Here is a 72,089-nt window from a genome sequence, read left to right as displayed (position 1 = left end):
AGATGGAACAAGATAGCAACTTGTTGGAAGTAACACATTTTGATGTGTGCAGTCCAATGAGTGCTGAGGCATGCAGTGAATATCGTTATGTTCTTACTTCGCAGATGATTCAAGTAGATGTTGAGTATATTTACTTGATGAATCACGAGTCTGAATTATTGAAAGGTTCAAGTAATTTCAGTGTGAAGTTGAAAGATCATTGTGACAAGAGGATAAAATGTCTATGATATGATCATGGAGATGAATATCTGAGTTACGAGTTTTGGCACACAATTAAGACATTGTGGAAATTGTTTCGCAATTAATACCGCCTGGAACACCATAGTGTGATGGTGTGTCCGAACATCATAGTTGCACCCTATTGGATATGGTGCATACCATGATGTCTCTTATCGAGTTACCACTATCATTCATGGGTTAGGCATTAAAGACAACCACATTCACTTTAAATAGGGCACCACGTAATTCCGATGAGATGACACCATATGAATTATGGTTTAGAGAAACCTAAGTTGTCGTTTCTTAAAGGTTTGGGGCTGCGACGCTTATGTGAAAAAGTTTCAGGATTAAGCTCGAACCCAAAGCGGATAAAGTACATCTTCATAGGACACCCAAAACAGTTGGGTATACCTCCTAATTCAGACCCGAAAGCAATATGAATTGTTTCTAGAATTGGGTCCTTTCTCGAGGAAAGGTTTCTCTCGAAAGAATTGAGTGGGAGGATGGTGGAGACTTGATGAGGTTACTGAACCATCACTTCAACCAGTGTGTAGCAGGGCACAGGAAGTTGTTCCTGTGGCACCTACACCAATTGAAGTAGAAGCTTATGATAGTGATCATGAAACTTCAGATCAAGTCACTCCCAAACCTCGTAGGGTGACAAGGATACGTACTACTTCAGAGTGGTACAGTAATCCTGTCTTGGAAGTCATGTTGCTAGACAACAATGAACCTACGAGCTATGGAGAAGCGATGGTGGGCCCGGATTCCGATAAATGGCTCGAGGCCATGTAATCCGAGAGAGGATCCATATATGAAAACAAAGTGTAGACTTTGGAAGAACTACTCGATGGTCGTAAGGCTGTTGAGTGCAGATGGATTTTGAAAGGAAGACAGACAATGATGGTAAGTGTCACCATTGAGAAAGCTCGACTTGTCGTTAAGATGTTTTTCGACAAGTTCAAGGAGTTGACTACGATGAGACTTTCTCACTCGTAGCGATGCTAAGAGTCTGTTGGAATTATATTAGCAATTACTGCAATATTTATGAAATCTTGCAGATAGGATGTCAAAACATTGTTTCCTCGATGATTCTTGAGGAAAGGTTGTATGTGATACAATCGGAAGGTTTTGTCAATCCCAAAAGATGCTAATAAGTATGCAAAGCTCCAGCAATCCTTCTGAGGACTGGAGTGAGCATCTCGGAGTTGGAATGTATGCTTTGATGATGATCAAAGATTTTGGGTGTATACAAAGTTTATGAGAAACTTGTATTTCCAAAGAAGTGAGTGGGAGCACTATAGAATTTCTGATGAGTATATGTTGTTGACATATTAATGATCAGAAATGACGTAGAATTTCTGGAAAGCATATAGGGTTATTTGGAAAGTGTTTTCAATGGAAAACCTGGATTAAGCTACTTGAACATTGAGCATCAAGATCTATAAGGATAGATCAAAACGCTTAATAGTACTTTCAAATGAGCACATGCCTTGACGTGATCTTGAAGGTGTTCAAGATGGATCAGTCAAAGAAGGAGTTCTTGCCTGAGTTGTAAGGTATGAAGTTAAGACTTAAAGCTCGACCATGGCAGAATAGAGAGAAAGGAACGAAGGTCGTCCCCTATGCTTAAGACATAGGCTCTACAGTATGCTATGCTGTGTACCGCACCTGAAGTGTGCTTTACCATGAGTCAGTCAAGGGGTACAAGAGTGATCCAAGAATGGATCACAGGACAGCGGTCAAAGTTATCCTTAGTAACTAGTGGACTAAGGAATTTTCTCAATTATGGAGGTGGTAAAAGAGTTCGTCGTAAAGGGTTACGTCGATGCAAGCTTAACACCTATCCGGATAGCTCTGAGTAGAGATACTGGATACGTATAATGGAGCAACAATTTAGAATAGCTCCAAGCAGAACAGTTATTTGGAATAGCTCCAAATAGAACATGGTAGCTGCATCTAGGAGATGACATAGAGATTTGTAAAGCACACACGGATCTGAAAGGTTCAGACCCGTTGACTATAACCTCTCTCACAAGCATAACATGATCAAACCCAAAACTCATCGAGTGTTAATCACATGGTAAATGTGAACTAGATTATTGACTCTAGTAAACTCTTTGGGTGTTAGTCACATGGGGATGTGACCTTGAGTGTTAATCACATATCGATGTGAACTAGATTATTGACTCTAGTGCAAGTGGGAGACTGTTGGAAATATGCCCTAGAGGCAATAATAAATTGATTATTATTATATTTCCTTGTTCATGATAATCGTTTATTATCCATGCTAGAATTGTATTGGTAGGAAACTCAGATACATGTGTGGATACATAGACAACACCATGTCCCTAGTAAGCCTCTAGTTGACTAGCTCGTTAATCAATAGATGGTTACGGTTTCCTGACCATGGACATTGGATGTCATTGATAACGGGATCACGTCATTAGGAGAATGATGTGATGGACAAGATCCAATCCTAAGCCTAGCACAAGATCATGTAGTTCGTATGCTAAAGCTTTTCTAATGTCAAGTATCATTTCCTTAGACCATGAGATTGTGCAACTCCCGGATACCGTAGGAGTGCTTTGGGTGTGCCAAACGTCACAACGTAACTGGGTGGCTATAAAGGTACACTACGGGTATCTCTGAAAGTGTCTGTTGGGTTGGCACGAATCGAGATTGGGATTTTGTCACTCCGTGTAAACGGAGAGGTATCTCTGGGCCCACTCGGTAGGACATCATCATAATGTGCACAATGTGACCAAGGGGTTGATCACGGGATGATGTGTTACGGAACGAGTAAAGAGACTTGCCGGTAACGAGATTGAACAAGGTATCGGTATACCGACGATCGAATCTCGGGCAAGTACCATACCGCTAGACAAAGGGAATTGTATACGGGATTGATTGAGTCCTTGACATCGTGGTTCATCCGATGAGATCATCGTGGAACATGTGGGAGCCAACATGGGTATCCAGATCCCGCTGTTGGTTATTGACCGGAGAACATCTCGGTCATGACTACATGTCTCCCGAACCCGTAGGGTCTACACACTTAAGGTTCGATGACGCTAGGGTTATAAAGGAAGTTTGTATGTGGTTACCGGATGTTGTTCGGAGTCCCGGATGAGATCCCGGACGTCACGAGGAGTTCCTGAATGGTCCGGAGGTAAAGATTTATATATAGGAAGTCCTGTTTCGGCCATCGGGACAAGTTTTGGGGTCATCGGTATTGTACCGGGACCACCGGAAGGGTCCCGGGGGCCCACCGGGTGGGGCCACCTGCCCCGGGGGGCCACATGGGCTGTAGGGGGTGCGCCTTGGCCTACATGGGCCAAGGGCACCAGCCCCTAGAGGCCCATGCGCCAAGATATAGGAAAAAGGGGAGAGTCCTAAAGGGGGAAGGCACCTCCGAGGTGCCTTGGGGAGGATGGACTCCTCCCCCCCTCTTAGCCGCACCCCTTCCTTGGAGGAAGGGGCAAGGCTGCGCCTCCCCCCTCTCCCCTGCCCCTATATATAGTGGAGGGGAGGGAGGGCATCCATACCTGACCCCTTGGCGCCTCCCTCCCTCCCGTGACACCTCCTCCTCTCCCGTAGGTGCTTGGCGAAGCCCTGCAGGGTTGCCACGCTCCTCCATCACCACCACGCCGTTGTGCTGCTGCTGGATGGAGTCTTCCTCAACCTCTCCCCCTCTCCTTGCTGGATCAAGGCGTGGGAGACATCGTCGAGCTGTACGTGTGTTGAACGCGGAGGTGCCGTCCGTTCGGCACTAGGATCATCGGTGATCTGAATCACGACGAGTACGACTCCATCAACCCCGTTCACTTGAACGCTTCCGCTTAGCGATCTAGAAGGGTATGTAGATGCACTCTCCTTCCCCTCGTTGCTAGTCTCTCCATAGATAGATCTTGGTGACACGTAGGAAAATTTTGAATTTCTGCTACGTTCCCCAACACAGCGAGCCAGATCGTTGTCTTCCTTCTTCTTTTGCCCTTGTGTGTGTCGGGCATTGCCGCATGTGGCTTTTTTAAATTATGTTCCTTTTTTGCGAGGATTTTAATTATGTTCCTAAATATGTAAGACAATTATTATCCACTGTCATCGTCCTTATATTCATCATTCTTGCTATAAGTCATAGTCGATGCTATATAGGTCTGTCGGATCTTACATCAAGATCCATGCAAAACTTTCTTTTCAGATTTTCATTTTTCTCTCTTAAATCTCAGTCCAATGAGACATATAGCCACGTTGTAGAACAGGGGCTCGGGTGCCATTAATGAAGACGTTGGGAGGGAGGTGCGCGACGGGTAGAGGTCAAAGGGCTCTCCTCCCGATGAGCACGTGTAGGGGTATGATCGCACGCCTCCCGTACTCAAATAGCTACCCCACACGGCACCTCCTAGACAATAAAAAAAGGGGACGCGTGGTGGCACGTAATTGGTAAGTAGAAGGCCCATAGTTTTAATAATACTTGTGTTTCCGATTTGTAACGTGACAGCACTTGTTCCAAAATGACTTTCTTGATTGTTAATGTGTGCGCCTTCGCAAATCGGACAGAAAAATCACCACATCATGTTGGTGCCATGTCAGACACCATGCCAAGTTTCATCATTTTCAGGCGTGTTTTGGATTTACAGGAATTAAAAAACCAAGTTTCTCAATCTTTTCAGCCGAGCCATGACGCCCAGATGTTTGAATTTCATTCCCATTTCTTGCATGGGACCTAGAAATTCACCAAAGGACACACATGTGATTTTTCAACCATCTTTGGTGCACTGGAGCATGTGCTTGTTGTTCAAATTTGAATTATGCACATTAAATGCCCATAAACTCAATTAATGTATAAAAAGGCCAAACGAACCCAGAATAATTCCAAAATTTAGCATGATACTTCTATTTAGTCTAATCTGCCTATGTAAAAAAATTAAGGCGGGAAAAGGCAGTGTACGTATGTCGTTTCGCACATGGAGGTGACACGTTCCCTCTCGGAACCACGAGCCTTCTTGAGCGAAGCTCCAGTTTGCAAGAAGCTTACACCAAAGCTTGCCACATTTCGGCCAAAAAATTTACCGCAGCATGTTGGTGCCATGTCATGACACCATGCCAAGTTTCATGATTTTCAGGCGTGTTTTGGATTTACAGGAATTAAAAAAACAAGTTTGTCAATCTTTCCGGCCGAGCCACGACGACCAGATGTTTGAATTTCATTCCCATTTCTTGCATGGGACCTGGAAATTCACCCAAGGACACACATGTGATTTTTCAACCAACTTTGGTGCACTGGAGCATGTGCTTGTAGTTCAAATTTGAATTATGCACATTGAATGCCCAGAAACTCAATTAATGTATAAAAAAGGCCAAACGAACCCGTATTAATTCCAAAATTTAGCACAATACTTCTATTTGGTCTAATCTGCCTGTGTAAAAAATTAAGGTGGGAGAAGGCAGTGCACGTATGTCATTTCGCACACGGAGGTGACACGTTCCCTCTCAGAACCACGAACCTTCTTGAGGGAAGCTCCGGTTTGCAAGAAGCTTACACCAAAGCTTGTCCCAATTTGGCCAAAAAAATTACCGCAACATGTTGGTGCCATGTCATGACACCATGTCAAGTTTCATGATTTTCAGGCGAGTTTTGGATTTAAAGGAATCAAAAAACCAAGTTTCTCAATCTTTCCGGCTGAGCCACGACGCCCAGATGTTTGAATTTCATTCCCATTTCTTGTATGGGACCTATAAATTCACCCAAAGACACACATGTGATTTTTCAACCAACTTTGGTGCACTGGAGCACGTGCTTGTAGCTCAAATTTGAATTATGCGTATTAAATGCCCAGAAACTCAATTAATGTATAAAAAGGCCAAACGAATCCGAAATAATTCCAAAATTTAGCACGATACTTATATTTGGCCTAATCTGCCCGTGTAAAAAAATTAGGGCGGGAGAAGGTAGTGTACGTATGTCATTTCGCACACGGAGGTGACATGTTCCCTCTGGGAACCACGAGCCTTCTTGAGGGAAACCCCGGTTTGCAAGAAGCTTACACCAAAGCTTCTCCTAATTCGGCCGAAAAAATTACCGCAGCATGTTGGTGCCATGTCATGACACCATGCCAAGTTTCATGATTTTCAGGCGTGTTTTGGATTTATAGGAATTAAAAAACCAAGTTTCTCAATCTTTCCGGCCGAGCCACGATGCCCAGATGTTTGAATTTCATTCCCATTTCTTGCATGGGATAAATAAATTCACCCAAAGACACACATGTGATTTTTCAACAAACTTTGGTGCATTGGAGCATGTGCTTGTAGTTCAAATTTTAATTATGCACATTAAATGACCAGAAACTCAATTAATGCATAAAAATGCCAAACGAACCCGGAATAATTCCAAATTTAAACACGACACTCATGTACTAGTTGCATGTTCACTATACGTAAATGTTCTAGCAATTCAAACACCATCCTTTCCCTCCATAACACCATTTTGTCTTTCAAAACAATGGAAAAATTAGGTATACCACAAACAGTTTACTAGAAAGAATTGTGTGGCATGCGATATAAAATATCTTGGTGCACCGTCTTGTCTGGCTTACGCAGGAAGCTTCATCGTCTACAGTCCACCGCCCCCGCTTGAACCACACTTGCGCGCCAGTTTCTCGCGGCACCGAGTGAATTTTTTTCCACCGTGTTAATATATATCTTCCTGCCCCCTCCCTCCCACCAAAAGCCACATTTCCAATGTTCCTCCTTGCTTTCCAAGCTCAAACCTTCACTACTGCTTACTGGCAGCTCAACCTCCTCGACGGTGACCCTTCTTCTTGCAGCGCCGCCTCCTCGTCGGCTACCTTCTTCTTGAAGCGCCGCCTCCTCGACGGCGACCCTTCTTCTTGTAGCACCGCCACCTTGCCGCTGACCCTTCTTCTTGCTGCGCGGCCTTCTCGCTGCCGAACCTTCTTCTTGTTGTGCGGCCTCATTGATATGGTCAGGTAATCCACACCCCACCCACACCATCCTCCTCCTTTCCCGTCCCACATGTCCCGACCGACGGCGCGACACCTTCCACCGAAATCACTGTCCCCTCCTCCAATTAAGCGCCGCCCACAACCATTTTGCACTCAGTATAACATGGAGCTCAGTAGCATGCGGCCGCACGCGCGCACGAGGTCGCTACGGCTACCATGTGTGCCGACCGCCAGATCTTAGAGGAGCACCTCGTCTTTGAGGCCACCGTCGACACCGCCACGCGGTTGTCTACTTTAAAATACAGTTCATGTTGTTTTCTCGAGGCCACCGCCAGTGCCTTCTAGTGATTTGTCCTTTGTAATGTTAATATGCAATCTGATGTTCAATTAATACTTTGGTCCTTTGAAATGTAATGTTCAGTTAGCACTTTTGTCCAACAGTTGCTACATTTCGTAGTACTATTCCCAAGCATTCTTTGTTTTGTTAACTATCATGTTCTAGATCCGATCTTGCAAGTTATAGTCACCTACTATGGTTATGATCCGGCAACCCCGGAGTGACAACAACCGGGCCCACTCCCGGTGATAACCGTAGTTTGAGAAGTTCGGGTATTCACTATGTGTTAGTGCTTTATTCCGGTTCTCTATTAAAACACTACAAAAAAAGACACATCCGTGACATTTTGGGCCGAACGAATTTTTTTCTGTCATACTTATGACACTTCTATGACGATATTGTGACAAAACCCGGTATCATCATAGATGTGGTGGGCTCCTACTTCTATGACAAAAATTCATGACAGAAAATGGGCGTTTCGTCCTGGGCGGGCCGGAGACGCAGCTGCATGACATTCTTTGGGCCGTCCATGATGGAAAAAACCGTGGTAGAAGCAAGGGCGAGGAAAATATCGGGGTGTTCCCGGTTACGGTGGGTGGTCGGGGTCGAGCGATGCGCGTTTCTCTCATACACGCACGCACGTGGGTGCGAGGCGTTGGGCTCTAACTGAACCCGAGCGAGGCGTTGGGCTCTAACTGAACCTGAGTGATTGCACTGAAGGCTACGCGTTACTGAACCCTAGCGATCGATCGATGGCTGTTAACTGAACCCAATCGAGCGATTCCTTCGCTACTGCTGCTAACTGAAGCCGATCGATGCTGCCTCTGGATGAACAGTGAGCGGTGCAGGGGGTTTGGATGAACAGTTCCCGTTGGGGGTGGATGAATGATGACCCACAAGTATAGCGGATCTATTGTAGTCCTTTCGATAAGTAACAGTGTCGAACCCAATGAGGAGCAGAAGAAAATGATAAGCGGTTTCCAGCAAGGCATTCTCTCCAAGTACTGAAATAAGTGGTAAGAGATAGTTTTGTGATAGGATAATTCGTAACGAGCAACAAGTAACAAAAGTAAATAAAGTGCAGCAAGATGGCCCAATCCTTTTTGTAGAAAAGGACAAGCCTGGACAAACTCTTATATAGAGAAAAGCGCTCCTGAGGGCACATGGGAATATCGTCAAGCTAGTTTAAATCACGCTCATATGATTCGCATTCGGTACTTTGATAATTTGGTATGTGGGTGGACCGGTGCTTGGGTACTACCCTTACATGGACAAGCATCCCACTTATGATTAACCTCTATTGCAAGCATCCGCAACTACAACAAAAGTATTAAGGTAAACCTAACCATAGCATGAAACATATGGATACAAAGCAGCCCCTTACGAAGCAACGCATAAACTAGGGTTTAAGCCTCTGTCACTCTAGCAACCCATCATCTACTTATTACTTCCCAATGCCTTCCTCTAGGCCCAAATAATGGTGAAGTGTCATGTAGTCGACGTTCACATAACACCACTAGAGGAGAGACAACATACATCTCATCAAAATATCGAACGAACCAAATTCACATGACTACTAATAACAAGACTTCTCACATGTCCTCAGGAACAAACGTAACTACTCACAAAGCATAAACATGTTCAAAATCAGAGGGGTATTAATATGCATATAGGATCTGAACATACGATCTTCCACCAATTAAACCAACTAGCATCAACTACAAGGAGTAATTAATACTACTAGCAACCTATTAGTACCAATCCCGGACTTGGAGACAAGAATTGGATACAAGAGATGAACTAGGGTTTTGAGAGGAGATGGTGTTGATGAAGATGCTGATGGAGATTGCCCTCTCCCGATGAGAGGAGCATTGGTGATGGTGATGGCAATGATTTCCCCCTCCGGGAGGGAAGTTTCCCCGGCAGAACAGCTCTGCCGGAGCCCTAGATTGGATCCGCCAAGGTTCCACCTCGTGGCGGCGGAGTTTCGTCCGAGAAGATGGCCTCTTATTTTTTTCCATCGAAAAACTTCATATAGCAGAAGATGGCCACCGGAGGGCCACCAGGGGGCCCACGAGGTAGGGGGCGTGCCCAGGGGGTAGGGCGCCCCCCCACCCTCGTGGGCAGGGTGTGGCCCTCCGGTGAATCTCTTCCGCTGAGAATTTTTTATATATTCTGAAAATGTCTTCCGTGAAGTTTCAGGACTTTTGGAGCTGTGTCGAATAGGTCTCTAATATTTGCTCCTTTTCCAGCCCAGAATCGCACCTGCCGGCATTCTCCCTCTCCATGTAAACCTTGTAAAATAAGAGAGAATAGGCATAAGTATTGTGACATAATGTGTAATAACAGCCCATAATGCAATAAATATCGATATAAAAGCATGATGCAAAATGGACGTATCAACTCCCCCAAGCTTAGACCTCGCTTGTCCTTAAAACAACAACTTATATAATTCTTGTCATATGGTTTCTTATGCTAGAGTAATAATTCAATCACAATTTCAAGTATGAATCGTAAACTTCATTGAAAACTAACAAACTATAATCTTTGTCATTGGAGCAATTGCAATTTATCATAACATAGGAAAGAGTCAATCTATAAGAGCTTTTCAGCAAGTCCACGTACTCAGCTATCATATAGTCTTTCACAATTGCTGACACTCATGCAATACTTATGGGTATGGAGTTTTAATCGGACACAGAGAAACATGGGGCTTATAGTTTTGCCTCCCAACGTTTTACCTCTAGGGTAATGTCAACAATAATAGTTCATGAAAACTCACATCCAATTAGCCATATATACCAGGATCTTTCCAACATATTGTGCTTGCCAAAGGATAAAGTGTAAAAAGGAAGGGTGAAGATCACTATGACCCTTATGCAACGTAGGAGATAAAAGTAAAAGATAAGCCCTTCGCAGAGGGAAGTAGAGGTTGTCATGCGCTTTTATAGTTGGATACACAAAATCTTAATGCGAAAGAACGTCACTTTATATTGCCACTTGTGATATGGACCTTTATTATGCAGTGTGTCGCTTTTATTTCTTCCATATCACACGATTGTATAAAGCTTATTTTCTTCCACACTAATAAGTCATACATATTTAGAGAGCAATTTTTACTGCTTGCACCGATGACAACTTACTTGGAGGACTTACTCAATCCATAGGTAGGTATAGTGGACTCTCATGGAAAAACTGGTTTAAGGGTATTTGGAAGCACAAGTAGTATCTCTACTTGGTGCGATGAATTTGGCTAGCATGAGGGAGAAAGGCAAGCTCAACATGTTGGATGCTACGTCTTGAGCTTGCGTTGGTTTTCCCCGAAGAGGAATGGATGATGTAGCAGAGTAGCGTAAGTATTTCCCTCAGTTTTTGAGAACCAAGGTATCAATCCAGTAGGAGGCCACGCTCAGGTCCCTCGTACCTGCACAAAGCGATAGCTACTCGCAACCAACGCGATTAGGGGTTGTCAATCCCTTCACGGTATCTTACGAGAGTAAGATTTGATAGATATAATATTTTTGGTATTTTTGGTATAGAGATGCAAAGTAAAAAGTAAAAGCAAAGTAAAAAAGCAAAGCAAGATTAAATTGATGGAGATTGATATGATGAGAATAGACCCGGGGGCCATAGGTTTCACTAGTGGCTTCTCTCAAGAGCATAAGTATTCTACGGTGGGTGAACAAATTACTGTTGAGCAATTGACAGAATTGAGCATAGTTATGAGAATATCTAGGCATGATCATGTATATAGGCATCACGTCCGTGACAAGTAGACCGAAACGATTCTGCATCTACTACTATTACTCCACTCATCGACCGCTATCCAGCATGCATCTAGAGCATTAAGTTAAAAACAGAGTAACGCCTTAAGCAAGATGACATGATGTAGAGAGATAAATTCATGCAATATGAAATAAACCCCATCTTGTTATCCTCGATGGCAATGATGCAATACGTGCCTTGCTGCCCCTTCTGTCACTGGGAAAGGACACCGCAAGATCGAACCCAAAGCTAAGAACTTCTCCCATGGCAAGAACTACCAATCTAGTTGGCCAAACCAAACGGATCATTCGAAGAGACTTGCAAAGATAACCAATCATACATAAAAGAATTCAGAGAATATTCGAATATTATTCATAGATAGACTTGATCATAAACCCACAATTCATCGGTCTCAACAAACACACCGCAAAAAGAAGATTACATCGAATAGATTTCCACAAGAGAGGGGGAGAACTTTGTATTGAGATCCAAAAAGAGAGAAGTCATCTAGCTACTAACTATGGACCCGAAGGTCTGAGGTAAACTACTCACACTTCATCGGAGAGGCTATGATGATGTAGAAGCCCTCCGTGATGACGGCCCTCTCCGGCAGAGCTCCGGAACAGGCCCCAAGATGGGATCTCGTGGATACAGAAAGTTGCGGCGCTGGAATTAGGTTTTTGGCTCCTATTCTGACCGTTTGGGGGTACATAGGTATATATAGGAGGAAGAAGTACGTCGGAGGAGCACCGAGGGGCCCACGAGGCAGGGGGCGCGCCCTAGGGGGGGCGCGCCCCCCCACCCTCGTGACCGCCTCTTCGATGCCTTGGCGTAGGGTCCAAGTCTCCTGGATCACATTCGGTGAGAAAATCACGTTCCCGAAGGTTTCATTCCGTTTGGACTCCGTTTGATATTCTGTTTCTTCGAAACACTGAAATAGGCAAAAAAACAGCAATTCTGGGCTGGGCCTCCGGTTAATAGGTTAGTCCCAAAAATAATATAAAAGAGGAAAATAAAGCCCAATATAGTCCAGAACAGTAGATAATATAGCATGGAGCAATCAAAAATTATAGATACGTTGGAGACGTATCAGGCATCCCCAAGCTTAATCCTCCTCGTCCTCGAGTAGGTAAATGATAAAAAGAGAATTTTTGATGCGGAGTGCTACTTGGCATAATTTCAATGCAAATCTTCTTAATTGTGATATGAATATTCAGATTCGAAAGATTCAAGACAAAAGTTTATATTGACATAAAAATAATAATACTTCAAGCATACTAACAAAGCAATTATGTCTTCTCAAAATAACATGGCCAAAGAAAGTTATCCCTACAAAATCATATAGTCTGGCTATGCTCTATCTTCACCACACAAAGTATTTAAATCATGCACAACCCCGATGACAAGCCAAGCAATTGTTTCATACTCTAACTTTTTCAAAACTTATTCAATCTTCACGCAATACATGAGCGTGAGCCATGGACATAGCACTATAGGTGGAATAGAATGGTGGTTGTGGAGAAGACAAAAGGAGGGGAAGGTATTCTCACATCAACTAGGCGTATCAATGGGCTATGGAGATGCCCATCAATAGATATCAATGTGAGTGAGTAGGGATTGCCATGCAACGGATGCACTAGAGCTATAAGTATATGAAAGCTCAAAAAGAAACTAAATGGGTGTGCATCCAACTTGCTTGCTCATGAAGACCTAGGGCAATTTGAGGAAGCCCATCATTGGAATATACGACCCAAGTTCTATAATGAAAGATTCCCACTAGTATATGAAAGTGATAACATGAGAGACTCTCTACTATGAAGATCATGGTGCTACTTTGAAGCACAAGTGTGGTAAAAGGAGAGTAACATTGTCCCTTCTCTCTTTTTCTCTAATTTTTTTATTTGGGCCTTTTCTCCTTTTTTATGGCCTCTTTTTTATCTGGGTTTCTTTGGCCTCTTTTTTATTTATTTTTCGTCCGGATTCTCATCCCGACTTATGGTGGAATCATAGTCTCCATCATCCTTTCCTCACTGGGACAATGCTCTAATAATGATGATCATCACACTTTTATTTTTCTTACAACTCGATACTTAGAACAAAATATGACTCTATATGAATGCCTCCGGCGGTGTACCGGGATGTGCAATGTGACAATGATGAATGTGTCATGACGAACTAGAAGGTGGAAAGTTGCATGGCAATATATCTCGAAATGGCTATGGGAATGCCATAATAGGTAGGTATGGTGGCTGTTTTGAGGAAGGTATATGGTAGGTGTATGATACCGGCGAAAGGTGCACGGTATTAGAGAGGCTAGCAAAGGTGGAAGGGTGAGAGTGCGTATAATCCATGGACTCAACATTAGTCATAAAGAACTCATATACTTATTGCAAAAATCTAGAAGTTATCAAAGCAAAGTATTACGCGCATGCTCGTAGGGGGATAGATTGGTAGGAAAAGACCATCGCTCGTCCCCGACCACCACTCATAAGGAAGACAATCAATAAATAAATCATGCTCCGACTTCATCACATAACGGTTCACCATACGTGCATGCTACGGGAATCAAAAACTTTAAAACAAGTATTCTTTAAATTCACAACTACTCAACTAGCATGACTTTAATATTATCACCTCCATATCTCAAAACAATTATCATGCTTCAATCTTTTCTTAGTATTCAACACACTCAAAAGAAAGTTTCACAAATCTTGAATACCAAGCATATTATTATTAAGCAAATTACCATGCTATTAAGAGACTCTCAAAATAATTTAAGTGAAGCATGAGAGATCAATAGTTTCTTTAAAACAAATCCACCACCGTGCTCTAAAAGATCTAAGAGAAGCCCATAAAGCAAAATTATAACGCTCAAAAGATATAAGTGAAGCACACAGAGTATTCTATCAAATTTTAATTCATGTATGGCTCTCTCAAAAGGTGTGTACAGCAAGGATGATTGTGGCATACTAAAACACAAAGACACAAATAATACAAGACGCTCCAAGCAAAACACATATCATGTTGGTGAATAAAAATATAGCTCCAAGTAAATTACCGATGGAAGTGGACGAAAGAGCACACCTAAGCTTTGACTTTTTGGTGTCCTTGGATTATCTTGGGGGTGCCATGGGCATACCCAAGATTAGGCTCTTGCCACTCCTTGTTCCATAATCCATCACAAGAATTCACCAAAACTTGAAAACTTCACAACACAAAACTTAAAGTAGAAAACTCATGAGCTCCGTTAGCGAAAGAAAACAAAAGACCACTTCAAGGTACTTTAATGAACTCATTCTTTATTTATATTGGTGTTAAACCTACTGTATTCCAACTTCTCTATGGATTATAAACTATTTTACTAACCATAGATTCTGTCAAAAACAGAATCTGTCAAAAACAGAACAGTCTGTAGTAATCTGTAGCTAGCGCAAGATCTGGAACCCCAAAAATTCTAAAATAATTTGATGGACGTGAGGAATTTATCTATTAATCATCTGCAAAAAGAATTAACTAAATATCACTCTTCAAATAAAAATTACAGGAGTTCTCATGAGCGCTAAAGTTTCTGTTATTTACAGCAAGTTCAACAAGACTTTCCCCAAGTCTTCCCAACGGTTCTACTTGGCACAAACACTAATTAAAAACAAAAAACACAAACAAAAGAACGGCTAAATAAATTATTTTTACTAAACAGGAGCTAAAAGCAAGGAATAAAAATAAAATTGGGTTGCCTCCCAACAAGCGCTATCGTCTAACGCCCCTAGCTAGGCATAAAAGCGAGGATAGATCTAGGTATTGCCGTAGTAATAAGATAGATCGGTGAAACTCATTTCATATTCTCTATGTTCGGCAGCAAGTTTTCTTTGTGGCAAGCAAAATTAATCAAAAGGGCTAAATTTAATAGGACAGAAGTCCCCAAGATCAATTTTAGGAGGTATAGGTTCCTCTTTCGGCCCTTCGTATTGTACAACCAATTAATCATTATAAGCATTCTTTTTACATAACCTTGTGAGCCTAAACTCAAGAGAGCATCCTAGCTCATTATTTTGAATAGCCAAATCATCATTAAGTTCAGAGATTCTATCAATTAAAATATTGATTGGCACCTTTTTTCTAAGGTTTTCATTAGAAGCAACATAGTCAGGAGATTGAAAGCGCATAATTTCTTCTTGATTGAAGAGGATAGATTCTATGGGAGGACGACCAGCGTCCACCCTATAGTGCGCAAAGATTTCTTTGGCTTCTTTTATTATAAATCTAAATTCATGAGCCAAGAAGACAGTAGCGGCACGCTTAACAGAAGAATGCTCGATATTAGAAAATTCTAGGAAAATTATTTGTATAGATGGGTGCATATGCATAAATTGCCTTTCAAGTCAACGATATGCATGGCAATAGCGTCCGCAAGACTACTAGTTCTATGAAGAATAGAACCGCCCATAGAGGGAAAAGCACCGGCACAAGTAAAGAAATCTTGAATAACTCCTTTTCCAATAATATTACCACTACCGATTCGAAATCTTTTTGTATGGTAGGTAGGGGGTTCTTTAGCAGGAGCATCAGAATTTTCCATGATATTGTTATCGCCCATATTGGTGATAACTTCCCCAATTTCAGACATAACGACAAGCAAGCAAACTAGCACACGAGCAAACAAAAAGGCAAGCGGAAAAGAGAGGGAGGATAGAGAGAGAGAGAGGGCGAATAAAATGGCAAGGGTGAAGTGGGGGAGAGGAAAATGAGAGGCAAATGGCAAATAATGTAATGAGAGAGATAGGGATTGTGATGGGTACTTGGTATCTTGACTTTTTGCGTAGACTCCCCGGCAACGGCGCCAGAAATCCTTCTTGCTACGTCTTGAGCTTGCGTTGGTTTTCCCCGAAGAGGAAGGGATGATGCAGCAGAGTAGCGTAAGTATTTCCCTCAGTTTTTGAGAACCAAGGTATCAATCCAGTAGGAGGCCATGCTCAAGTCCCTCGTACATGCACAAAGTGATAGCTACTCGCAACCAACGCGATTAGGGGTTGTCAATCCCTTCACGGTCACTTACGAGGGTGAGATCTGATAGATATAATATTTTTGGTATTTTGGTATAGAGATGCAAAGTAAAAAGTAAAAGCAAAGTAAAAAGAAAAGTAAGATTAAAGTGATGGAGATTGATATGACGAGAATAGACCTGGGGGCCATAGGTTTCACTAGTGGCTTCTCTCAAGAGCATAAGTATTCTACAGTGGGTGAAAAAATTACTGTTGAGCAATTGACAGAATTGAGCATAGTTATGAGAATATCTAGGCATGATCATGTATATAGGCATCACGTCCGTGACAAGTAGACCGAAACGATTCTGCATCTACTACTATTACTCCACTCATCGACCGCTATCCAGCATGCATCTAGAGTATTAAGTTAAAAACAGAGTAACGCCTTAAGCAAGATGACATGATGTAGAGAGATAAATTCATGCAATATGAAATAAACCCCATCTTGTTATCCTCGATGGCAACGATGCAATACGTGCCTTGATGCCCCTTCTATCACTGGGAGAGGACACCGCAAGATCGAACCCAAAGCTAAGCACTTCTCCCATGGCAAGAACTACCAATCTAGTTGGCCAAACCAAACGGATAATTCGAAGAGATTTGCAAAGATAACCAATCATAAATGAAAGAATTCAGAGAAGATTTGAATATTATTCATAGATAGACTTGATCATAAACCCACAATTCATCGGTCTCAACAAACACACCGCAAAAAGAAGATTACATCGAATAGATCTCCACAAGAGAGGGGGAGAACTTTGTATTGAGATCCAAAAAGAGAGAAGAAGCCATCTAGCTACTAACTATGGACCCGAAGGTCTGAGGTAAACTACTCACACTTCAACGGAGAGGCTATGATGATGTAGAAGCCCTCCGTGATGACGGTCCTCTCCGGCGGAGCTCCGGAACAGGCCCCGAGATGGGATCTCATGGATACAAAAAGTTGCAGTGGTGGAATTAGGTTTTTGGCTCCTTTTTTGATCGTTTGAGGGTACGTAGGTATATATAGGAGGAAGAAGTACGTCGGAGGAGCACCGAGGGGCCCACGAGGCAGGGGCGCGCCCTAGGGGGGGCGCCCCCCACCCTTGTGACCGCCTCTCTGATGCCTTGGCATAGGGTCCAAGTCTCCTGGATCATGTTCGGTGAGAAAATCACGTTCCCGTAGGTTTCATTCCGTTTGGACTCCGTTTGATATTCTGTTTCTTCGAAACACTGAAATAGGCAAAAAACAGCAATTCTGGGCTGGGCCTCCGATTAATAGGTTAGTCCCAAAAATAATATAAAATTGGAAAATAAAGCCCAATATAGTCCAAAACGGTAGATAATATAGCATGGAGCAATAAAAAATTATAGATATATTGGAGACGTATCATTGGAGGATCCATGACAATATAATTTATCTCAGATGTAAGAAAACATAACCCATTACGTTCTCTTCCTTGTCCAACGTCAACTCTTTAGTATCTCATATTTTAATGAGTGCTCACAATCATAAAAGATGTCCAAGATAGTATATCTATATGTGAAGACCTCTCTTTCTTTATTACTTCCTATTAATTGCAACGATGACCAAAACTATGTTTGCCAACTCTCAACAACTTTTATTCATCATACCTTTTCTATGTGAGCTCATGACTCTCCATAAGACTCACATGATCTCTTTATTTCTTTTTATTTCTTTCTATTTTCTTTTATTCCCTTAGGATCATGGCAAAATAATCAAGCCCTTGACTCAACACTAATCTTTATTATATAGCTCACGGACTCGATTACATAGAAGGATCATAAAGCAAAACTCACAACTAGATCATACTAAGAACTTTTATTCTACTAGATCAAGATATTACCAAAAGGATCAAACTAAGAAAAACGGTAAAGATAAAAGTGATGGTGATACGATACCAGGGCACTCCCCCAAGCTTGGCAGTTGCCAAGGGGAGTGCCCATACCCATGTGGTTATGTCTCCTTTGTTGGTGAAGAAGGTGGAGTTGTTGATGATGTATAGTCACACATCGAGCGTAGGAGGTCTTCTAACTTGCGGATAATGCCCTTGAGTGCGATGATGTGCTCCTTCAACAAAATATTTTTCATGTGTGAGATACTTATTTTGTATATGAGCTAACTCAATCATCTTGAAAGCTTCGATCTTTGTTGGGGTAAGAAAATTGTGATCAAGTTGAAGGGTGTCTTCTGTTGCCGGAACTTGGTCCTCCATGGCCTTCTTGATCCTTTCATCCTTGTTGATCTCCATGGGTTCTTCTCTCTTCAGCTCTATCTTCATTAGCCAAGCATCGTTGCCCTCGTGGTTGGAGGAGGAGGGAGATGACATAGTGCCTGGCTGTCCGTGTCAAAACCGGCGGATCTTGGGTAGGGGGTCCCGAACTGTGCGTCTAAGGCGGATGGTAACAGGAGGCAGGGGACACGATGTTTACCCAGGTTCGGGCCCTCTTGATGGAGGTAATAACCTACGTCCTGCTTGATTGTTCTTAATAATATGAGTAGTACAAGAGTTGATCTACCACGAGATCAAAGAGGCTAAACCCTAAAAGCTAGCCAATGGTATGATTGTGTGTTGTCCTACGGACTAAAACCCTCCGGTTTATATAGACATCCGAGGAGTCTAGGGTTACACAAGGTCGGTTACAAAGGAGGAGATATACATTGGTTTCAATAACGTAGGAGGCTATTCCTTTTCGGAGTCTGAAACGTTCCGGAAGTGTCCCTTACGTATTCCTCCGGGGTTACGGTTTCAATAACATTGGTTTCAACATTTATGGGATTACCTGAGATATAATGTTTGATTCTTTGACTGTTCACCACCTTCGGATTCGTGCCTTCGAAGTTGTTGATTTTTATGGCACCGGAATGATAGACCTCCTCGATAACGTAAGGAGCTTCCCATTTAGAGAGAAGTTGTCCTGCAAAAAATCTTAAACGAGAGTTGTATAACAGTACATAATCACCTACATCAAACTCACGCTTTTGTATCCTTTTATCATGCCATCTTTTAACTTTTTCTTTAAACAATTTGGCATTTTCATAGGCTTGGGTTCTCCATTCATCGAGTGAGCTAATATCAAATAACCTCTTCTCACCAGCAAGTTCGAAATCATAATTGAGTTCTTTAATATCCCAATATGCCTTGTGTTCTAGTTCGAGAGGTAAGTGATAAGCTTTTCCATAAACCATTTTATACGGAGACATACCAATAGGATTTTTATATGCAGTTCTGTAGGCCCATAATGCATCATCAAGTTTCTTGGACCAATTCTTTCTAGATCTATTAACAGTCTTTTGCAAAATTAATTTGAGCTCTCTGTTACTCAATTCTACTTGACCACTAGACTGTGGGTGATAAGGAGATGCAATTCTATGATTAACATCATATTTAGCAAGCATTTTACGGAAAGCACCATGAATAAAATGTGAACCACCATCAGTCATTAAATATCTAGGGACTCCAAATCTTGGAAAAATAACTTCTTTAAGCATTTTAATAGAAGTGTTATGATCAGCACTACTAGTTGGAATAGCTTATACCCACTTAGTAATGTAATCAACAACAACTAAAATATGTGTATATCCATTAGAGGAAGGAAAGGGTCCCATATAGTCAAAGCCCCAAACATCAAATGGTTCAATAACAAGTGAATAATTCATAGGCATTTCTTGACGTCTACTAATATTACCAATTCTTTGACATTCATCACAAGATAAGACAAACTTACGGGCATCCTTGAAGAGAGTAGGTCAATAAAAACCAGATTGCAATACCTTATGTGCAGTTCTATCTCAAGCATGGTGTCCTCCATAAGCTTCAGAGTGACACTTGCGTAGGATCTGTTCCTATTCATGCTCAGGTACACAACGTCTAATAACACCATCTACTCCTTCTTTATAAAGATGTGGGTCATCCCAAAAGTAATGCCTCAAATCATAGAAGAACTTTTTCTTTTGCTGGTATGTGAAACTAGGTGGTATAAACTTAGCAACAATGTAATTAGCATAATCAGCATACCATGGAGCAGTATGAGAAGCATTTTATGACATTTAATTGCTCATCCGGGAAGCTATCATCAATAGGAAGTGGGTCATCAAGCACATTTTCTAACCTAGACAAGTTGTCTGCAACGGGGTTCTCAGCTCCCTTTCTATCAACGATATGTAAGTCAAATTCTTGTAGCAAGAGAACCCATCTAATAAGCCTAGGTTTAGCATCTTTCTTTTCCATGAGATATTTAATAGCAGCATGATCAGTGTGAATAGTTACTTCAGAATCAACAATATAAGGTCTGAACTTATCACAAGCAAATACAACTGCTAAGAATTCTTTTTCAGTAGTAGCATAATTTCTTTGAGCATTGTCTAGGGTTTTACTAGCATATTGAATAACATTTAATTTCTTATCAACTCTTTGCCCTAGAACAGCACCTACAACATAATCACTAGCATCACACATAATTTCAAAGGGTAAATTCCAATCAGGTGGTTGAACAATAGGTGCAGAGATCAATGCTTTCTTAAGTATTTCAAATGCTTCAACACAATCATTATCAAAGACAAATGGTATATCTTTTTGTAATAAATTAGTCAAAGGCCGAGAAATTTTTGAGAAGTCCTTAATGAACCTCCTATAAAATCCGGCATGACCAAGGAAACTTCTTATACCTTTGATGTCCTTGGGACATGGCATCTTTTCAATAGCATCAACCTTGGCTTTATCAACCTCAATACCTCTTTCAGAAACTTTGTGCCCCAAGACAATACCTTCATTAACCATAAAGTGGCACTTTTCCCAATTCAAGACAAGATTAGTTTCTTCGCATCTCTGCAAAACTCGATCAAGGTTGCTCAAGCAATCATCAAAAGAAGATCCATAGACGGAGAAATCGTCCATGAAAACCTCGCAAATCTTTTCACAAAAGTCAGAGAATATAGCCATCATGCATCTTTGAAAGGTAGCAGGTGCATTACATAAACGAAAAGGCATACGTCTATAAGCAAAAGTACCAAAAGGGCAAGTAACAGTAGTCTTTGATTGATCTTTGGCTGATATAGGTATTTGAGAGAAACCAGAATAACCATCTAGAAAGCAAAAATGTGTATGTTTGGATAATCTTTCCAGCATTTGATCGATAAAAGGTAAGGGGTAATGATCCTTTTTAGTTGCCTTATTTAATTTGCGGAAATCAATTACTATCCTATAACCTGTAATAATTCTTTGAGGAATCAATTCATCTTTATCATTAGGAATGACAGTAATACCTCCCTTCTTAGGTACACAATGGACAGGACTTACCCACTGACTATCAGCAACGGGATAGATTATACCTGCCTCAAGGAGCTTTAGTATTTCATTTCTTACCACTTCTTTCATTTTAGGATTCAGCCGTCGTTGATGATCACAAACTGGTTTAGCATCTTCTTCCAAATTTATTTTATGTTGACATAGAGTGGGACTAATGCCCTTAAGATCATCAAGAGTATACCCAATAGCAGCATGCTGCTTCTTCAGAGTTTTCAATAATCTTTCTTCCTCATGCTCTGAAAGGTTAGCACTAATAATAACAAGATATATCTTTTTCTCATCAAGATAAGCATATTTAAGAGTATCAGGCAACGGTTTAAGCTCAAACACGGGATCACCCTTGAGTGGAGGAGGATCCCCTAGGATTTCAACAGGCAAATTGTTTTTCAGAATAGGTTCCTGTTTAAAAAATATTTCGTCTATTTCCCTTCTTTCATTCATAAACATATCATTTTCATGGTCTAGCAAATATTGTTCTAAAGGATCACTAGGAGGTACGGCAATAGAAGCAAGACCAATAATTTCATCCTTACTAGGTAATTCTTCTTCGCGGTGTTGTCTACTAAATTTAGAGAAATTAAATTCATGAGTCATATCATCTAAACCGATAGTAACAACATCCCATTTGCAATCTATGGTAGCATTAACAGTGTTTAGGAAGGGTCTACCAAATATAATGGGACAAAAGCTATCTTGTGGGGAGCCAAGAACAAGAAAATCAGCAGGATATTTAGTTTTCCCACACAAGACTTCAACATCTCTAACAATTCCCATTGGTGAAATAGTATCTCTATTGGCAAGTTTAATTGTGACATCAATATCTTCTATCTCAGCAGGTGCAATATCATGCATAATTTCTTTGTATAAGGAATAAGGTATTGCGCTAGCACTAGCACCCATATCACATAAGCCATGATAACAATGATCACCTATTTTAACAGAAATAACAGGCATGCCTACCACAGGTTTGTTTTTATCTTTAGCACAAGGTTTGGCAATTCTAGCAGTCTCATCAAGGAAATGAATAACATGCCCATCAATACTATCAGACAAGAGATATTTAACAATAGCAATATCAGGTTCAACTTTAATTTCCTCATGAGGTGTATAAGTTTTAATATTGCTTTTACGAACCATAGTTGAAGCTTTAGCATGATCCTTTATCCTAACAGGAAAAGGTGGTTTCTCAACATAAGAAGTAGGAGCAATAGGACCATTATAAGTGACAATCTTTTCTTCAACTATAATAGGTGCAGCTACTTTTACTTCTATGGGAGGATGATATTTAAACCACTTCTCCTTGGGGAGATCAACATAAGTAGCAAAAGATTCACAGAAAGAAGCTACTATCTCAGAGTCAAGTCCATATTTAGTGCTAAATTTACGGAAAACATCGGTATCCATAAAAGATTTAACACAATCAAACTTAGGTGTCATACCTGACTCCTTACCATTGTAGAGGTCCCAATCTTTAGAGTTGCGTTTAATTCTTTCCAATAAATCCCATTTGAATTCAATAGTCTTCATCATAAAAGAGCCAGCACAAGAAGTATCAAGCATGGTGAGATTGTTATCAAAAAGCCGAGCATAAAAATTTTGAATAATCATTTTTCTTGAGAGCTCATGATTGGGGCATGAATATAACATTTATTTAAGCCTTCCCCAAGCTTGAGCGATGCTTTCTCCTTCGCGAGGTGAAAAATTATATATATAATTGCGATCACGATGAACAAGATGCATAGGATAGAACTTCTGATGAAATTCCAATTTCAATCGTTTGTAATTCCAGGACCCCATATCATCATATAGCCTATACCATGTCGATGCATCTCCCTTCAAAGATAAAGGGAAGACCTTCTTCTTAACTACATATCCGGGTACACCTGCAAGCTTAAATAATCCACAAACTTCATCCACATATATTAGATGCTCATCAGGATGTTTTGTTCCATCTCCTAAAAAGGGATTAGCTAGCAGTTTCTCTATCATACCCGAAGGAATTTCAAAGCAGACATTTTCATTTTCAGTAGGTTCAGTAGGTTGAGGAGCAACTCTTTGCTCTACTAGTCGGGGTGAAGATACCCCGAACAAGCCCCTCAGAGGATTACTTTCCATAGTAACAAGTGATAGTAAATTTCAGCACACTATATAATTTTTTCCTTACCAAATTCCACCTACCAAAGGCGCTTCACTCCCCAGCAACGGCGCCAGAAAAGAGTCTTGATCACCCACAAGTATAGGGGATCTATCATAGTCCTTTCGATAAGTAAGCGTGTCGAACCCAACGAGGAGCAGAAGGAAATGATAAGCGGTTTCCAGCAAGGTATTCTCTGCAAGTACTGAAATAGGTGGTAACAGATAGTTTTGTGATAGGATAATTCGTAATGAGCAACAAGTAACAAAAGTAAATAAAGTGCAGCAAGGTGGCCCAATCCTTTTTGTAACAAAGGACAAGCCTGGACAAACTCTTATAAAGAGAAAAGTGAAGGAAATATGCCCTAGAGGCAATAATAAAGTTATTATTTATTTCCTTATATCATGATAAATGTTTATTATTCATGCTAGAATTGTATTAACCGGAAACATAATACATGTGTGAATACATAGACAAACAGAGTGTCACTAGTATGCCTCTACTTGACTAGCTCGTTAATCAAAGATGGTTATGTTTCCTAACCATGGACAAAGAGTTGTTATTTGATTAACAGGATCACATCATTAGTTGAATGATCTGATTGACATGACCCATTACATTAGCTTAGCACCCGATCGTTTAGTATGTTGCTATTGCTTTCTTCATGACTTATACATGTTCCTATGACTATGAGATTATGCAACTCCCGTTTGCCGGAGGAACACTTTGTGTGCTACCAAACATCACAACGTAACCGGGTGATTATAAAGGAGCTCTACAGGTGTCTCCAAAGGTACATGTTGGGTTGGCGTATTTCGAGATTAGGATTTGTCACTCCGAATGTCGGAGAGGTATCTCTGGGCCCTCTCGGTAATGCACATCACTTAAGCCTTGCAAGCATTGCAACTAATGAGTTAGTTGCGGGATGATGTATTACGGAACGAGTAAAGAGACTTGCCGGTAACGAGATTGAACTAGGTATTGGATACCGACGATCGAATCTCGGGCAAGTAACATACCGATGACAAAGGGAACAACGTATGTTGTTATGCTGTCTGACCGATAAAGATCTTCGTAGAATATGTAGGAGCCAATATGGGCATCTAGGTCCCGCTATTGGTTATTGACCGGAGACGTGTCTCGGTCATGTCTACATTGTTCTCGAACCGTAGGGTCTGCACGCTTAAGGTTTCGATGACAGTTATATTATGAGTTTATGAGTTTTGATGTACCGAAGGAGTTCGGAGTCCCAGATGAGATCGCGGACATGACGAGGAGTCTCGAAATGGTCGAGACGTAAAGATCGATATATTGGACGACTATATTCGGACATCGGAAAGGTTCCGAGTGATTCGGGTATTTTTCGGAGTACCGGGGAGTTACGGGAATACGGGGGGAAAAGTATTGGGCCTTATTGGGCCATACGGGAAAGAGAGAGGGGCTGCCTAGGGCAGGCCGCGCGCCCCCCCAAGGCCTAGTCCGAATTGGACTAGGGGGAGGGGCTGCGCCCCCTCCTTCCTTCCCTTCTCCCTTCCCCTTCCTTGTCTCCTACTCCTACTACATGGAAGGACTCCTAGTTGGACTAGGAAAGGGGGAATCCTACTCCCGGTGGGAGTAGGACTCCCCTAGGGCGCGCCATAGAGAGGGCCGGCCCTCCCCTCCTCCACTCCTTTATATACGGGGGCAGGGGGCACCCCATAGACACACAAGTTGATCTTCGTGATCGTTCCTTAGCCGTGTGCGGTGCCTCCCTCCATCATATTCCACCTCGGTCATATTGTAGCAGTGCTTAGACGAAGCCCTGCGACAGTTGAACATCAAGATCGTCACCACGCCATCGTGCTGACAGAACTCCTCCCCGAAGCTTTGCTGGATCGGAGCCCGGGGAGCGTCATCGAGCTGAACGTGTGCCAAGTACTCGGAGGTAACAGAGTAACGGTGCTTGGATCGGTTGGACCGGGAAGACGTACGACTACTTCCTCTACGTTGCATCAACGCTTCCGCTTCGGTCTACGAGGGTACGTAGACAACACTCCCCCATCTCGTTGCTATGCATCACCATGATCTTGCGTGTGCGTAGGAAATTTTTTGAAATTACTACGTTCCCCAACAGTGGCATCCGAGCCTAGGTTTTTATGGTTTGATGTTATATGCACGAGTAGAACACAAGTGAGTTGTGGGCTATATAAGTCATACTGCTTACCAGCATGTCATACTTTGGTTCGGCGGTAATGTTGGATGAAGTGGCCTGGACCGACATTACGCGTACGCTTACGCGAGACTGGTTCTACCGCCGTGCTTTGCACATAGGTGGCTGGCGGGTGTCAGTTTCTCCAACTTTAGTTGAACCGAGTGTGGCTACGCCCGGTCCTTGTGAAGGTTAAAACAGCACCAACTTGACAAACTATCGTTGTGGTTTTGATGCGTAGGTAAGATTGGTTCTTGCTAATCCCGTAGCAGCCACGTAAAATTTGCAACAACAAAGTAGAGGACGTCTAACTTGTTTTTGCAGGGCATGTTGTGATGTGATATGGTCAAAACGTGATGAGTTATAAGTTGTTGTATAAGATGATCATGTTTTGTTGAAGTTATCGGCAACTGGCAAAAGCCTTATGGTTATCTCTCTATTGCATAAGATGCAAGCGCCAAATAATTGCTTTAATTTATCGCTATGCGATAGCAATGGTTGCAAGAGCAATTGTTGGTGAGACTACCATGTGACGACACATTGATATAGATCAAGATGATGGAGATCATCGTGTCATGCCGGTAACGATAGAGATCATGACAGTACTTTGGAGATGGAGATCAAAGGCGCAAGATAATGATGGCCATATCATGTCACATATTTTTGATTGCATATGATGTTTATCTTTTTATACATGTTTTTTTGCTTAGTTTGACGGTAGCATTTTAAGATGATCTCTCACTAATTATCAAGAAGTGTTCTCCCTGAGTATGCACCGTTGCCAAAGTTCATCGTGCCCAGACACCACGTGATGATCGGGTGTGATAAGCTCTATGTCCATCTACAACGGGTACAAGCCAGTTTTTGCACACGCAGAATACTCAGGTTAAACTTGACGAGCCTAGCATATGAAGATATGGCCTCGGAACACGGAGACCGAAAGGTCGAGCGTGAATCATATAGTAGATATGATCAACATAGTGATGTTCACCAATGAAACTGCTCCATCTCACGTGATGATCGGACATGGTTTAGTTGATTTGGATCACATGATCACTTAGAGGATTAGAGGGATGTCTATATAAGTGGGAGTTCTTAAGTAATATGATTAATTGAACTTAAATTTATCATGAACTTAGTCCTGGTAGTATTTTGCAAATTATGTTGTAGATCAATAGCTCGCGTTGTTGCTTCCCTGTGTTTATTTTGATATGTTCCTAGAGAAAATTGTGTTGAAAAATGTTAGTAGCAATGATGCGGATTGGATCCATGATCTGAGGTTTATCCTCATTGCTGCACAGAAGAATTATGTCCTTGATGCACCGCTAGGTGACAGACCTATTGCAGGAGCAGATGCAGACGTTATGAACGTTTGGCTAGCTCAATATGATGACTACTTGATAGTTTAGTGCACCATGCTTAATGGCTTAGAATCGGGACTTCAAAGACGTTTTGAACGTCATGGACCATATGAGATGTTCCAGGAGTTGAAGTTAATATTTCAAGCAAATACCCGAGTTGAGAGATATGAAGTCTCCAACAAGTTCTATAGCTAAAAGATGGAGGAGAATCGCTCAACTAGTGAGCATGTGCTCAGATTGTCTGGGTACTACAATCGCTTGAATAAAGTGGGAGTTAATCTTCCAGATAAGATAGTGATTGACAGAATTATCTAGTTACCATCACCAAGTTAGTAGAACTTTGTGATGAACTATAATATGCAAGGGATAACGGAAACAACTCCCAAGCTCTTCGTGATGCTGAAATCAACGAAGGTAGAAATCAAGAAAAACATCAAGTGTTGATGGTTGACAAGACCACTAGTTTTAAGAAAAGGGCAAAGGGAATAAGGGGAACTTCAAGAAGAACAGCAAGCAAGTTGCTGCTCAAGTGAAGAAGCCCAAGTCGGGTCCTAAGCCTGAGACTAAGTGCTTCTACTGCAAAGGGACTGGTCACTAGAAGCAGAACTGCCCCAAGTATTTGGCGGATAAGAAGGATGGCAAAGTGAACAAAATTATATTTGATATACAGATTATTGATGTGTATTTTACTAGTGTTCGTAGCAACCCCCGGTATTTGGTACTGGTTCAGTTGCTAAGAGTAGTAACTCAAAACAGGAGTTGCAGAATAAACAGAAACTAGTAAAGGGTGAGGTGACATGTGTGTTGGAAGTAGTTCCAAGATTGATATGATCATCATCGCACACTCCCTATACTTTCGGGATTAGTGTTGAAACTAAATAAGTGTTATTTTGTGTTTGCGTTGAGCATGAATATGATTTGATCATGTTTATTGTAATACGGTTATTCATTTAAGTAAGAGAATAAATTGTTGTTCTGTTTACATGAATAAAACCTTATATGGTTACACACCCAATGAAAATAGTTCGTTGGATCTCGATCGTAGTGATACACATATTCATAATATTGAAACCAAAAGATGCAAAGTTAATAATGATATTGCAACTTATTTGTGGCACTGCCGTTTAGGTCGTCTTGGTGTAAAGCGCATGAAAAAACTCCATACTGATGGGCTTTTGGAATCACTTGATTATGAATCACTTGATGCTTGCGAACCATGCCTCATGGGCAAGATGACTAAAACTCCATTCTTCGGAACAATGGAGCGAGCAACTGACTTATTGGATATAATACATACTGATGTATGCGATCCGATGAGTGTTAAGGCTCGCAGCAGGTATCATTATTTTCTGACCTTCACAGATGATTTGAGCAGATATGGGGATATCTACTTGATGAAACATAAGTCTGAAACATTTGAACAGTTCAAAGAATTTCAGAGTGAAGTAGAAAATCATCGTGACAAGAAAATAAAAGTTTCTACGATATGATCGCAGAGGTAAAATATTTGAGTTACGAGTTTGGCCTTCAATTAAAACAATGTGAAATAGTTTCACTACTCACGCCACCTGGAACACCATAGTGTAATGGTGTGTCCGAACGTCATAACCGTACTTTATTAGATATAGTGCGATCTATGATGTCTCTTACCGATCTACCACTATCGTTTTGGGGTTATGCATTTAGAGACAGCTGCATTCACGTTAAATAGGGCACCATCTAAATCCGTTGAGACGACACCGTGTGAACTATGGTTTGGCAAGAAACCTAAGCTGTCGTTTCTTAAAGTTTGGAGTTGCGATGCTGATGTGAAAAAGTTTCATCTCGATAAGCTCAAACTCAAATTGGAGAAATATGTCTTCATAGGATACCCAAAGGAGACAGTTGGGTACACCTTCTATCACAGATCCGAAGGCAAGACATTCGTTGCTAAGAATGGATCCTTTCTAGAGAAGGAGTTTCTCTCGAAAGAAGTGAGTGGGAGGAAAGTAGAAAACTTGATAAGGTAATTGTACCTTCTCCCTTATTGGAAAATAGTTCATCACAGAAATCTATTCCTGTGACTACTACACCAATTAGTGAGGAAGCTAATGATGATGATCATGTAACTTCAGATCAAGTTACTACCGAATCTCGTAGGTAAACCAGAGTGAGATCCGCACCAGAGTGGTACGGTAATCCTATTCTGGAAGTCATGTTACTAGACCATGATGAACCTACAAACTATGAGGAAGCGATGATGAGCCCAGATTCCGATAAATGGCTTGAGGCCATGAAATTTGAGATAGGATCCATGTATGAGAACAAAGTGTGGACTTTGGTGGACTTGCTCGAGGATCGGCAAGCCATTGATAATAAAGGGATCTTCAAGAGGAAGACGGACACGGATAGTAGTGTTACTATCTACAAAGCTAGAATTGTCGCAAAAGGTTTTCGACAAGTTCAAGGTGTTGACTATGATGAGAGTTTCTCACTCGTATCTATGCTTAAGTCTGTCCGAATCATGTTAGCAATTGCCGCATTTTATGAAATCTGGCAAATGGATAAACAAAACTGCATTCCTTAATGGATTTATTAAAGAAGAGTTGTATGTGATGCAACAAGATGGTTTTGTCAATCCTAAAGGTGCTAACAAAATATGCAAGCTCCAGTGATCCATTTATGGACTGGTGCAAGCATCTCGGAGTTGGAATATACGCTTTAATAAGTTGATCAAAGCATATAGTTTTATACAGACTCGCGGTGAAGCCTGTATTTACAAGAAAGTGAGTGGGAGCACTACAGCATTTCTGATAAGTATATGTAAAGGACATATTGTTGATCGGAAATAATGTAGAATTATTCTGCAAAGCATAAAGGAGTGTTTGAAAGGAGTTTTTCAAAGAAAGACCTCGGTGAAGCTGCTTACATATTGAGTATCAAGATCTATAGAGATAGATCAAGACGCTTGATAAGTTTTTTCAATGAGTACATACCTTGACAAGATTTTGAAGTAGTTCAAAATGGAACAGTCAAAGAAAAAGTTTCTTGCCTGTGTTACAAGGTGTGAAGTTGAGTAAGACTCAAAGCCCGACCACGGCAGAAGATAGAAAGAGAATGAAAGTCATTCCCTATGCCTCAGTCATAGGTTCTATAAAGTATGCCATGCTGTGTACCAGATCTATTGTATACCATACACTGTGTTAAGAGAGGAAGTACAATAGTGATCTAGGAGTAGATCAATGGACAGCGGTCAAAATTATCCTTACTGGAATAAGGATATGTTTCTCGATTACGGAGGTGACAAAAGGTTCATCGTAAAGGGTTACGTCGATGCAAGTTTTGACACTGATCCAGATGACTCTAAGTCTCAATCTGGATACATATTGAAAGTGGGAGCAATTAGCTAGAGTAGCTCCATGCAGAGCATTGTTGACATAGAAATTTGCAAAATACATGCGGATCTGAATGTGGCAGACCCGTTGACTAAACTTCTCTCACAAGCAAAACATGATCACTTTTTGGGTCTTAATCACATAGCGATGTGAACTAGATTATTGAATCTAGTAAACCCTTTCGGTGTTAGTCACATGGAGATGTGAACCAATCACATAAAGATGTGAACTATTGATGTTAAATCACATGGCGATGTAATCTAGATTATTGACTCTAGTGCAAGTGGGAGACTGAAGGAAATATGCCCTAGAGGGAATAATAAAGTTATTATTTATTTCCTTATATCATGACAAATGTTTATTATTCATGCTAGAATTGTATTAACCGGAAACATAATACATGTGTGAATACATAGACAAACAGAGTGTCACTAGTATGCCTCTACTTGACTAGCTCGTTAATCAAAGATGGTTATGTTTCCTAACCATGGACAAAGAGTTGTTATTTGATTAACAGGATCACATCATTAGTTGAATGATCTGATTGACATGACCCATTCCATTAGCTTAGCACCCGATCATTTAGTATGTTGCTATTGCTTTCTTCATGACTTATACATGTTCCTATGACTATGAGATTATGCAACTCCCGTTTGCCGGAGGAACACTTTGTGTGCTACCAAACGTCACAACGTAACTGGGTGATTATAAAGGAGCTCTATAGGTGTCTCCAAAGGTACATGTTGGGTTGGCGTATTTCGAGATTAGGATTTGTCACTCCGAATGTCGGAGAGGTATCTCTGGGCCCTCTCGGTAATGCACATCACTTAAGCCTTGCAAGCATTGCAACTAATGAGTTAGTTGCGGGATGATGTATTAAGGAACGAGTAAAGAGACTTGCCGGTAACGAGATTGAACTAGGTATTGGATACCGACGATCGAATCTCGGGCAAGTAACATACCGATGACAAAGGGAACAACGTATGTTGTTATGCGGTCTGACCGATAAAGATCTTCGTAGAATATGTAGGAGCCAATATGGGCATCCAGGTCCCGCTATTGGTTATTGACCGGAGACGTGTCTCGGTCATGTCTACATTGTTCTCGAACTGTAGGGTCCGCAAGCTTAAGGTTTCGATGATAGTTATATTATGAGTTTATGAGTTTTGATGTACCGAATGAGTTTGGAGTCCTGGATCAGATCGGGGACATGACGAGGAGTCTCGAAATGGTCGAGACGAAAAGATCGATATATTGGACGATTATATTCGGACATCGGAAAGGTTCCGAGTGGTTCGGGTATTTTTCGGAGTACCGGGGAGTTACGGGAATACGGGGGGAGAAGTATTGGGCCTTATTGGGCCATACGGGAAAGAGAGAGGGGCTGCCTAGGGCAGGCCGCGCGCCCCCCCAAGGCCTAGTCCGAATTGGACTAGGGGGAGGGGCTGCGCCCCCTCCTTCCTTCCCTTCTCCCTTCCCCTTCCTTGTCTCCTACTCCTACTACATGGAAGGACTCCTAGTTGGACTAGGAAAGGGGGAATCCTACTCCCGGTGGGAGTAGGACTCCCCTAGGGCGCGCCATAGAGAGGGCCGGCCCTCCCCTCCTCCACTCCTTTATATACGGGGGCAGGGGGCACCCCATAGGCACACAAGTTGATCTTCGTGATCGTTCCTTAGCCGTGTGCGGTGCCCCCCTCCACCATATTCCACCTCGGTCATATTGTAGCAGTGCTTAGGCGAAGCCCTGCAACGGTTGAACATCAAGATCGTCACCACGCCGTCGTGCTGACGGAACTCCTCCCCGAAGCTTTGCTGGATCGGAGCCCGGGGAGCGTCATCGAGCTGAACGTGTGCCAAGAACTCGGAGGTACCGGAGTAACGGTGCTTGGATCAGTTGGACCGGGAAGACGTACGACTACTTCCTCTACGTTGCATCAACGCGTCCGCTTCGGTCTACAAGGGTACGTAGACAACACTCTCCCATCTCGTTGCTATGCATCACCATGATCTTGCGTGTGCGTAGGAAATTTTTTGAAATTACTACGTTCCCCAACAAAAAGCGCTCCCGAGGACACATGGGGATATCGTCAAGCTAGTTTTCATCACGCTCATATGATTCACGTTCGGTACTTTGATAATTTGGTATGTGGGTGGACCGGTGCTTGGGTACTGCCCTTACATGGACAAGCATCCCACTTATGATTAACCTCTATTCCAAGCATCCGCAACTACAACAAAAGTATTAAGGTAAACCTAACCATAGCATGAAACATATGGATCCAAATCAGCCCCTTACGAAGCAATGCATAAACTAGGTTTAAGCTTCTGTCACTCTAGCAACCCATCATCTACTTATTACTTCCCAATGCCTTCCTCTAGGCCCAAATAATGGTGAAGTGTCATGTAGTCGATGTTCACATAACACCACTAGAGGAGAGACAATATACATCTCATCAAAATATCGAACAAATACCAAATTCACATGACTACTAATAGCAAGACTTCTCCCATGTCCTCAGGAACAAACGTAACTACTCACAAAGCATAAACATGTTAATAATAAGAGGGGTATTAGTATGAATATAGGATCTGAACATATGATCTTCCACCAATTAACCCAACTAGCATCAACTACAAGGAGTAATTAACACTACTAGCAACCTACTAGTACCAATCCCGGACTTGGAGACAAGAATTGGATACAAGAGATGAACTAGGGTTTTGAGAGGAGATGGTGCTGATGAAGATGTTGATGGAGATTTCCCTCTCCCGATGAGAGGAGCGTTGGTGATGGTGATGGCAATGATTTCCCCCTCAGGGAGGGAAGTTTCCCCGGCAGAACAGCTCTACCGGAGCCCTAGATTGGATCCGCCGAGGTTCTGGCTCGTGGCAGCGGAGTTTCGTCCGAGAAGATGGCCTCTTATTTTTTTTCCCATCGAAAGACTTCATATAGCAGAAGATGGCCACCGGAGGGCCACCAGGGGGCCCACAAGGTAGGGGGCGCGCCTAGGGGGTAGGGCGCGCCCCCCCACCCTTGTGGGCAGGGTGTGGCCCCCTTGGTGAATCTCTTCCGCTAAGTATTTTTTATATATTCTGAAAACGTCTTCCGTGAAGTTTTAGGAGTTTTGGATCTGTGCAGAATAGGTCTCTAATATTTGCTCCTTTTCCAGCTCAGAATCCCAGCTGTCGGCATTCTCCCTCTCCATGTAAACCTTGTAAGATAAGAGAGAATAGGCATAAGTATTGTGACATAATGTGTAATAACAGCCCATAATGCAATAAATATCGATTTAAAAGCATGATGCAAAATGGATGTATCGATGAACAGGACCCCGTGGTGTTGCCTCTGGATGAACAAGACCCGGATCGATCGAGCCGGTTGGGGCTGGATGAACAGGACCCCGTGGAGGGCAGGATGAACAGGACCACCCTGTGGAGGGCAGGATGAACAGTAGACGGTGGAGGGCTGGATGAACAGTAGCCCGTGGAGGGGTGGTTGAACAGGAGCCCGTGGAGAGGGATGGTTGAATAGTAGCTGGTGGAGTAGCGCGCGGTGGAGGCTGGATGAACAGGAGCCCGTTGATGAACAGTCGCAGGTGGAGGCTGGAGGAGGTCGACGGTGGATGAACAGTAGCCCGTGGAGGCTGGAGGGGGTCAACGGTGGAGATGAACAGTATCCCGTGGAGTCCCGTTTTGCGGTACGCCACACCCCTCCCGATGAACAGGACCCCCGTTTCGACCGTAGCGCTCCAACACAAGTTTGTTTCCTTCGTTTTGCGGTACGCCACACCCCTCCCGGTCAACAGGACCCCTGTTTCGACCGTAGGATGTCCGTTTCCTCCGTTTTGTGATACGTCATACCCCTCCTGATGAACAGGATCCTGTTTCGGACGTGGCCGGTCGAACACAAGGCTGTTTCCTCCGTTCTGCGGTACGCCAGGCCTCGTTTCCATCGGCTGTTTCGTCCAAGCCCTCCCGATGAACACGACGACACATTCCATTCCGACCCAGCCGGTTGGCTCCCCATGAACACGACAATGACGTTGTTTCTCCGTTCCGACCCAGCCATGTACACGAGCCCTAGCCATACGTATGCGCGAGTAGACGTTCGAGAGCCTGCTCGTATGTATATACGTGGCCGTATTTGCTTTCTTGCACACTGGTCGATGTACGTACGTGTACATGGTACGTGCACGCCTCTACTATGACATGTGCGCGCCTCTACATCGACCAGTATTTACGTACACGTTCGCGACCAGAATGACAACGCTACGTACGCTTCAACCAGGTGGGTCCCGACTATCAGGCACTTCCTTGCATGCGAAGATGTAGCTGGTGGGTCCCAGTAGTCATGGGGGCAAATCGTTTTTTTGCCCGGACGCACTTCCTTGCGTGCGAAGATGTAGCTGGTGGGTCCCAGCAGTCAGGGGGAAACTTTTTTTTGCGAAATACGGTGGCCCGTCCGGTGGGTCCCCGCTGTCAGGTGGAGGAATAATTATTTTGCGCGTAATAAGGAGGCACTTCCTTGGTGCGGCGGTGGACCCAGCTGTCAGCCTCTCCACGTATAGTCCAGGTTCGATGGAAGCCGTTCCTTGACCACGTTGACCATGCCGCTCCGAGAGCACCAGGACGATGGACGATGGCGAGGCCTGGGAAGGGGATGACGCGGAGCCGGGGAAGACGCGGCAGTGGAAGCCCGCGCGGAGAGGAGTACGAGGGTTCACTGGTTCGGCTGCGGTGTGAGGCTATTGTCGCCGCAGGGCCTGGCCAGTGGTGGGAATAGTAGGGGGCGGTGAGGCCTCTGCGGCAGCACAGCCGGCCATAGGAGGCAGGAGCATGCGGCACGACCGGCGCTGCTTTGGGCGGCTGGAGCAACAAGACCAGAGGTTGAAGAAGCACTACGGCCGTTGGATGGACATCGTACGGTAACTAGAGCTAGAATCGTTCATATTGACTAAGTTGGCAAAGCACTCCATCCCCGTCAACTTTGTAGGCCCACAAGTCAGCCTCCCACCAAGGTGGGTCCCAACCAGCAGGGGGAGTATTCATTTTTTGTGCGTAATAAGGAGGCACTTCCGGTGGGTCCGAGCTGACAGCGACGGGAATGTTTTTTTCACGCAATACGGTGGCCCGTCCGGTGGGTCCCAGCAGTCGGGGGGCAAAGATTTTTTTATGAAATACGGTGGCTCGTTCGGTGGGTCCCTGCTGTCAGGTGGAGGAATCATTATTTTCCACGTAATAAGGAGGCACTTCCTTGCTGCCATCGTGGACCCAGCTTTCAGCCTCTCCATGTACAGTCCACGTCCGATGGAAGCCGTTCCTTGACCACGTTGACCACGCCGCACCGAGAGCACCAAGGCGGTGGACGATGGCGAGGCCTAGGAAGGGGATGACGCGAAGCCAGGGAAGACGCGGCAGTGGAAGCCCGCGTGGAGAGGAGTACGAGGGTTCATTGGTTCGGCTGCGGTGTGAGGCTGCCGTTGCCGCGGCATAATAGGGGGTGTGGGTGACTAGAGGGATGGCCTGGCCAGCGGTGGGAGTAGTAGGGGCGGTGAGGCCTCTAGGGCATCACAGCCGGCCACGTGAGGCAGGAGCACGCGGCACGATCGGCGCTGCTTTGGGCGGCTTGAGCAAGAAGACTAGAGGTTGAAGAAGCACTACGGCTGTTGGATGGACATCATATGGTCACTACTGAAAGTGCGTTATATCAACTAGAGGGGGGGTGAATAGGCGATTTTTATGAAAGTCTTCAAAACATGGAAGTTATGAAGACAAATAGTAGAGATATGCCTATTACTATGCAGCGGAAGGTAGACTACACTAGGCAAGCCATGGTCAAGTATTCGATAGAGTGAAAGCACAATGACAAATAGCTGCAGTGTAATAAGGATTAGGTAGGAAGATATTATGAAGCCAAACAGATCATACAGTCACGTTGTGAAGACAAAAGATAGAGCAAGCATGCAATGACTTCACAATGTGTAACAGTAAGTAAAAGGAAGTGAAGATGAAACCAGTGACTCGTTGAAGACAATGATTTGTTGGACCAGTTCCAGTTGCTGTGACAACTGTACGTCTGGTTGGAGCGGCTAGGTATTTAAACCTAAGGACACATAGTCCCGGACACCCAGTCCTGAACACGCAGCTCAGGACACCCAGTCCTCACCGTATTCTCCTTGAGCTAAGGTCACACAGACCTCGCCCAATCACTCTGGTAAGTCTTCAAGGTAGACTCCCAAACCTTCACAGACTTCGTTCACCGGCAATCCACAATGTCTCTTGGATGCTCAGAACGCGACGCCTAACCGGCTGGAGGATGCACAGTCCTCAAGTGTAATAGGTCTTCAGATAACTCAGACAACAAGACTTAAGTGATGCTCAATTCTCTCTGGCTCTGGGTGGTTAGGGCTTTCTCCTCGCTAGGAATTTTCTCTCAAAGGCTTCGAGGTGGGTTGCTCCCAAACGACAAAAGTCGTGCACTAAATCTGAGCAGCCAACCGTTTATGGTTGTAGGGGGTGGACTATTTATAGCCACTGGGCAACCCGACCTGATTTGTCCGAAATGACCCTGGGTCACTAAGGAACTAACACGTGTTCCAACGGTCAGATTTCAAACTCACATGGCAACTTTACTTGGGCTACAAGCAAAGCTGACTTGTCCGACTCTAGACAAGATTTGCTCTCATAGTCTTCACTCGAATACATAGGTTTTAATTAGGCATCACTTCAGTCGTTCTGACTGGTTCTCTTGGACCCCACTTAACAGTACGGTGGTTCCTATGACTCAACACAAATGAAAGAGAACTACGAAAGATCTAAGTTTTCGAGTTCCATAGGCTTCACATGGTGTCTTCTCCTGTCATAGTCTTCAATGTGAATATCTTCATATACCACCACTGACTTCAATGTCTTCGTACATTTTTAGGGGCCATCTCTGGTAGGAAAACCGAATCAATGAGGGACTTCTATCTGTGTTATCCTGCAATTCTCACAAACACATTAGTCCCTCAACTAGGTTTGTCGTCAATACTCCAAAACCAACTAGGGGTGGCACTAGATGCACTTACAATCTCCCCCTTTTTGGTGATTGATGACAAACTAGTTGAAGTTTTCAATGGGGAATATAATCTGTGAAATTTTAAAGGATAAGGAATTGTCTTCATAAGTTGCAAGGGCTCCCCCTAAAGATGTGCATATAAGTAATTTGCTTTTAGAATGCAAATGCACATGGCAGGTTGTACTTGTGGAGATCCACTTCACCTTATGATGACATTCCACTATGCATGTAAAAGTATATGAAGATAATGTCATGCATAATGGAAAATGGATGTCTGCAGAATGATCTAAGTGCGGAATTTATCGTTGCACATGCGGAATTTATCTTCACAAAACAAGGTGGCAAGCAAGTAGCAGACGACCATCGAGTTTTAGTGTTACAACTCAAAGAACCAAATGAAGCAAAATGAGAGTTGTAAGCACGAAGCAAAATATAGCAAAAAATAAACCACCCGCCCATATGGACCCCCTTGAAGACTATCAACCCCATATGCTTCTCCCCCTTTTGTCAGTAAGGACCAAAAAGGTTTGAAGACATAGAGTTTTCTACTCGTTCCCATGATCAGCAGGGTCGTTGGTGGTGTTTGGCGGTGCTGAAGAAGGTGGTGGTGAAGTAGCATCATCTTCATCCTCGATAATTTTGGCATTCACTGTGGCAGCAGATGAAGAGAACTCAGAGTTTTCAAGTGATGGTGTTCCTCGCAGCACAGCCCTTCTAGGAGGTGTGGAGTCAAACTTGAATCGCTCAGTGAAGCCATCCTCTTGAAGATCAGCTTCAGAACACATCATCGAGAGCCCTTTTCATGTGCGGCAACAGGTTTCATGGGCAACGAAAGCATTCTTGGTGGCAAGATTTCGAATGCGATTGACATCCACCAAGAGGCTTTTCATCTGACGCTTCAGCCAGTCATGATGCCTATCCTATTTTTGATGAAGGGCCACAATAAGTTCTCGGTCGTTGAGAACGCAAGAGCGCTTCTTGGGTCTTGGAGCAGTTGTGCTATCAGTGGCTTCAGTGGAAGCAGGGCGTGGTGCACATGTAGTGCCAGCCAATGGATACACCCGAGAGACTGCTTCAATTCCTTCAATGTTTTGAGTGAAGCTCTGGTGTTCTGCATTCTGAAGACTCAGAGGTTGCTTGGCCGGTGCAGGATAGATGGCTTCAGCAGAGGTATCCACATCAGGCAAGAAGATACGATGGTTGCGGGCAGAGGGCTGATACAGGATAGCAGAGTGAAGTTTGACCAGCCTCATTACCCAAGGGGCATAGAACTTCAAACCAAACAGATCTGAGCCTGATGCAGCAAGTTGGCGTATGAAGAAGTCCTATGCATTGAAGCATTTGCCATGAAGGATACAGAATATCAAAGTCTTCATCGCACCCTCGATCTTGGCATTTGGAGAGTGGCCTTTAATAGGCCAGAGAGTCCGCCTGATGATGTGATAGATGGTTCTTGGCAGATACTCAAGGTCTTCAACGAAGAACTCTGTGGGATAAGCAGCATCTTGGGGCAATGGCTTCATCATGCTGAGCATCTGACTCATATTGGGTTCAGGCCTCTGAAAGATGCTTTCAATAGCTTCAGTATGCAGCTGACAGCCTTGCTCGAAGAGATCGCCAGGAGTGGGCAAGCCAGTGAGCTCAATGATATCAAATGCATTGGCTTCATGATGAACATTGCCAGTCATCCACTCCAGGACCCAAGTCTTCGGATCTCTGTTGTACCCTTTGATGTGAAGTGTGGCATAGAATTGTAGCAGCAGCCCTTCATTCCAATGCTCTTCATCTGTAACGAACTGCAGCAGACCCACTTGCTTGAAGCAATCCAACGCTTCTTCTAGACAGGGCAGACCAGCTATAGCTTCAACGTCAAGGCGCTTGTGTGGGAAGATGCGACCTTGGTTGTACATATGCATGAGTAGTAGCTTCGCTGAGGATAGCTCCAGAACCGATCTGATGAAATCCTTTCCTTTGAGTAGGGGTTCTTGGAGCTATTAAAGAATGTATTGTCTGCCCTGAAGCCATTGATGTTGAAGGAGCCAGGTGCTGATGCAGGACCTGGAAACCTTGGCAGTCTTGGGATTGGATTCTGGACCTGAGGCCTATGTTCAACATGATAGTCGAACTGGGGACCGACAGCAGACTCAGGAACAGAAGTGTCAGGATCAGTGGCTTCGCTGTCTTCTAATGCTTTAGGTGGGGAGGGCTCCACATTAGCTTCATTGTTGGTTGTGGCTGCCTCATGATTTTCATCCTCCACTTGACGAGCTGGAGGGTCGGTCACAGACACGTTCTCTGTAAGAACTGCTTCTTGGTGAGATGAGGGGACTTGTGGTACTTCTTCTTCTTCGGCTGATGCAACCGGAATGTCTTCAGCAGAGACGTGAGGCCTTGGACCTTTGCGAAGCCTGCGCAACGCGGGCGACGCTTGTGGAGTTTGAGTGGGCTGGGCCTCATTGTCTTCTTCCTCTTGTGGGCGGTCCGCCCATGAAGCATCCTGTGCAATTGGCGTCAGTGGTCGACCAATGCTGATGAGTTCGCTGTTTTCAAACTGAGGAAGGACTGCATCATCTTCTACATTGTCATGATGACCAATGTCTTCAGCAGCGATGGGATCGGCTGCTGGAATGTCTTTAGCTTCAGGAGCCTCTGTGGAAGCAGGCTCATGAATTGTCAGTTGTCGTTCAGCTTCAGGATAGACCATAGAAATGGGTTCAACTATCAAGGGCTCTGTGGAAGCAGCCCGAGTTTTCTTGGTCTTCCTCTTCTTCTTAGAGGGGGCAGCAGGAGAGGCTTCAGGATATTTCCTTTTCCTTGCTTCAGCCTCAGCAGTCCTGGTCTTCTTGAGCTCTGAAGCAGTTGACCGGCTCTTTGGCTTCGAGCCAGTCATTGCAGTTGGGAAGACAATCGGAACTGCTTCTTGCCTTGGTGCATCGGGTTCAGCTGTAACAGACTTCTTCTTTTTCTTTGCGGCCATCCTGGGGTCGATGCCAGGACGCCCAAGTGCCTTGCGCTTCTCAGCCTCATTGTAGGCTTGCACACATCTGTCAGCCAGAGTCTTCATGCGCTCACGCGAACCCTGAGCTTCTGCATGCTTCTTCAGAAAGTTTTCCTTGAGCTCGTGCATCATGATCTTGAAGTTCTTCACTTCTTGCACGCTGAGCTTGGCCATTTGCTTCTTGAACTGAGCCTCTTCATGGTCAATCTTCTGCTTCAGTTCAACAATGCGCTGGGCAATAGCAAGTTCTGAAGCAATGGCGCCTTGGAAGGCGACACTGAGGCCAATGGGTAGCTGCAGATCTTCAAAGCTGATATTTGGCGTGTCAAACCACTCATCAATGAAGTTGTGGATGATGGCGACATCAAAGAGAGGCAGATTGTTGAAAATTTCTGCTTCTTCTTTGCTCTTGATGAGTTGCTCAAGAGCGTCATCTGCAAGATCTTCATCACTTGACAGATCAATGGCGTCGTTGCGCAGAATGGCAGCAGCTGTTAGCTCTTCGCCAGTGTGAGACAGAGGCATCTTGGCCTTCTGGGGCTTGGAGACGCGTGATAAGTCTTCAGACTGCACACTGTCTTCAGGAGGTGCAGTTGCCAATGGCTTTGCCCTTGAGATTTTTGGTGAAGGGGCCGGCTTTGAAGCTTTTGGCTTCTTCAACTGCTTTGGCTTCGGCACTGCGGGCGCGTCATCAGACTCAGTGTCAGCTGCAGGCTCATTCACTGCAGTCCCTTGAACCAGGATGTAGGTGATGAGGCCTTCAAGGTTGGCATAAGGACCGATGACATTGGGTTCTGCTTCTCGTGTGCCATCTGCCCTTGGTGCTGAGGGACCAGGGTTGAAGTCTAACCCAAATTTCTACTTGTTTTGCTTCGCTGAGTTTTTGGCAAACTAGAAGTTGCGCTTGAACAGATTGTCGTCACGACACCAGAGTAGTGACGACGGATGTGCATCATCAGGCTGTGGCCCACAGACCATGCATGGATAGAAGCTTTGGGCAATAGCTTCATCTCTGGACCTGGGTAGAAGGTTCTTGTATAGGATGTCTCCCCACGGTCTTTTGATGGCACTTTTCTCAGCATACTCTTGGGTTGTGAAGCGGTATTTGAACCACTGTTCTGCCCAATAGCGTCGAATCCATTGGATTCGGGTCTTGCGCTGACTATAATCCTCTTCAGGATCTGTCTTGTACATTTCTGCGAGTTCATCTGGCAGATCTCTGGATGTTCCGCCACGACGCTGTCTGCCCCCCTTCCTTGCTGCTTTCTCCGAAGCCATAAACTTTAACTTGAAAGGCTTCAAGACGTTCAAAGGCTTCAAAGGCTTTCTCTTGCTGGACCAACAGGAACTGGCTTCAGGAGAATTTATGTGATGCTGTAAGAATTCTGCAAATGAATGCAGACTATGAGAACCAAAGGATTCTCCCACGGACATGTACCTGTGACAGCATTAAGGTGCGAGGGAAGGGGAAGAGGTCATATGCATTCTTAGAAGATTTTGAAGATAAATTAGTTTAGAAGACATTGACCTCATCGTGCGAAGACATTCACTCATAGATAAGAAGTTGGTTCCAGATTTGCACGAAACCACAGATCAGTACACGTGAGGAATCTAACTACTTTGTGAAGCACAAGTGAATATACTAGGCATGATATGAGATGCAGTATGAGAGAGATCTAACTTATCTAACTTGTGTGAATAGAAACTTCTTATGGTAGAAAGTGACAAAGCCATGGGATCAACCGGGGCTGTAAAAAGAAGTTTTATTTACCACACTGGGAACTGCTAGAGGGAGTGGGAGATGAGGCCAAGCAGTTCAATCTTCCGTGCCCTAACTTGGCGATGGAGGACACCTACGGCGACGACGGAGAGGACAATGTCCGCGATCGGCGTGAAGACGGCGTCGGAGAGGTTGCGGCAGCGAAGCGCTTCGTCGTCGGTGTCGTCGAGGGCTAGCGGTGGCGCTAGGGTTCGTGCGAGGGTGGAAGAAAGGGATAATGACCGCTGTGAGTGTGTATTTATAGTTACAGGGGCGGCACTGCGCTATTACACAGGTGCCCCTGGTGATTCGCATCTGAGTAACACGTGGCCATCATGCGGAATTTTGGGGGTAGTTCCACGTCCCACGCACGCCTGGATTGTCGGGTGGTCATTCCTACTTCTCCGGATTTCATGTGGATTAATGAGCATTGAAAACGGATTTAAAGGTTGTCTCTGTGTCTTCTGCTAACAAGGACGCAGAGAAGACATTCGACAGTTTCAATAGAATGCATATGACTTGGAGAGATAGAATTTGAGATAGAAAGCATAGAGAGGTTAGGGTCTGATCACATTCACTTAGTTCAAAAGATTCAAACTACAAGACATAGCTATAAGTGAATTCTGTAGAGGACAGAACACTAGTATATATATAGCTATATAATCAACATGGTGAAGATAATCATGAAGACATGTTGAGATTGAAGTCAAACCAAATGTGAAGACATTGCAAGGTAACGCCATGAGTGAAACACTTCAAAATAGAACGTTTGGTGGTGGCGTTACCCACCGTATAGGAAGTATTAGACCCAGACACGGCGCACAATTATCGTGGCGCTCCGAAGTCAAATTCCTTATTAATGTATTCACACTTAGAATGTATGTATTCATTGATTGAAGATATACGTTACTTCACGTGTTGCACATCTAAGTCATCAATATGCATAAGTGTTAGGATGTGTGCCTGATCACAGGACATTTGAGGATTCTAGGATATTTAGCTCACACCATAACTTGCAAAATCTCTTCTCATCCAAGGGCTTGGTGAAGATATCTGCCAATTGCTCTTCAGTGTTGACGTGTATGATATCAATATCTTCCTTCACAACATGATCTCTGAGAAAGTGATGACGAATTTCTATGTGCTTTGTCTTCGAGTGCTGAACTGGGTTGTTGGCAATCTTGATGGCGCTTTCGTTGTCGTAGTAAAGTGGCACTTGCTTCAGATGAATGCCATAGTCCTTGAGAGTTTGCTTCATCCACAGAAGCTGAGCGCAGCAAGATCCAGCAGCAATGTATTCAGATTCAGCAGTGGAGAAGGATACACAGTTCTGCTTCTTTGATGACCAACATACAAGTGATCGTCCCAGAAAGTGGCATGTGCCTGATGTAGACTTCCGATCAACCTTGTCACCAGCATAATCAGCATCCGAGAATCCAACCAGATCAAACTCTGAGCCCTTTGGATACCATAGTCCGAGAGTTGGGGTGTGAGCCAAATATCAAAGAATTCGCTTCACAGCTAAGTGATGCGACTCCTTTGGTGCCGCTTGAAATCGAGCACACATGCAAACACTAAGCATAATATCTGGCCTAGATGCACATAAATAAAGCAAAGAACCAATCATGGAGTGGTATACCTTTTGATCGAACAATTTACCATTGTCGTCGGGACCCAGATGATGTTTGGCTGGCATTGGTGTTGTGAAGCCTTTGCAGTCTTGCATACCAAACTTCTTCAGGCACTCTTTGAGATACTTCTCTTGAGATATGAAGATGCCGTTGCATTGTTGTCGTATTTGAAGACCGAGGAAGAACTTCAACTCCCCCATCATAGACATCTGATATTGCTCTTGCATCATATAGCCAAACTATTCGCTGTACTTCTGATTTGTGCAGCCGAAGATGATGTCATCCACATAAATTTGGCACACAAACAGTTCACCATCATATGTCTTCGTGAAGAGAGTGGGATCTAGGGAACCAGGTATGAAGCCTTTGCTCTTCAGGAAGTATTTGAGTGTGTCATACCAGGCCCGAGGGGCTTGTTTGAGGCCATACAGTGCCTTGTTGAGCTTGTATACCATGTCAGGATGTTTTGGAGCTTCAAACCCAGGTGGTTGTGCAACATACACTTCTTCTTCAATCTTGCCATTGAGAAAGGCACTCTTCACATTCATTTGATATAAAAGTATGTTATGATGATTTGCATAGGCCAGCAGTATACGTATGGCTTCAAGTCTAGCCACAGGAGCAAATGTTTCATCAAAATCAATGCCTTCCACTTGAGTATATCCTTGAGCAACAAGGCGAGCTTTGTTTCTGACAATTTGACCATGCTCATCTTGCTTGTTGCGGTATATCCATTTGGTTCCTATTATATTGTGCTTCGGTGGATCAGGACGCTTAACCAGTTCCCATACATTGTTCAGCTCAAACTGTTGAAGCTCTTCTTGCATAGCTTGAATCCATTCAGGTTCCATGAAGGCTTCTTCAATTTTCTTGGGTTCTGAAATTGAGACAAATGCGAAGTGCCCACAAAAATTTGCCAGCTGAGTTGCCCTTGAACGAGTGAGTGGACCAGGTGCATTGATGCTGTCAATTATTCTGTCAATCTGCACTTCATTGGCAACACGAGGATGTACAGGGCGAAGACTTTGTTCTTGCTGATCTGTGTTGTTGTTGGGAGGAATGTCTTCAGGTTGAGCATTGTCTTCATGTGGATCAGGTGCTGAGATGATAAGTTCTTCTTCAGGATGAGCTTCAGAAGGAACAATCTCTCCAGTTCCCATTAGCTTGATTGATTCACTAGATGGAACTTCATCTAGCACATTTGGCAGTTGCTCTCTTTGTGAACCATTGGTCTCATCGAACCGCACATCCACTATTTCAACCACTTTGTAATGAAAGAGATTGAAGACTCTGTAGGAGTGCGAATCCTTTCCATATCCAAGCATAAAACCCTCATGTGCTTTTGGTGCAAACTTTGAGGTGTGGTGTGGGTCCTTGATCCAGCACCTCGCGCCAAATACTCTGAAGTAACTGACATTTGGCTTCTTGCTAGTTAGGAGTTTATAAGATGTCTTGTTCAGAAGCTTGTGAAGATAAACACGATTGATTGTATGGCATGCAGTGTCAATGGCTTCAGGCCAGAATTTTCTTGGAGTCTTGTATTCATCTAGCATCGTTCTGGCCATCTCAATGAGTGTTCTGTTCTTGCGTTCGACGACGCCATTCTACTGTGGCGTGTACGGGGCTGAGAATTCATGTGTGATGCCCAAGGTATCAAGATATGTATCTAGTCCAGTGTTCTTGAATTTAGTGCCATTATCACTTCTGATGTCCTTTATCTTGGCGCCGTAATTGTTCATAGCTCGATTGGCAAAGCGTCTGAAGACATCCTGCACTTCAGTCTTGTAAAGGATTATGTGCACCCAAGTATATCTAGAGTAATCATCAACAATGACAAAGCCATAGAGGCAAGCAGTAGTGGTAAAAGTTGAGTAGTGAGTGGGACCAAAAAGATCCATGTGAAGCAGTTCGAAGGGTCGAGTAGTGGTCATGATTGTCTTCAAGGGATGTTTTGCCCTCGTCATCTTCCCTGCTTCACAGGCACCGCATAAGTGATCTTTCTTGAACTTGACGCCCTCGATGCCTATGACATGCTTCTTCTTTGCAAGGGTGTGGAGGTTCCTCATGCCAGCATGTCCAAGCCTCCGATGCCAAAGCCAGCATTCTGAAGCCTTTGCCAGAAGACATACTGCAAGCTGTGGCCCTGCTGAGAAATCTACCAGATACAAATCATCTTTCCGATACCCTTCAAACACTAGAGACTTGTCGGATTCCATTAGTACCAGGCAACGATATTTTCCAAATATTACGATCATGTTCAAATCGCAAAGCATTGAGACAGACATTAAGTTGAAGCCAAGGGATTCAACAAGCATGACTTTATCCATGTGTTGATCCTTTGAGATTGCAACTCTACCTAGACCCAATACCTTACTTTTACCTGTGTCAGCGAATGTGATGTGGCTCTTCTCGGATGGACGTAAGGTTGAGTCCATAAGAAGGCTTCTTTTGCCAGTCATGTGATTAGTACACCCACTGTCAATAATCCATTCTGAAGACGCTGGTGTCGTACCCTACAGTGCAGTTAGGGGGATAGGCTTCACGAAGAGAATTGTGAAGCAAAAACATTTGACGAACCAGTGGGTTATGAAAACTTAGATCCAGATTAGGACTAATAGGGAGAGTAGCATGCGATTCAGGAACGAAGTACATAATGATGCCATTCGGGCATTTTATCTTGCGCCCTACAAGATGTTTAAGGTCCCCAGCAATAGCGTCAGAAGATTTTGGTTTTCTGTTGGAGACCTTTCCCTGCAAAAAAGAGTTAAGCTTTCTTAGCCACCCACATCTTCAAGGGTGGCTTAGAAGCAATAAGTCTAAGTGCAGCATCTGAGAATTTTGGCTTTGGAGCCCTAGCAAACAGTCTAGCAGGCGGACAATAGTACTCATAAGAATAGGCAGAATAATTCTTGGTCATGTGGACATGGCGGTTTGATGAACCGCTCTCATATTCATATGCCTGAGTATGGTTTCCCTGCAAAACATTTGCGTTAGTGCGACTCAGGTGAGTCCTCTGTCTGTATGAAGCCTTTGGACCGTATGAAGCCTTTGGTCTGAGGTTTGTCTTCTTCATGTGAGGTGTCATGAAGACATTTACAGGAAGATTTTCCAGACACTTTTTCGGAACCCAGATCTTCTTCATAGGTGGTCCATTCCTGCAGTTAGTACCAATGTACCTGGCAAACACTTCACCATTCTGATTCTTAAACAGTACATAGTTTGCATCAAAGGATTCATCAATGAAAATGGGGTTAGCACAAGTGAAGCCAGATAAATTGGATGGATCTGCTGAAGGTTCCTTTGCAGCAACCCACATGGTTTTGGGGTACTGCTCAGGTTTCCAATAAGAGCCATCTGCATTCATTTTCCTTACAAACCCAACACCCTCTTTCCTAGGGTTTCAGTTCAGAATCTGCTTCTTGAGGACATCACATAATGTCTGATGCCCTTTAAGACTTTTGTACATCCCTGTTTCAAGCAATGTCTTCAACCTAGCATTCTCATTAGCAATAGCGGTGGTATCCTCAGCAGAGGGGTTAGTTACCACATCGACAGTTGAAGATATTGCAACAGCAGTAGCAGTGGAACATTCAGCAACAGAAGTAGCATTATCACGCTCAATGCATTTAAGACATGGTGGTTCAAATCCTTCCTGAGCGGAACTGATCTGTTTGGCGCGAAGTGACTCGTTTTCCTTTTGAAGATCTTCATGAGCCGCTCTCAATTTCTCAAGTTCTTGCTTCCTTTGAAGATAATCATAGGAAAGCTTTTCATGAGTTGTTGAGAGAGTATCATGACGATCTTCAAGTTCCTGATACTTAACGTGAAGATTTTTTATGTCTTCAATTAAGGATTCAGATCGAGTCATTTCAGCACCCAACAGATCATCGCTTCTGTCTAACAGTTTTTGAATATGTTCCATGGCTTTCTGTTGTTCAGTTGCAATTTTAGCAAGTGTTTTGTAGCTGGGTTTTGAATCACAATCAGAGTCATCGTCACTAGATGTTTGATAGTGAGTAGTGCGTGTGTTTACCTTGGCACCGCGTGCCATGAAGCAGTAGGTGGGAGTGGAGTAGTCCTTGTCATTTGCATCGGTGTCGGTGATGAAGTCATTGTCTTCTGTGTTGAAGATGGACTTGGCGACGTATGCTGTAGCCAGACTTGCAATGCCAGAATCAGACTCCTCCTCAGACTCCACCTCTGCCTCCTCAGAAGCGGACTCCTCCTCTGAATCCATTTCCTTGCCAACAAACGCACGTGCCTTGCCCGATGAGCTCTTCTTGTGTGATGAAGACTTTGAGGAAGACTTGGAAGAAGACTTTGAGTATTTCTTCTTCTTCTTGTCGTCAGAGTCATATTCCTTGCTCTTCTTCTTCTTTCTGTTCTCATTGTCCCACTGTGGACACTCAGAGATGAAGTGTCCAGTTTTCTTGCACTTGTGGCATGTTTTCTTCTTGTAGTCATGAGCAGAGGCTTCATTATTCCTTGAGCTTGATCGTGAAGTCTTTCTGAAGCCTTTCTTCTTGGTGAATTTTTGGAACTTTTTCACAATCATTGCAAGTTCCCTTCCAATGTCTTCAGGATCATCAGAACTACTGTCAGATTCTTCTTCAGATGAGGAAACAGCTTTTGCCTTCAAGGCACGAGTTCGTCCATAGTTTGGACCGTAGATATCTCTTTTCTCAGAAAGCTGAAACTCATGTGTGTTGAGCCTCTCGAGTATGTCAGACGGATCGAGTGTCTTGAAATCAGGACGTTCTTGAATCATCAGGGCTAGGATGTCAAACGAACTATCAAGTGATCTCAGCAGCGTCTTGACGACTTCATGTTTGGTGATCTCAGTAGCGCCGAGGGCTTGAAGCTCATTTGTGATGTCAGTGAGTCGGTCAAATGTGTGCTGGACATTCTCATTGTCATTTCGCTTGAAGCGGTTGAAGAGGTTGCGAAGGACACTGATTCTCTGATCTCTCTAGGTTGAGATGCCTTCATTGACCTTGGAGAGCCAGTCCCAGACCAGCTTGGATGTCCTCAAAGCACTCACACGGCCATACTGTCCTTTGGTCAGATGACCACAGATGATATTCTTGGCAGTAGAGTCCAGTTAAACGAATTTCTTGACATCAGCAGCAGTGACACCTTCTCCAGCCTTGGGAACGCCGTTCTCGACGACATACCATAGGTCGACGTCAATGGCTTCAAGATGCATGCGCATCTTATTCTTCCAGTAGGGATATTCAGTTCCATCGAAGACGGGGCACGCAGCGGAGACTTTGATTATCCCTGCAGTCGACATAGCTAAAACTCCAGGTGGTTAAACCGAATCACACAGAACAAGGGAGCACCTTGCTCTGATACCAATTGAAAGTGCGTTATATCGACTAGAGGGGGGGTGAATAGGCGATTTTTATGAAAGTCTTCAAAATGTGGAAGTTATGAGGACAAACAGTAGAGATATGCCTATTACTATGCAGCGGAAGGTAGACTACACTAGGCAAGCCATGGTCAAGTATTCAATAGAGTGAAAGCACAATGACAAATAGCTGCAGTGTAATAAGGATTAGGTAGGAAGATATTATGAAGCCAAACAGATCATACAGTCACATTGTGAAGACAAAAGATAGAGCAAGCATGCAATGACTTCACAATGTGTAACAGTAAGTAAAAGGAAGTGAAGATGAAACCAGTGACTCGTTGAAGATAATGATTTGTTGGACCAGTTCCACTTGCTGTGACAACTGTATGTCTGGTTGGAGCGGCTAGGTATTTAAACCTAAGGACACACAGTCCCGGACACCCAGTCCTGAACACGCAGCTCAGGATACCCAGTCCTCACCGTATTCTCCTTGAGCTAAGGTCACACAGACCTCGCCCAATCACTCTGGTAAGTCTTCAAGGTAGACTCCCAAACCTTCACAGACTTCGTTCACCGGCAATCCACAATGTCTCTTGGATGCTCAGAACGCGACGCCTAACCGGCTGGAGGATGCACAGTCCTCAAGTGTAATAGGTCTTGAGATCACTCAGACAAGAAGACTTAAGTGATGCCCAATTCTCTCTGGCTCTGGGTGGTTAGGGCTTTCTCCTCGCTAGGAATTTTCTCCCAAAGGCTTCGAGGTGGGTTGCTCTCAAACGACAAAAGCCGTGCACTAAATCTGAGCAGCCAACCGTTTATGGTTGGAGGGGTGGACTATTTATAGCCACTGGGCAACCCGACCTGATTTGTCCGAAATGACCCTGGGTCACTAAGGAACTGACACGTGTTCCAACGGTTAGATTTCAAACTCACATGGCAACTTTACTTGGGCTACAAGCAAAGCTGACTTGTCTGACTCTGGACAAGATTTGCTCTCATAGTCTTCACTCGAAGCCATAGGTTTTTAATTAGGCATCACTTTAGTCGTTCTGACTGGTTCTCTTGGACCCCACTTAACAGTACGGTGGTTCCTATGACTCAACACAAATGAAAGAGAACTACGAAAGATCTAAGTCTTCGAGTTCCATAGGCTTCACATGGTGTCTTCTCCTGTCATAGTCTTCAATGTGAATATCTTCATATACCACCATTGACTTCAATGTCTTCGTACATTTTTAGGGGTCATCTCTGGTAGGAAAACCGAATCAATGAGGGACTTCTATCTGTGTTATCCTGCAATTCTCACAAACACATTAGTCCCTCAACTAGGTTTGTCGTCAATACTCCAAAACCAACTAGGGGTGGCACTAGATGCACTTACAACTACAGCTAGAATCGTTCATATTGACTAAGTCGACAAAGCCCTTGGTACGCGTCAACTTAGTAGGCCCACAAGTCAGCTTCCGTAACGGTGCGCCCCAGATGTCAGGGGGAGGAATCATTTTTTGGGCGAGTGAAGATAGAATATCCGAGATTAAAGAAGAAGCACGGCATCCGTTGGATGGACATCCAACAGCCACTACTGCTAGAACCGTGTGTTGACTATAATAAGTTTACAAAGCCTTGCATACGCGTCAACTTCTTTTTTAGGGGACGCATCAACTTAGTAGGCCCACAAGTGTGTGGGAGAGAACTTATAGCCCATTTGCGATTTGTAAGAATGTACAACCCATTTTTGAATTGTAATGGAATTTACTACAACCCATTTACAGTTTGTTAAAAGTACAGCCCATTTTCTAGCTATGACAACGATTAATAATTTCAACCAACCGTTCAAGACAGAACTCAATAAAATTTCCCACATTTTGATGGGATCCGAAATATTTTTATCCCGAAATTTCTAGTCAGATTAAATATAAATTTGTATTACGTAAAAATCTAATGAAACATTGCGCGCGCAACAATTACAAATTAAGATTTTCAAAATCCATAAATAATATTTTATAAACTAATTCCGTGCTTGGTGCATTTTTGTAGTTACTGCCCGGTTTTTATAATTACATCCCATTTATTATTTATTTAAAGTCCATTTTCCTGTTAAGCCTAATGCATACCTCCTAGGAAAGATTTGCAGCCCAGCGGGGCGGAGAATAACAAGTTGACCTTGCCTGGGTATTCCTCAAAAAAACGTATAGTTGGGCTAGCCATTTTCATCTTAAAAAAATTAATATCTGGGCTGGATATCTGTCCTGGGCTAGACGGGCTACAGCCCGCCCAGTTAATACCCTGCTCTCCTCTGAACAACAATGAAAACATCACCAAGAAAAACTCTGCAGTGCTCACGCCTCAAAAACACAAATACTGCTCGAGCTGCTTGGTCCCAGCTGTCGGCCGCACCTTGTGCAATTCTCTCGTTTATTGACTACATAGGTTGACAATGGTGTGGGACCGTGATGTTAGGAAACCAGGAGGAAGAAAAAAATATAGTTGTACATAATAAGGAGGCACTTACGTACGTACGGCTATGGCCCTAGTGGGTCCCTACTGTCAACCAGTCAAAATAAAGTCATCTCCTGAATCCTCATGTTCATTGACCATGTTAACAATGCTCGGCGCCACGGCGAGCGCAACAACTCGAAGGACGACGGAGAGGGCCTCGCGGGCCCCATGGATGGTCTGATACAGCGCCCGCTGCTCATTCAGGAAGCCAGGATCATCGGACACCTATGAGCACCTTCGAGAGACTGAGACGACATGAAACGATAAGGCCGCGCTTGGGAGCTCTTGTTTATTTCACAACTATATTAAGATACAAGTGTAATTTTACTCCTCATCGGAAACAACACGTAAAATACAGGCGTAATGAAACCGAGGGCCCGAGGTCTGTAAGTAAAACCGGCAGGTTACGCGTGTAATTTGAGAGACTGGTGTATATTTTACAAGTGAAAATCGACCAACCAAGCGCTTCGCCCGAGACCATATGCTTTTATTTACAAGCATCAGCTTTACAAGCGGTTTTGGTTGGAAAACAATGATCCAATCATGGCCTAAGATGATGATTTGGTCGGAAGATCATATGGTTTCACGTCTAACCTACCCGACTTGTCGTATAGGCTATGAATGAAACATAAGACGATGAACTTCTTAAGCACGGAAACAACAGAAGAGGATGATCTTCCTAACAAGCAAATCACTAGCATTAGATCGACATGCAAAAAAATACGAAGCATTATTCTCAGGAGGCATGGTGAACAGCTCGTGATGCCGCATTCCACAACATTCCAAGCTCAACTTTGCAATCAAACACAAGGCCTGGCATTACGTAGACAATATTCAGAACAAACTCTTAAAATATCTTACATAAGTCAACATTCATGTGACTATGCATCTCAGCAGAGTAAACATTTACTTCTTAACTGAAGACAGGAATAGGAAAAAATGATCGACATTGCTCACAGCAAAGGGCGTCCCACTCAAAAATATCAAATTCATGTCTTCTGGCTAACATCAATCAGCAAAAATTGACAAGGTTTTCCAATTCCAATATATTAAACTAATGTCAACTTTGACAAGCTTTTCCCATTCAAAATATGTAATGCCCATGATTGTGGAACAGGCAGGGTTTGTCATCAGTTTGTCATCTGATAGTCCGGTGGCTCAAGGTGATGACGAATGATTAGAGAACCATTCGATGTATTGTGCATGATGAAGTATTATTATGGAGGACACGAACCATCTGAACATTTTGTGCAGTTCCACTAAAATCAAGCTGAGCATCCTTGTGGATTTCATACTTATATGCTGCCAGAAAACAAAGACACATTAGCACACACATGAATATTGGCCCCAGTGTCAGCCCACCAATCGGTGGACTAACAAACTGAAAGTACGGTAAACAGATTACCGTACCCAGATGCCCCATCATTGTTGCTTAGAGTGACATTGACAGACTTGGAGTCCTGTCCTGGCTTCTTGGTACTTGTTTGGGCACTTGTTTGCCCAGTATTCCTCCGAATCACAAGTAAAGCAGCCATCTCTGTAGACTAGTCATGTCACCAGCGTCTACTAATACTCTGTAAAGCTTCTCGATCATTCCTTGTGTATTGTTGCGCAAACAGTGACTGCTTCTTTCTGCAAAGTGGTAAGACCAACTGGACCCACTAATGCAGCAGTTTGCCTTAGACACATTGGCTCCTTTTGTGCAGTTCAACTAAAATCAAAGTCGGAATAAAACCGAGCTTTAATTTTGCTATCCCTGTAAGCAACAAAAGGTATAAGGGAAATAATTACTGCAAAATAACGGTTGATGACTTGTACTCCCAGAAGAAGAACATCTACTGATCTACCTTATCTTAATGGGAAACAAAGCAGGAGAGTAGCAATTCTCAATCAGTGTGATTCATTCATATTAACTGAGACATTATCTTAATAATGCCTTGTTTCAACATGTATAAAGAATGACAAAGCAGAAAAGTATCATTCCTAAAACAATGCGGCTGATTCATTTTAACAGAGACATTATCTTAACAATACCTTGGTTAAACATGTAGAAAGAACTACAAAGCAGGATAGTACCGTTTGTAAAACAATGTAACTGATATATAATAACAGAGACATTATCTGAACAATACATTTCTTAAACATGTACTCCGGCTGATCCCTAACAGAAATGGTACTCCCGCCGATCCCTAAGAAGTGTTGCAGTTTTGAACTAAGATTCAGTAGTTAATTCTGAGGAAAGTAGGTACTGACCTTTCAAGACCAAGATTTGAAACAATGCCTGAGGTGGATCTAAAAGAGATCTCAACACATATTTGGAAATCCAGTCTCATTTTGTGCAGTTCCACCAAAATTAAGTGAAGCAAAATGTCGCAATAGCAATAAGTTGAATAGATATCCCTGATTTAACAGAGGCAAAAAAGGAATCAATTACTGGCCAATAAAGGAGGATGAAACATGCCGCCACAAAAATGGTAATCCCGCCAATCCCTAACAAGTGTTGTTGTTTTGAAATAAGATTCAGTAGTTAATTCTGAGATGGCATTGCTTAATTTTACCAGCGGCATTAGATTAACAAAAAGCATAAACAGTTCCAGGGGAGAGTGGGCGCAACAACAACATGTGCTTCCATCTACTTATAAAGGGAGTGATGCAGAGTTTGTTGTAACAAAGCAACAAGCATAATGTCTGGGTTGGTCCCATTTTTGTTCACTACTTAATGGGAAAAGACAGCAATACAATAGCTTCAATTCAACATTTATTTAAAACAGTACCAATACAAGTAGCACAGCATCTCAAAACACACTGCACAATCATGTGGATGAAGGCAAGTACCAACCTATCATGACGCACACAAGATCACGTATGAATCTGCCAACGCGAATAGGAAATGCAATCTCGTTTTGTGCAGTTACTCTGAAATCAAGTAAAGTCGCCGGTGAGACATTTAAGTTTGCTATAGCAACAAGTTGAATAGATATCCTTGATTTAACAGAGGCAAAAAAGGAAACAATTACTGCCAATAAAGGAGGATGAAACATGCGGCCACAAGAAGAAGCATCTACCTTATCTTGATGGAAAACAAAGTATAGGATAGTAGCATTTCTAAAATGGTTGCATTGATTCATATTAACAGAGAAATTCTCTTAAAATAGTTTAGTAGTTAATTCTGAGAGTGGCATTTCTTAAAATACAATAGCTTCAATTCAACATTTATTTAAAACAGTACTAATACAAGTAGCACAACATCTCAAAACACACTGCACGGTCGTGTGGATGGGACATGGGACATGCTAGCACCATGTGCGTCCACACGTATAAATGAGTGATGTAGAGTATGTAGCCAAGCAGCATATTTGCGTTGGTCCCATATTTGTTCTCTTTGAAACTTTTTTCGATGTGAGGGCAGCAAATCTAGTCCTGCACAAACTACCCGACACCCCACCGCACCCTTCTTTCCTCTTTGAACCAAGACCTAGATTCGACTACAGAATCGAAAAAGATTAGCATGCAGCTAGACCAATGACAGTTTCAAAGAAACTTATACCTTAGGGTCGTCGGGATGTGGCAAGGCGTGCGGCGGTGATACGTCTCCAACGTATCTATATTTTTTGATTGCTCCATGATATTATATTATCTATTTTGGATGTTAATGGGCTTTATTTTACACTTTTATATTATTTTTGGGACTAACCTACTAATCGGAGGCCCAGCCCAAATTGTTGTTTTTTGCCTATTTTAGGGTTTTGAAGAAAAGGAATATCAAATGGAGTCCAAACGGAATGAAACCTTCAGGAACGTGATTTTCTCAACAAACATGATCGAGGAGACTTGGAGTGGCCGTCAAGAAACAAGGGATGAAGGCACAAGGCAGGGGGCGCCTACCCCCCCTGGGCGCGCCCTCCACCCTCGTGGGCCCTCTATTGCTCCACCGATGTACTTCTTCCTCCTATATATATCCACGTACCCCCCAAACATCCAGGAGCACCACAAAAACCTAATTCCACCGCCGCAACCTTCTGTACTCGACAGATCCCATCTCGGGGCCTTTTCCAGAGCTCCACCGGAGGGGGCATTGATCATGGAGGGCCTCTACATCAACTCCATGGACTCTCCGGTGATGTGTGAGTAGTTTACTTCAGACCTATGGGTCCATAGTTATTAGCAAGATGGCGTCTTCTCTCTCTTTGGATCTCAATACAAAGTTCTCCTTGATTTTCTTGGAGATCTATTCGATGTAATCTTCTTTTGCAGTGTGTTTGTCGAGATCCGATGAATTGTGGGTTTATGATCCAGCTATGGACAATATTTGATTCTCCTCTGAATTCTTTTATGTATGATTGGTTTATCTTTGCAAGTCTCTTCGAATTATCAGTTTGGTTTGGCCTACTAGATTGATCTTTCTTGCAATGGGAGAAGTGCTTAGCTTTAGGTTCAATCTTGCGGTGTTCGATCCCAGTGATAGAAAGGGAACCGATACGTATTATATTGTTGCCGTCAAGGATAAAAAGATGGGGTTTATATCATATTGCATGAGTTTATCCCTCTACATCATGTCATCTTCCTTAAAGCATTACTCTGTTCTCTTGAACTTAATACTCTAGATGCATGCTGGATAGCGGTCGATGTGTGGAGTAATAGTAGTATATGCAGAATCGTTTCAGTCTACTTGTCTCGAACGTGATGCCTATATACATGATCATACCTAGATATTCTCATAAGTATTCACTTTTCTATCAATTGCTCGACAGTAATTCGTTTACCCACCGTTATACTTATGCTCTTGAGAGAAGCCACTAGTGAAACATATGGCCCCCGGGTCTATCTTCCATCATATTAATCTTCCAATACTTAGTTATTTCCTTTGCCGTTATTTTACTTTGCATCTTTATTTCTCTTTATCATAAAAATACCAAAAATATTATCTTATCATATCTATCAGATCGCATTCTCGTAAGTGACCGAGAAGGGCTTGATAACCCCTTTATCGCGTTGGTTGCGAGGTTCTTATTTGTTTGTGTAGGTGCGTGGGACTTGAGCATGATCTCCTACTGGATTGATACCTTGGTTCTCAAAAACTAAGGGAAATACTTAGGCTGCTTTACTGCATCACCCTTTCCTCTTCAAGGGAAAACCAACACAGTGCTCAAGAGGTAGCAAGAAGGATTTCTAGTGCCATTGCCGGGGAGATTCGCGACAAGTCAAGTCAAGATTTGACTCCCACAACGAGTCATTTCTGGTGCCATTACCAAGTCAAAATATACCAAGTACCCATCACAAACTCTTATCCCTTGCATTACATTATTTGCCATTTGCCTCTCGTTTTCCTCTCCCCCACTTCACCCTTGCCATTTTATTCGCCCTCTCTCCCTCTCTTTCCGTTCCCCTTCTCTTTTTCTATTTGCCTCTTTTGCCCGTTTCTTGTTTGCTTGTCTGTTGGATTGCTTGCGTGTCACGATGGCTCAAGATAATACTAAATTGTGTGACTTTGCCAATACCAACAATAATGATTCTATTAGCACTCTAATTGCTCCTCTTACCGATGCTGAATCTTGTGAAACTAATACTGCTTTGCTGAATCTTGTCATGAAAGATCTGTTTTCTAGCCTTCCTAGTGAAGATGCCGCTAACCATCTAAACAACTTTGTTGATTTGTGTGATATGCAAAAGAAGAAAGATGTGGATAATGATATTGTTAAATTAAAGCTATTTCCGTTTTCTCTTAGAGATCGTGCTAAAGCTTGGTTTTCGTCTTTGCCTAAAAATAGTATTGATTCACGGAATAAGTGCAAAGATGCTTTTATCTCTAAGTATTTTCCTCCCGCTAAGATCATCTCTCTTAGAAATGATATTATGAATTTTAAGCAACTTGATCATGAACATGTTGCACAATCTTGGGAGAGGATGAAATCAATGATACGTAATTGCCCGTCACATGGTTTGAATCTTTGGATGATTGTACAAAACTTTTATGCCAGATTGAATTTTGCTTCTAGAAACCTTTTAGATTCGGCCGCGGGAGGCACTTTTATGGAAATCACATTAGGAGAAGCTACCAAACTCCTAGATAATATTATGGTTAATTATTCTCAATGGCACACCGAAAGATCTACTAATAAAAAAGTGCATGCAATTGAAGAGATTAATGTTTTGAGTGGAAAGATGGATGAACTTATGAAATTGTTTGCTAATAAGAGTGCTCCTACTAATCCTAATGATATGCCTTTGTCTACCTTGATTCAGAATAATAATGAATCTATGGATGTGAATTTTGTTGGTAGGAACAATTTTGGTAATAACGCGTATAGAAGTAATTTTAATTCCAGGCCGTTCCTAGTAACTCCTCTAATAATTATGGTAATTCCTACAACAATTCCTATGGAAATTATAATAAGATGCCCTCTGATTATGAATCTAATATTAAAGAATTTATCACTTCACAAAAGAGTTTCAATGCTTTGATTGAAGAAAAATTGCTTAAGATTGATGAGTTGGCTAGGAACGTTGATAGAATTTCTCTTGATGTTGATTCTTTGAAACTTAGATCTATTCCACCTAAGAATGATACCAATGAGTCTCTCAAATCCATGATAATTTCCATTAATGAGTGCAAAGAAAGAACCGCTAGGATACGTGCTAAGAAAGATTGCTTAATAAAAGCGTGTTCTTCTAGTTTTCATGATAATAAGGATGAAGATCTAAAAGTTATTGATGTGTCCCCTATTAACTCTTTGTTTTGCAATATGAATCTTGATAGTGATGGGGCTGAAGATGAGCCACCTTTACCTAGAAGGCGTTCCAAAAATTCGGGGTCTTTAGATCTTGATGCTAAAACTATTAAAAGTGGGATTGAAGAGGTCAAAACTTTAAATAGTAATGAACCCACTATCTTGGATTTCAATGGATTTAATTAAGATAATTTCTCTTTGATAGATTGTATTTCTTTGTTGCAATCCATGCTAAATTCTCCTCATGCTTATAGTCAAAATAAAGCTTTCACTAAACATATCGTTGATGCTTTGATGCAATCTTATGAAGAAAAACTTGAGTTGAAAGTTTCTATCCCTAGAAAACTTTATTATGAGTGGTAACCTACAATAAAAATTAAAATTAAAGATCATGAGTGCTAGGCTTTGTGTGATTTGGGTGCTAGTGTTTCCACGATTCCAAAAACTTTGTGTGATTTGCTAGGTTTCCGTGATTTTGATGATTGTTCTTTAAACTTGCACCTTGCGGATTCCACTATTAAGAAACCTATGGGAAGAATTAATGATGTTCTTATTGTTGCATATATGAACTATGTGCCCGTAGATTTCATTGTTCTTGATATAGATTGCAATCCTTCATGTCCTATTATTCTTGGTAGACCTTTCTTTAGAACGATTGCTGCAATTATTGATATGAAGGAAGGGAATATTAGATTCCAATTTCCGTTAAGGAAAGGCATGGAACACTTCCCTAGAAAAAAATTAAATTACCTTATGAATCTATTAGAGAGCCACTTATGGATTGCCTACCAAAGATGGCAATACCTAGATCTATCTTCGCTTTTATGCCGAGCTAGGGGCGTTAAACGATAGCGCTTGTTGGGAGGCAACCCAATTTTATTTTTATTCCTTGATTTTTGATCCTGTTTAGTAATAAATAATTTATCTAGACTCTGTTTTGGTTGTGTTTTTTTGTGTTTAATTAGTGTTTGTGCCAAGTAGAACCATTGGGAAGACTTGGGGAAAGTCTTTTTGATCTTGCTGTAGAAAACAAAAACTTTAGCGCTCGCGAGAATTGCTGCCATTTTTATTAGAAAGGTGATATTTAGTTAATTATTTTTGCAGATTATTAATAGATAAATTCCTCACGTCCAGCAATTTATTTTAGAATTTTTGGGGTTCCATAACTTGCGTTAGCTACAGATTACTACAGACTGTTCTGTTTTTGACAGATTCTGTTTTTTCTTGTGTTGTTTGCTTATTTTGATGAATCTATGGCTAGTAAAAGAGTTTATAAACCATATATAAGTTGGAATACATTAGGATTAACACCAATATAAATAAAGAATTAGTTCATTATAGTACCTTAAACTGGTGTTTTGTTTTCTTTCGCTAACGGAGCTCACGAGATTTTCTATTTTGAGTTTTGTGTTGTGAAGTTTTCAAGTTTTGGGCAAAGATTTGATGGATTATGGAACAAAGAGTGGCAAGAGCCTAAGATTGGGGATTACCATGGCACCCCAAGGTAAAATCCAAGGACACTAAAAAGCCTAAGCTTGGGGATGCCCCGGAAGGCATCCCCTCTTTCGTCTTCGTTTATCGGTAACTTTACTTGGAGCTATATCTGTATTCACCACATAATATGTGTTTTGCTTGGAGCGTCTTGTATGATTTGAGTCTTTGATTTTTATTGTACCACAATTATCCTTGATGTACACACCTTTTGAGAGAGACTCACATGATTTGAAATTTATTAGAATACTCTATGTGCTTCACTTATATCTTTTGAGCTATATAGTTTTTGCTCTAGTACTTCACTTATATCTTTTAGAGCATGATGGTGGATTTGTTTTCTAGAAACTATTGTTCTATCATGCTTCACTTATATTATTTTGAGAGTCCTTTAGAACAACATGGCAATAATAAAAACTTTCATATAAGTGCATTGAATACTATGAGAAGTTTGATACTTGATAATTGTTTTGAGATATGGAGATGGTGATATTAGAGTCATGCTAGATGAGTAGTTGTGAATTTGAGAAACACTTCTATTGAAGTTTGTGATTCCTGTAGCATGCACATATGGTGAACCGTTATGTGATGAAGTCAGAGCATGATTTATTTATTGATTGTCTTCCTTATGAGTGGCGGTCGGGGACGAGCGATGGTCTTTTCCTACCAATCTATCCCCCTAGGAGCATGTGTGTAATACTTTGCTTTGATGACTTGTAGATTTTTGCAATAAGTATGTGAGTTCTTTATGACTAATGTTGATTCCATGGATTATACGCACTCTCACCATTCCATCATTGCTAGCCTCTCTAGTATCGCGCAACTTTCGCCGGTACCATAAACCCACCATATACCTTCCTCAAAACAGCCACCATACCTACCTATTACGGCATTTCCATAGCCATTCCGAGATATATTGCCATGCAAATTTCCACCGTTCCGTTATTATGCCATGCTTCATCATTGTCATATTGCTTGCATGATCATGTAGTTGACATCATATTTGTGGCAAAGCCACCGTTCATAATTCTTTCATACATGTGAGTCATGCATCATTGCACATCCCGGTACACCGCCGGAGGCATTCACATAGAGTCATATTTTGTTCTAAGTATTGAGTTGTAATTCTTGAGTTGTAAGTAAATAAAGTGTGATGATCATCATTATTAGAGCATTGTCCCAAGTGAGGAAAGGATGATGGAGACTATGATTCCCCCACAAGTTGGGATGAGACTTCGTACGAAAAAAGAGGCCAAAAGAAAGGAAAAAACAGAAAGAAGGCCCAAATAAAAAATGAGAGAAAAAGAGAGGGGACAATGTTACTATCCTTTTTCCACACTTTTGCTTCAAAGTAGCACCATGTTCTTCATATAGAGAGTCTCCTATGATATCATTTTCATATACTAGTGGGAATTTTTCATTATAGAACTTGCCTTGTATATTCCAATGATGGGCTTCCTCAAAATGCCCTAGGTCTTCGTGAGCAAGCAAGTTGGATGCACACCCACTTAGTTTCTTTTGATGAGCTTTCATATACTTATAGCTCTAGTGCATCCGTTCCATGGCAATCCCTACTCACTCACATTGATCTCTATTAATGGTCATCTCCATAGCCCGTTGATACGCCTAGTCGATGTGAGACTATCTTCCCTTTTTTGTCTTCTCCACAACAACCATTCTATTCCACCATAGTGCTATATCCATGGCTCACGCTCATATATTGCGTGAAGATTGAAAAAGTTTGAGAACATCAAAAGTATGAAACAATTGCTTGGCTTGTCATTGGGGTTGTGCATGATTTAAATATTTTGTGTGGTGAAGATAGAGCATAGTCAGACCATATGATTTTGTAGGGATAACTTTCTTTGGCCATGTAATTTGAGGAGACATGATTGCTTAGTTAGTATGCTTGAAGTATTATTATTTTTATGTCAATATTAAACTTTTATCTTGAATCTTATGGATCTGAACATTCATGCCACAATAAAGAAAAATTACATTGAGAAACATGTCAGAAAGCATTCCACATCAAAAAAATCTTCTTTTATCATTTACCTACTCGAGGACGAGCAGGGATTAAGCTTGGGGATGCTTGATACGTCTCCAACGTATCTATAATTTTTGATTTCTCCATGCTATTATATTATCTATTTTGGATGTTAATGGGCTTTATTTTACACTTTTATATCATTTTTGGGACTAACCTACTGATCGGAGGCCCAGCCCAAATTGCTGTTTTTTGCCTATTTTAGGGTTTCGAGAAAAAGGAATATCAAACGGAATCCAAACGGAATGAAACCTTCGTGAATGTGATTTTATCAACAAACATGATCCAGGAGACTTGGAGTGGCCATCAAGAAACAAGGGAGGAAGGCACGAGGCAGGGGGCGCCTACCCCCCCTGGGCGTGCCCTCCACCCTCGTGGGCCCTCCGTTGCTCCACCGACGTACTTCTTCCTCCTATATATATCCACGTACCCCCCAAACATCCAGGAGCACCACGAAAACCTAATTCCACCGCCGCAAGCTTCTGTACTCGAGAGATCCCATCTCGGGGCCTTTTCCGGAGCACCACCAGAGGGGGCATTGATCACGGAGGGCCTCTACATCAACTCGATGGCCTCTCCGGTGATGTGTGAGTAGTTTACTTCAGACCTACGGGTCCATAGTTATTATCTAGATGGCTTCTTATCTCTCTTTGGATCTCAATACAAAGTTCTCCTCGATTTTCTTGGAGATCTATTCGATGTAATCTTCTTTTGCGGTGTGTTTGTCAAGATCCGATGAATTGTGGGTTTATGATCCAGATTATCTATGAACAATATTTGATTCCCCTATGAATTCTTTTATGTATGATTGGTTTATCTTTGCAAGTCTCTTTGAATTATCAGTTTGATTTGGCCTACTAGATTGATCTTTCTTGCAATGGGAGAAGTGCTTAGTTTTGTGTTCAATCTTGCGGTGTTCGATCCCAGTGACAGAAAGGGAACCAATACGTATTGTATTGTTGCCATCGAGGATAAAAAGATGGGGTTTATATCATATTGCATGAGTTTATCCCTCTACATCATGTCATCTTCCTTAAAGCATTACTCTGTTCTCTTGAACTTAATACTCTAGATGCATGCTGGATAGCGGTTGATGTGTGGAGTAATAGTAGTAGATGCAGAATCGTTTTAGTCTACTTTTCTTGGACGTGATGCCTATATACATGATCATACGTAGATATTCTCATAAGTATTCTCTTTTCTATCAATTGCTCGACAGTAATTCGTTTACCCACCATAATACTTATGCTCTTGAGAGAAGCCACTAGTGAAACCTATGCCCCCCGGGTCTATATTCCATCATATTAATCTTCCAATACTTAGTTATTTACTTTGTCATTATTTTACTTTGCATCTTTATTTCTCTTTATCATAAAAATACCAAAAATCTTATCTTATCATATCTATCAGATCTCACTCTCGTAAGTGACCGAGAAGGGTTTGACAACCCCTTTATCGCGTTGGTTGCGAGGTTCTTATTTGTTTGTGTAGGTGCGTGGGACTTGAGCGTGATCTCCTACTGGATTGATACCTTGGTTCTCAAAAACTGAGGGAAATACTTACGCTGCTTTACTGCATCACCCTTTCCTCTTCAAGGGAAAACCAATGCAGTGCTCAAGAGGTAGCAGGCGGGAGGTCGGATCTGCCCACACTACGTACGGCAGCGAGGAAGAAGGGGTTGGTGGCCCTCCCGCACAGGCGCTGGGTGAAAGAGAAAAGCGCAGCCAGAAGTGGATTGCAACCAAGGTGAACTGACAAAGGATATCATCTTTGTGGGTAACAAGCAAAGAGCACTGATGGAAGACAACTTGTTTTTCATTGAAAATCGATCAGCTTCACCAGCCGACGCAACCATGAGGCGCAACCATGAGCATCGATAGGTCATCATGGTGATGCATCATCCATTTGGCATCAAGTTTGGGTGAGGCACCTATGAAGTTCGACAAATCCTCACTGTGGTTTGTTTCTTCTTAGTAGTCAAGCTCGAGGAAGGAAGAACCACATGGCAGAGGACAGTGAGGCGGAACAACAATGGCCATCCAATTTTGTGCAGTTCCAGTAAAATTGAGGAAGACATGCCCGGGTATGGAGATACACATTGCTGTTTCCAAAAATATAAAAAAGGGTATAGTGTTGTTACTTTGTTTTACAAGATTAACAACGACATCTCAATTGTCAATAAGAATTATGAAAAGTACAACAACAAACAGAAGCATCATGATTATCTTAATGGGAACTAAACCAGGATACCCGAGAAAAAAAGCATTTCTTCATTTAACCAGTGATAGTATTAGATTAGCAGCAGCAATAGGAGCATATGGACAATGACAGCACAACCACCATGTACATTTTGTCGAAACAAAATATATACCTCCACCGAGGCATAAATCAGGACAACTTTTCGAGTGGCATTTCCTCTATAATAGTAGGTGATGTTGGACCAGCTGACAAACCCTAGCTACTATACATGGGGAGCTGGGGAGTAGTTTCATAGAAGAAAACCCGCATGCAGTGACCTGGGGAGCTGGACCAGTACAAGAAGTTATACCTCAGGTGGGCGAGATGTCGCTTAGGCGGGCGGGCGGGATCTGCCCACACGACGGCAGCGAACAAGGGCGCGGAGGACCTTCATCCGCGCCAGCGCCGGCTCTGAGAGGACGGTGCTCATCGGCTTCCTCCATCACCGATGGCGACAACATCAACGCTGCACCTCCTCACCTCCCGCAGCAGACAGGATTCGGCCGGATCTATGACCATCGGTGAGGAGAGAGATAGTGTGGACACTGTCATCTTGTTTTGATATGGAGAGGGTGAGAGAGCGAGACGCGAGAAATTCTATCAAACAAGAGGCTATAATGGAGTAAAACAATCTCTCCATAGCTGTGGTTTTAAATAGAATACGGGCGTTCCCGAAAAAAAGAAACAAAAACTGGCAGACAATTTTTTAATGTACCAAGAAAGAAAACTCGATCAAAAACACGCCCCCGCTTCCAGGTCGCAAGAGTCGTCGCGCACACACACATAGACATAGACATGCATATCTGTGTTTATGTAAAATTCCATTTCCATCTCCATCTCCAATTATATTTGTCCAACTGGCACATTATTTACGTTGTTAAGTATATACGCAGCAATATTAACGTACAACATCTCTTGTTTGCGGGCATCTGGACCGCTGCCACGGCCGCTCCTGACCAACCCGAACCCTCTTCATCACCCGCACGTGCTTCCCGCCCGAAATGGTCAGTGCCGCATTCATGCCCGGCCAGAGAGGCCGCGACCTCTCACTGGCGTCGGCATTGAAGCGGCGCGCCGGCCGAGAGAGCGTTACCCGCGCCGCTTCCTGGTGCACGCGACTGCTCTTCGTTCAAAGGTCGCAATAGCCGGCCACAACATGCATGTAAAAAGCTCTTGGGAGTCCATGCTACAGCTAGCTATCCTCCCCAACTCATCAATCTCTTCCAGTAGTGCTAGTACTCCATCGTGCGATCCATCGACAAGCAGGCGGGAAAGTTATCGTATACTCAGTTTGCGGTGAGTGGCATGCCGAGCGACCGTGTGGGGTCGAGCCCTGGAGGAGGGTGAGACACGAACGCGACAGACGTGATTTGAACGTTGGTTTTGCTCAATGGTGCGATCCAACGAAATGAAATGTCAGTTTCTCTCTGTTTCCATTTTTTCTCAGGAAAAACGGAAACTTTCCACTCCGTTTTCATTCCTTTTTGACCAACAAAGAAACATGGAGATGGAGCTACGTGGGGAGCTGCGGCAGTGGAGCAAGCCAGCTCCAAAAGGAAGATGGACTACCTAGGATGTCGGGCTGTAGCTAGAAGGGCAGTTGGGACGCGACATCGGCCCATACCGTGGTGACCCCCAATTGGGACGCATCGACTGTGGATTTTCTCCCTTGCCGATGTCGACTGTGTCTACGCACAACATTGTTCCCTTCCCCCAGCTGCGGGGTCAGGCCGGATATGTGACTAGCGGTGTGGCCACCGTCGTTCTATGCTTGTGAAGAGAGCAACCCAAGCAAGCAGGCTTGTAGATTAGGCTCCTGCTAGTGTATATATAGTGGTTTTATATTTCTCTCCATGTCAACCATTTTATATTGCGTACGTGTCATTAAAGAGTGAAATGATGGTTGCTTCTTCCAACTAACTTACTGTGTGATTTGACTGCTCCTTTAGTAGCCCCTACACGTACTCCCCCTACGTGTATGCAAAAGTCACACGTACACATGGACGCAAAAACGCGCGCGACGCCCTAATGCATGCATGTCCGAGCACACGACGGAACACACGCGGTCACACTCAAGTGCTCAACCTACACGTGCATGCACACACATACTCAGCCAGGGTGAGCTAGTGACCGTATAAACACCGGAAAATGTATATATTGAGCGCAATGAGCGTATTATGAAGTCCACTAACCGTATTTTTACAAATATACAGTGACAGACAGTGTATTTATATCGTTTGAAATTAAGCCATACTAACCAGAGAGGAGGCAGTATGAACTAGCATTATGTGTCCCGTCAACTTGCCGAACGAGGAGAAGCTTGTAGGATGGGAGAAGCTTGTGCGCGGTGGCTCGCAGGACAAGGAGAAACTTTTGGCTAATGCAAGATGTCCTTCGCTCAGGCGGTGGACATGCAACAGTTAATTCGGTGTCAGATTGCCAGAAGCATACACTATACTAGTAGTACTATTATTGTTGCACTTCCCGAAGAGGCGAACAGCCAAGCGCAAAGTTTACTAGTACTAGTGCTACTACTATAGTCTACAGAGGTAGTACTAGGAACCAGATGGAGGAGCGTCTGCACTCTTATTATATTTTTAAAATGTGATAAAGCAATCTTCAAAACATTTGGTTCTCTTCGAGGGTTCTTGCATGTGATAATGGAAGTTGCTTGCATGGAACACTCGCCACAATTCTCGCTTAATTCTGGCTTATATCCTGTTACAAATAGGAGCGCTCGATAATATTTCCTCTTCTTTTTGTTATCCAGCATGTAAACTGAAGGAAATATGCCCTAGAGGCAATAATAAAGTTATTATTTATTTCCTTATATCATGATAAATATTTATTATTCATGCTAGAATTGTATTAACTGGAAACATGATACATGTGTGAGTACATAGACAAACAGAGTGTCACTAGTATGCCTCTACTTGACTAGCTCGTTTATCAAAGATGGTTATGTTTCCTAGCCATAGACATGAGTTGTCATTTGATTAACGGGATCACATCATTAGGAGAATGATGTGATTGACTTGACCCACTCCGTTAGCTTAGCACTTGATTGTTTAGTTTGTTGCTATTGCTTTCTTCATGATTTATACATGTTCCTATGACTATGAAATTATGCAACTCCCATTTACCGGAGGAACACTTTGTGTGCTACCAAACGTCACAACGTAACTGGGTGATTATAAAGGTGCTCTACGGGTGTCTTCGAAGGTACTTGTTGAGTTGGTGTATTTCGAGATTAGGATTTGTCACTCCGATTGTCAGAGAGGTATCTCTGGGCCCACTCGATAATGCACATCACTATAAGCCTTGCAAGCATTGTAACTAATGAGTTAGTTGCAGGATGATGTACTACGGAATGAGTAAAGAGACTTGCCGGTAATGAGATTGAACTAGGTATTGAGATACCGACGATCGAATCTCGGGCAAGTAACATACCGATGACAAAGGGAACAACGTATGTTATTATGCGGTTTGACCGATAAAGATCTTCGTAGAATATGTGGGAGCCAATATGAGCATCCACATTCCGCTATTGGTTATTGACTGAAGACGTGTCTCGGTCATGTCTACATAGTTCTCGAACCCGTAGGGTCCTCATGCTTAAAGTTCGGTGATGATCGGTATTATGAGTTTTGTGTTTTGATGTACCGAAGGTAGTTCGGAGCCCCGGATGTGATCACGTACATGACAAGGAGTCTCAAAATGGTTGAGATGTAAAGATTGATATATTGGACGACTATGTTCGGACACCGGAAAGGTTCCGGAAGGTTTCGGACATATATCGGAGTACCGGGGGTTATTGGAACCCCCCCCCCCCCAGGTGCTTAATGGGCCTACATGGGCCTTAGTCAAATAGAGGGAAGCAAGGGGAATTTGAGGCGCCCCCCCCCAAGGCCCAAACCGAATTGGTTTAGGGCAAGGGGGGCCGGCCCCCTCTTTCCTTCTCCTCCTCTCCCTTTCTTTCCCCTTCTCCTACTCCTACTAGGAATAGGAGGAGTCCTACTCCTAGTGGGAGTAGGACTCCCCCTTGGCGCGCCTCTCCCTGGCCGGCCGCCTCCTCCCCTTTGCTCCTTTATATACGGGGGCAGGGGGCACCCCATAGACACACAATTGATCATTGATCCCTTAGCCGTGTGCGGTGCCCCTCTCCACCATAATCCACCTCGATCATATCGTAGCGGTGCTTAGGTGAAACCCTGCGTTGGTAGCATCATCATCACCGTCACCACGCCGTCGTGCTGACAAAACTCTCCTATGAAGCTTTGCTGGATCGGAGCTCACGGGACGTCATTGAGTTGAACGTGTGCAGAACTCGGAGGTGCCGTGCATTCGGTACTTGGATCAGTCAGATCGTGAATACGTACAACTACATCAACCGCGTTGTGCTAACGCTTCCGCATTCGGTCTACGAGGGTACGTAGACACTCTCTCCCCTCTCGTTGCTATGCATCACCATGATCCTGTGTCTGTGTAAGATTTTTTTTTTAAATTGCTACGTTCCCCAACAGTGGCATCCGAGCCTGGTTTTATGCGTAGATGTTATATGCATGAGTAGAACACAAGTGAGTTGTGGGCGATACAAATCATACTGTTTACCAGCATGTCATACTTTGGTTCGACGGTATTGTTGGATGAAGCGTCCCGGACCGACATTACGCGTACGCTTACGCGAGACTGGTTCTACCGACGTGCCTTGCACATAGGTGGCTGGCGGGTGTCAGTTTCTCCAACTTTAGTTGAACCGAGTGTGGCTACGCCCGGTCCTTGAGAAGGTTAAAACAGCACTAACTTGAAGATCTATAGTTGTGGTTTTGATGCGTAGGTAAGAACGGTTCTTGCTCAGCCCGTAGCAGCCACGTAAAACTTGCAACAACAAAGTAGAGGACGCCTAACTTGTTTTTGCAGGGCATGTTGTGATGTGATATGGTCAAGACATGATTCTATATTTATTGTATGAGATGATCATGTTTTGTAACGGAGTTACCGGCAACTGGCAGGAGCCATATGGTTGTCGCTTTATTGTATGCAATGCAATCGCCCTGTAATTGCTTTACTTTATCACTAAGCAGTAGTGATAGTCGTAGAAGCAATAGTTGGCGAGACGACAAAGATACTACGATGGAGATCAAGGTGTCGCACCGGTGACGATTGTGATCATAATGGTGCTTCGGAGATGGAGATCACAAGCACAAGATGATGATGGCCATATCATATCACTTATATTGATTGCATGTGATGTTTATCCTTTATGCATCTTATTCTGCTTTGTTTGACGGTAGCATTATAAGATGATCTCTCACTAAATTTCAAAGTAAAAGTGTTCTCCCTGAGTATGCACCATTGCCAAAGTTCGTCGTGCCGAGACACCACGTGATGATCGAGTGTGATAAGCTCTACGTTCATGTACAACGGGTGCAAGCCAGTTTTGCACACATAGAATACTCAGGTTAAACTTGACGAGCCTAGCATATGCAGATATGGCCTCGGAACACTGAGACCAAAAGGTCGAGCGTGAATCATGTAGTAGATATGATCAACATATTGATGTTCACCATTGAAAACTACTCCATCTCACGTGATGATCGGACATGGTTTAGTTGATTTGGATCACGTGATCACTTAGATGATCAGCGGGATGTCTATCTAAGTGGGAGTTCTTAAGTAATATGATTAAATAAACTTAAATTTATCATGAACTTAGTACCTGATAGTATTTTTCTTGTCTATGTTGATTGTAGATAGATCGCCCGTGCTGTTGTTCCGTTGAATTTTAATGCGTTCCTTGAGAAAGCAAAGTTGAAAGATGATGGTAGCAATTACACGGACTGGGTCCGTAACTTGAGGATTATCCTCATTGTTGCACAGAAGAATTACGTCCTGGAAGCACCGCTAGGTGCCAGGCCTGCTGCAGATGCTGCTGATGACGTTAAGAATGTCTGGTAGAGTAAAGATGATGGCTACTCGATAGTTCAGTGTGCCATGCTTTACGGCTTAGAACCGGGAGTTCAACGACGTTTTGAATGTCATGGAGCATATGATATGTTCCAGGAGTTGAAGTTAATATTTGAAGCAAATGCTCGGACTGAGAGATATGAAGTCTCCAATAACTTCTATAGCTGCAAGATGGAGGAGAATAGTTCTGTCAGTGAACATATACTCAAAATGTATGGGTATCATAATCACTTGACTCAACTGGGAGTTAATCTTCATGTTGATAGTGTCATTGACAGAGTTCTTCAATCACTGCCACCAAGCTACAAGAGCTTCGTGATGAACTATAATATGCAGGGGATGAATAAGACAATTCCCGAGCTCTTCGCAATGCTAAAGGTAGCGGAGGTAGAAATCAATAAGGAGCATCAAGTGTTGATGGTCAACAAGACCACTAGTTTCAAGAAAAGGGTAAAGGGAAGAAGAAGGGGAACTTAAGAAGAACAGCAAACATGTTGCTGCTCAGGAGAAGAAACCCAAGTCTGGACCTAAGCCTGAGACTGAGTGCTTCTACTGCAAACAGACTAGTCACTGGAAGCGGAACTGCCCCAAGTATTTGGCGGATAAGAAGGATGGCAAGGTGAACAAAGGTATATGTGATATACATGTTATTCATGTGTACCTTACCAGAGCTTGCAGTAGCACCTGGGTATTTGATACTGGTTCTGTTTCTAATATTTGCAACTCGAAACGGGGACTACGGATTAAGCAAAGACTGGCTAAGGACGAGGTGACAATGCGCGTAGGAAATGGTTCCAAAGTCGATGTGATCGCCGTCGGCATGCTACCTCTACATCTACCTTCGGGATTAGTTTTAGACCTAAATGATTGTTATTTGGTGCCAGCGTTAAGCATGAACATTATGTCTGGATCTTGTTTGATGCAAGACGGTTATTCATTTAAATCTGGGAATAATGGTTGTTCTATTTATATGAGTAATATCTTTTATGGTCATGCACCCTTGAAGAGTGGTCTATTTTTGTTGAATCTCGATAGTAGTGATACACATATTCATAATGTTGAAGCCAAAAGATGCAGAGTTGATAATGATAGTGCAACTTATTTGTGGCACTGCCGTTTGGGTCATATTGGTATAAAGCGCATGAAGAAACTCCATACTGATGGACTTTTGGAATCACTTGATTATGAATCACTTGGTACTTGCGAACCATGCCCTATGGGCAAGATGACTAAAATGCCGTTCTCCGGAACTATGGAGCGAGCAACAGATTTGTTGGAAATCATACATATTGATGTATGTGGTCCGATGAATATTGAGGCTCGCGGCGGGTATCGTTATTTTCTCACCTTCACAGATGATTTGAGCAGATATGGGTATATCTACTTAATGAAACATAAGTATGAAATATTTGAAAAGTTCAAAGAATTTCAGAGTGAAGTGGAAAATCATCGTAACAAGAAAATAAAGTTTCTACGATCTGATCGTGGAGGAGAATATTTGAGTTACGAGTTTGGTCTACATTTGAAACAATGCAGAATAGTTTCGCAACTCACATCACCCGGAACACCACAACATAATGGTGTGTCCGAACGTCGTAATCGTACTTTACTAGATATGGTGTGATCT

Source organism: Triticum dicoccoides, chromosome 3A (assembly GCF_002162155.2).
Source record: "Triticum dicoccoides isolate Atlit2015 ecotype Zavitan chromosome 3A, WEW_v2.0, whole genome shotgun sequence".
Taxonomy (NCBI): Eukaryota; Viridiplantae; Streptophyta; class Magnoliopsida; order Poales; family Poaceae; genus Triticum; species Triticum dicoccoides.
This window is presented reverse-complemented; position numbering follows the sequence as displayed.